Raw genomic sequence first — 72089 nt, forward strand, 5'->3', positions numbered from 1 at the left:
CTTTTCTTCAGTTAAGGAGGTAGGTTACCTTGATATATGTAAGTGCGCATGTCCAACCGAATCACTAAATGCGATATATTATTTCGATTCTAACACGTTACCAAGGACTTTAAAGTACATCCTTGACGGCATTCATTAAATATTTGCCCGTTTCCAATCGGTTTCTTTTACAGCGCGCCGCTATGCCGTTTGACGCCATGACGTAACAATTGTGACGTCAGAACAGTGAATTGTTGTACAATAATTCAATGTTTTCATCCTTCTTTGTTTAATAGGAAAATGAATCGGATCGTGTTAGAATATTTCTTAAACAAAATTACTGTAAGTACGTTACAAATATTACGCCAATTACGTCAAAGTGTCAACCGGCACTGCGGTGCACTGGAAAAGAAAACAACACAAAACAAATATTTGACGGCTGTCATCAAGGATGTAGATGATAATCCTTGAAATCGTGTTAGAATTGAAGTGATATATCTCAAACACTGATTTGTCGGTGAATAAAATCACTGTTTGTCTGTCAGTTTCGCTCTCTTGATATAATTCTTTCGCATCTGAATTCAAAAGAATGATTTTATTGAACGACAAATGACTTGGGCACCTTGTTTAATTAAAGAAAAACGTACTTCCGGAAAATATTAATCAATATGTGATTCAAAAATAATTTAGGGGAAACAAAGAAAAAAATGAAATTATTGCAAGGATGGTATGAAAAAGATGCTTCTATAATATATAAGAATTACTAGAATATTTTCTTATGGAATTACAGTTACCTGGTCTGCAGACATGACAGCACTGGCCGTGTGGAATATATGTAACACAGTCTGGAGGAGGGGGTGCGCATCTTACTCGATCACATATAGAAGGCCTTCCTGTAGGGAATATGTGTAAAAATATGTCAGCAGTAATCAATAAATAGAAAACTCATACTTATCCGTGATGTCATGTTAGAATCAAACAGTGATTTTTTTGCCGTTGAATAAAATCTCTGTTTGTCGTTGATATTCATATTATTATATCATTTGGGCTGCGCTGAACTCCAAAGAATGGTTTTATTCAACGGCAAATCACTGTTTGTGATAAACCAAGAATGTCTAAAAGAAAAAACGTATTTTCAGAATATGTGAATCAATATTGTTATTCAAGAGCAATTTAGGGGAAAACACAAAATAGAATATGTTTCATATGTTGTTACAGTTTCCAGGTCGGCAGACAGGACAGCACTGCCCGTCTGGAATATATATGTGAACACAACCGATAGGTCTTTGGCATGATAATCGATTACATATAAGTGGCCTGTCTGTAAATAGTTTAAGTTTAGACATGGAAGTAGAGGCGAGGCATATTTTTGAAACAAACTTTAAAAAAAACCTACCATTACATATGTAGCTAACTTCGCTGTGCTAAAATAGATGTACCATATTTGTGCAGTTCTGTATACCAGTTATTCTAACACGACCAGCAGATAACCTACATACATGTAGAGCAAAATCAATCTCGGGTTATTCTGCAATAAACCACTCGCGTGCAATGACGTCATCCGATCCAGGTGCATAGGACGGTCGTAAAAAGTAGTTACCATTTTTTCTAAGACTGTTGATACTACTGTGTCGTGTTAGAATCGAAATAATAAGTTCCCAAGTGTGATTTATCGTAGAATAACCCGAGTTTTTCGTTCTTATGCGAAACAATATATCACTCAAGCCTACGGCCTTCGTGATATATTCTTACGCATAAGAACTCAAAACTCGGGTTATTCTACGATAAACCACGTTTGGGAACTTATTATTTCTTAAATCATCTCAATAAATGAAATATTACATAACACCTAATAACTTCATTGCCGAAATTAGTTAGTACAAATACTATTCATCTGGCTCAGGTGCTTGAATCAGTAGAAGTTTGTAGCTTAATAGCTTTTTCTTTCTAAACAAATCGCACGTTATGTTATAGAATAATATGTGATAACGATTTTACTGTAGCAAAACTGGTGGAATTGGGAACCAAAGGTCCTTGTGCTGCAAGTTAATGGTAAATGAGATTTTGATATATATTTTACAAAATTTTTTTGTCAGTAAAGTGGTACAAGGCTTATCTGGGAGCCTCCCTGGCCGAGTGGTTTAGGTCACGTATCCATCACCGATGTGGGTTCGAGCCTCACTCGGGGTGTTGAATTCTTCATGTCAGGAAGTCATCCAGCTGGCTTACGGAAGGTCGGTGGTTCTACCCAGGTGCCCATGATGAAATAATGCACGGAGGGGCACCTGGGGTCTTCATCCACCACCAAAAGTTGGAAGTTACCTGCGTCGGTGCGACGTTAAAACAAGCAAAGCAAACAAGGCTATTGTCTTTATAGGCAGATGACTTTCAAGACAATAAGCCGGAAGAAGCTATTAAACTTATTGTTTATCACACGCTTCCTTATATTATGTAATATGTAGTTTAGGGCTTAATTTTCATTAATTCAATTATCATTGTATGTAATAGTTCCCACTCAAAGCGTGCGACATGTCATTGATGTGCGTAAGTGATATACAGTAATTCGCTTTTTATTTTTATTTTATTTTAAGCGGTGAAAATCAAAAGCAAATGTTTTTTAAACCCATTTGCAAATAAGTGCTTTTGCGCTTAATTATTTATCACGTTTACGACAGACAGACAGACAGACAGACAGATTTCTTTATTACAACCCAAGTATATATTTACATATACAATATGGGGATTTTCTAATAAAGTTATTCATAACATTATATATCCAGTAGTAAACATAAAGATAGATGCACAAGTTTAAACAATATCAAATTCAAGCGTTAATAATGTCATACATGATCAAAATTTGATACAGACGGTGGTGGAATTCATATGTTTTTCTGATAAAATATTCAATATATTAAAGTTGCATATAAATGCGTCATTATTAATTATAAAGAAAGAAAGAAAAACAAAAGGATTGGTGTTTATTGCAGCAAGCATATTGAAGTTTCAACATTCTAAAATACATTTGAGATGGTCATTTGTCAAACAAGATGATTTTATTCAAATTACATGCATGAATTGACTTGAATAAAAATATACATATATATGTATGTTTACATTTAGGGCTATTTTTTCTCATAATAAAAAGTAGTGCTAAGTCAATAAGGTTATTAAAAGTTGTTACGCTATTTTTGCATAAAACGAATTGACGATAATTGATGAATGATCATTAATTATGTGATTTTAATGAAATGCCATAATAATGTAAAGACGTGCATGATGAATCATTGTCTTGTGGATTTATATTTTTATTGGATTATTACTAATAAACTTTGATAATGTGGCAGTTGAGTCCAATTAGTCCAGGGGTGTTCAAAGATAATCCGTCATAGATCTATTGTAAAGCAAATATTGGATTTTACCTGTATTGGAAAATAAACAGTATCGATTGTATTGAGGTCAACTGCCACATTATCAAAGTTTATTAGTACACGTGCTGTTTCGGTAAGTGCAATAGCAGATTTAATGTATTATTTTAATTGCAATAATATACACTAGAATTTTGCTAAAACAGCACGAATGAAATTGCATAGGTTTACTAGATCTCTCTCATTTATCGAGTTCATAATTTTTGCAAATGCAATATCGTTTTCGATTGTCAAGTTATGATTATTAAGGAGTTCATTCCTTTGGTTATTAAAGTAACTTCATTTGAAAATGTAATGGCTCTCTGTTCCGAGAGAGTCCGTTTCACAAAGTGGGCAGATTCTGTCAAGAAAAGCGGTGCCATCATAACGACCTGTTTCTGACGGAATTCGCGTATTACAAGTTCTAAACTTAAAAAGTGTCAGATAGTCGTTTCGTTGCAGAATATTAAAATATTTTTCATAGCCAAAAGATTTTTTAAAACTATTATAAACTTTTCCTTTATTCGAAAGTTGCATCTGATCATGCCATTGTTGTTTATATTGATCAATTAAATTAATCTTAATACATAAGTGAGTACTTTTATTCAAAGAACTATTTTGATTTACCTATAATTCAGGTCTGCCTACCGAATTTAGTATGTCTTTGATTTTGATTATCCATTTAAAATTTTGGTCATAGTTATTAAGCATATATTGATATAGGATATAGGAGATTTTACTCTGTTTTCCTAATAACAACCTGGCCCAGAAAGAAATCATTCTGGTTTTAATTGTGACAGAAACTGGTTATCTTCCAAGTTCACCCAGCAACATATAATCTGGAGTGCTCTTTCTTGCATAAGTAATTCTCCTTAAAAATGTATTATGAACCTTTTCCAAAAGGTCTAAATTTTCAAATCCAAAAATTTCTGACCCATAAGTTAGGATAGGCAGTACTGTGTTATCAAACAGTTTTAATGTGAGATCAATAGGCAAGTCTGCATTACTACATCTAGAATATAACAAGTGGAGTGCCTTATTGGCTTGTTGTGTCACATGTTAACGACAAGTTAAAAAAGACCCATTGCTGGTAAACGTCATACCAAGATAATGATAAGAATCAACGACAGCGATCGGTTCGTCACCCAAAGTAAAATTAAATCTATCTCTCGCATTCCTACTACCAAAGATAACTATTTTGGTTTTATCAACATTTACTTTGAGTTTCCATTCAGAGCAATATGAGTTAAATGATGTTAAACAATTTTGAAAATCTTCTGCATAATTAGACGCTATTATAGTGTCATCAGCGTAGAGAATTACTAATAATTTTAGCCACGTTTCATTATTCGTAACGTCTTTCAATTCTACACCTTTGGCACCGTTTGATTCTTGGTATGTTTGGAGATCATTTAGACATATGGAGAACAAAATCGGATTCAAATTCTCCCCTTGACGTACCCCGATTTCGGAAATGAAAAATGGTGAGCTATCACCTAGGTGCACCACACAAGACTTAATATTATTGTACATGTTAAGTATGACTTGGAAAAGTTTACCATTAACAAAATGTTGGAGTAGTTTATGCCATAATCCGAATCTCCAGATTTTATCAAAGCATTGTGAAAAATCAATGAATCCACAGAAAAGTTTTTGTTTACGCTTATTTTAATATTTCAATTAATGAATGCAAGGTAAATAAATGATCAGAACATGAGTAGCCACTTCTAAAGCCTGCTTGACTTTCATTCAGTAATTGGAATGCATCCATATAGTTGGTTAACCTAGTGTTTAAAACAGCTGTAAATAATTTCCCAAGACATGATAGTATTGTGATTGGTCTATATGAATTAGTACTTTTGGGACAACCTTTGTTTGTACAGATTGGAATTATCCACCCTTCTAGCCAAACTTTAGGAATATGGCCAGGATCTAGTATAATATTAAATAACTGTTTATAGATTGGTAAAAGCATATGTTTCTTGATATATTCGTTTAGTATCTTATCTGTTGGACTTGAAGCTTTACCGTTGTTGTGTTTATTAATATATTTTAGAATTTCATCATGGGTTATTTTTTTATTAATGAATAGGTTTGAATTATTAATAAATGTTTGATCTAAAGTTGTATCTTGGTCATCATTTGGATTACTATTAATTGTCTTAAAGTGTTCATAAAATTTATTAATTGACGGAGATGGCTTCGTATTTGATTTTGGCTTAAGCCTTTTCAAGAAATTCCAGTATTGTTTAGGATTTTTGAATTGCATTTTACGTATTTTTTTAATATTGTCATGCTTATATTTATTATTTGCATTTTTGAATTTTGTGCGGTTCTGTCCGGGAAAAGTTTGAGTAGACGCATTTTCAAATAACTTTTGAATTTCTTCGGTAATATATTCAATACGAGTATTAACATTTTGTACATTGGTAATATCACACAGTTGATTGATATATTGTACATGATTTGAGTCGATATTTGCTTGAAAATCGCTACTTAATTCATCACACCATTTCGGCTTAGAGTTGGTTTTCAAGTTACTCGTTTTCTTTGGATCTTGGTTTAAACCATTTTTAACACAGTTCAGTGTCCAATAAAGAGCACTATGGCCATCTGAGAACAATGTGTCGGTTTCAATTACTAGAAAATTATTATTTTTTTTAAAGGATTCTGCACTTGACATGAGTAGATCAATAATAGATTTATCCCTATAAGTCATTCTAGCTGGAATATCTCTTCCATACCTTCCATTGACAATAAAAATATTATTACTTCTACAAAGATCAATAAGCTGAATTCCGTGAGAATTTGTACGCTTATCGTTTGAATTCCGTTTTAAGGGGACGCATACTTTGAAATTAGAAAAAGTGGGTGGGGTATGATAAAATACACCTGCAAAAAGTACAAGGTTTTGGTACATGAAATGGATACTGTTTCAACTGTTATAAGTACACAAAGGATTGCTCACTAAAATAAAAATGAGAAAACTGAAACAAGAAAGTTATTGTTGAATTACACAAGACTTATTGTGTACATTCAAAGTCAACAATTAAGACTTTTTGGTGCGAAAATAATAGTGCTTCACCTTGTCCAAACATTTATCAATGTCCTAAAGATTCTAATTTAAAGAAAGAATGTTAAATATGGTCACTGTCTTGCTTTCCATTTCGCATATGTAAGCTAAAACACATTATTTAGTTTGTTTACAAAGTAGTGTATAAGAAAAGATACGGTGGTCAAGGAATGCCACATTCCAAAACTAAAAGAGTATATTCCCCTTAATACATTAAACATTTGTCGTTACAGAAGTCTAGTGGCTTACAATAAGGGCCTAGAAATGTTGCCATTATTAATTTTTAACTTGGTATTCATGAACTACCATGCACTTAAATATCAAAACACATTCAACAAACTTTTGAAAATGTATTGTCTTAAAAATCCCTAAAATAAGGTATGAAATTTGGTTGAGAGGTCCAATCAATGTGTATATGTGCAAAAGTAACATTCTAATCTTGTTCACAAAAGTTACTAATACACAGCAGGCATGTCAATGATCAAAACTGGTCGAATATACAGTTATCCTCACTTTAATGTCATTTATAATTTGTCCTTGAATTCTCCACCATACTTTTCATAACTCTGTTTGCACGAGTTGCACGAGAATGCTGTCATTCACGTAAAAAATGGGGTCAAATAAGTTGTAAATGCAATATCATCTAAACGTAATTAATGGATTATGCAGTTCAAGATAAACTTTATCTCATAACGTAACGAACATGTATAATGTTGTAACAACAACTTTACTTACACTGATTTAAGTAGCAGTCGATTTATAAGTGACTTTATTGATTCATTTTGTGTTTTGTTATTGTTGTCAAAAAGTATAACGGAAGTGCCTCACAACTGAAGCGGAAACCAGTTTGATGCGCAAAGTAGTCCAATGTAAGTAATATTTTTTGACAAATGTCCACAGAAATTAATAATTTTCTAATATTAAAGACGAATATCTGAATAGGATTCATTATTTGACAAGAAATTATAATCATCGACATGTTTTTTTTAAAAATCGTACACGTGCTGACACCTAAGTTGTCTCCCGTTGTTTATTAGAGTTACCTTTCGTCCGGCGCAGTAACACATTTGCAGTGAATCGCCGAGAAGTCGTGGGAAAATTAAAAACCATGTAAATAAACTAAAATTAACCACCTTTTCAAGATGAATTTCAAGTGATCGCCATTATGCATTTAACACACCTGACCTGTGTAGCATCTTAGATATCTGTTCTAAGGTATTCATTGTGTAGAATGTCATGTTATGCCCTTGCAATGCTAATCCCACTCTGATTTTTTTTGTTTACATTTTTATCAATGAGAAATATGGCGTCCATCCCGAGCTGAAATGACGTGGTGTTAAATTTTTACATGTTTAAGCAAACCTGGTGTGTTAGAAAGAAAATCTCATCCCTTCAACATTATTTGGAACACTGTTATTGTAAAAAACCTGTTTTTTCCTTATACAAAATCTTAATATTTTGTGTTGAATGTACTTTCACAAAGACCTCTGTTTTCCTATTACATTCATAGTACCACATCCTTATCCACAAAATACTGACTATTACAGGTGTCCATCAGTATTATATCAGTTTAGGAATATGTTTTTTATTTTCCCACCATCGACTTCCTGAATATGCACCCCTTCCGCATTTCTGTATGAACTGTGAATGTAGCAATATGCGTCTCCTTAAAGGAATTGACAACTCATCAAGAATAGTATATTGGTCAAAAAAGACGATTCATCATCAATATTAAAATGCTCATTCAGAAAAAGGTCAGACGAAATAAAGTCTGATAGTTCCGATATTCTTGAGTTAAGGTCGCCTGCTAAGAGAACGTACTTATTTAAATTGAATTTGGAAATAATTTCATTTTCAAAAATATTGTAATCAGTATCATTGTAAAAACGTGAACCTTCTGGAGGCAAGTAGATAATGCCTGAAATGACATTCTCATCAAATTTAAACATACGTTTATCTAAGGAAATCCAGAAAATATAATCTGTATTATTAGAAATAGGGCTTACATATTGACTGTATTTTTCTTTAGCATAGAAACCAATACCTCATGATTTTCTTACATAAGGTTGACTTCGATTCTTAGGAAAATATACAAAATTCTCAATATCTACAATATCAGAGTCATCAGTATGCGTTTCTACTATACAAGCAAAATCATGTAAATTAACATTGAGACTCACAAATTTAAGTTCATCTTCATTTAACGAATTCAAAGAATTCCCCCAAATGCCCTAGTGATTGTTTGAGTTTGTTAACATTTTGATTTTCAATGTTGCTGGTCCATGGACGAGATAAGCTCGCACTCATCCTCCGTTGAGCCTGTGCAACTATGCGTATGTGCAACTTATGAAATACTGTATTCTATCAGTTAAATATTTTATATCTCATCACTCACACTGTGGAAATATGAAATCTATATTTTCACACTGTGAGAGATACAGCTCCGCCCACTCATACATTGTGTATGAATTTTAAATTATTTGCTTAAAACAGGATGAAAATTGTAGTCGCATTTTGTTCTTTATAATATATTTCTCAATTCAAATTATTTTACTTAATGAGAATTTCATAATGTTATGCAGCAAAAAATAAAATAAAATGGAACTTTATGTTGTGTGCGTCTTTCTAACGTCACAACAAGTCTGACGTCATGTCTGTTTACGCGGAATTGTTGCAAAATGCACATCTCAACGTAATTGAGCACACAATAAAAAGAAAATTTGTTTGTTTTTCGTGAATATGGAATATATCTCACCTCGAAGTGAGAAAATGTTCACACGCGCTCGTGAAAATATTTGAAATTTTCTCACTTCTCAGTGAGATATATTCAATCTTCACTCGAAACAAACAAATATCCACTATGTATTTCACAAGTAAACACTTACAGGCAGAAAAAAATCGTATTGTATGTTGCCCGACAACTTTCATTTAATAGGCATGACCTGACGCAATTCTAAAATAGCCCACAAAAGCTTCACTCAATTAAAATAACATCGATAAGTATGAAGATTTCGTCCGATAACAAAACAATAAATAAAAAGTGGAGGTATGATTATAACAATAGCTAGACCTGGGATTTTGTATTAGACTCTCGATGATTTCGCCTGTTTGGATCATACGAGGCGTCCATCCTGGCAAAATCTATTCGAGCCGAATACAGCATCCCAGTTAATGCTAATTTTATGATAATCCAGTTGTGTCAAATGTGCAATTTTTTAATTTCGGGTAATTGGTTGATTAGTTTGAGCTCCATATAAAGTGTCGATATAACTCACAAAAAACAATCAGGGGTTGATACACATTGAATTTCGAAATCGTGTTTAATGATGAACTCAACTGATATTCAAGCTCAGTTTTATAGGTAAATGAGCCGCGTCATGAGAAAACCAACATAGTGCCTTTGCGACTAGCATGGATCTAGACCAGCCTGCGCATTCGCGCAGTCTGGTCAGGATCCATGCTGTTCGCTAACGGTTTCTCTAATTGCAACTGGCTTTGAAAGCGAACATCATGGATCCTGACCAGACTGCACGGATGCGCAGGCTGGTCTGGATCCATGCTGGTCGCAAAGGCAATATGTTGGTTTTCTCATGGTGCGGCTCAAATAAAGTTATTTGCTCAATATGATAGTTTTATATCATGGGAAGTATACAGAGAACTTCGTGTTTTATTGATTGATCTTACGAACGAAATGCTGTGCCAGGGCCGATTATTTATTCTTACGTCGCTGTTTACTCCCTTTAGAACTGGTTGGACGATACCATGAAATTATTGAATAGCATGTACCTTCGATCTCGTTTACCGACAATCCTGCGGAGTTCTCAGACGTCAATGCACAAAAAAGATAACATGTATCATCCCTTTAGCCTATACAAACCGTTTACGCCGAAACTGTGTGCCTGATACAATTGCAACGGTGTGAGTTGGCTTACAAGAAGTTAAATGGAAGGTAACTTGTGCATTCAAAGTAATTCTTTGATCACTTAATTACTGAAATATCGCAGTTTATGAAATTATGTTCCATTCTTGTTTTTTCTTCTTCTAAAAACAGCTGTTGCAACAAATGGTGAGCAAACAAACATTGCAATCAGTTTTGCAGTCCAGCTGGAACATTCCAATGATAGTTAACAACAAATTACGTGGCGAATCTATCATTTTTTCCATGATACCCCCGGCGATCACGAACACTAACGCATGTTACCAGTTCAAAAAATACTGTGATACTTAAATAGCCTTACTTGGTAATTTCTGAGTTAAACATTTGTACAGTTACAAAATGCATAATTCGTGGCTCTTATATCTTTTCTACGTATGTTGTGTGCACATTTCAGTGAGCAATGGAGGAACATTTTTATACAGAACAGTAGTAGCTGAAGGTATTTCTTTTTATTAGTTTTTTTTAAATCATGCAAGATAGCTCTTTGCCTGAAATAGGATTCCACAGCAGTGTAGATTACCTTTAGAAATAATTAATTTATTATCAATAACTACCCTGAAATCCCGAAAATAAGTCGCGGATTATTTTAAATTTTCGTAAGGATTTGGTGGCTTATTATCGAGACCGGCTTATTTTTGAGTCTGTCTTTGAGGACATATATTCAGTAACGGTTTAAAAACCGGCGTATTTTCGAGAACCGAAATACTGAAGATATGGATGTCATATAGTTTGCTATTTAGTAAAAACATCGACGTCAATAAATACTTATACTTCTGACATACCAGCTTTGTTTCAATTTATTACAATTTCTTAATGAAAATAATCCTATGCTAACAGATAATTACCCATTAAAAGTTTTGGCTGTCCTAACAAACAAATACACCTATGATTTAATCGGCCAAAGGGTATTGTTCGTAAGTATTGACCTGGCACTCGTGAATATTCCGTGTGTTTCCGTAAATTAATTTTCGGTGTCCGAACCTAAACAACAATATAACTATTGAAAAGCCAATTATATACCATCATGTATCATGTGCAGATATAGCTGTGCGGACAAAGCATTTTGCCACTAATCTCAGGGTTGTGTGTTCGAGTCTTCTGTCTGACCAAATTGTTTTTTTATCTTTAAAATTAGCAGACACTTATCATGACTTTTCAAGGAAATATTCTACTAGATTCTATCGATTAACAATCTTCTACGTACATAAAACCGTTCTACAAAATGTCGTTTAAAATCTTCAGGACGGGACAAGCATTCATTCATTCAACGGACAATTCAAAGAACTTTTGTTAGCGACACAGAATGAAATGTTCCAAAAAATAATAAAATCATAGATACAAATACAAACACAAGGAATTATATTTAAAAAAAAGTTAAAAAAAGAGCTTACCACTACACCACTGTGCCATTGGTTATCTAAATTGATTATTTTGATAAATCTCGATATTTTCAGGCTACAACTATCGCGTATAATAACGCAAACACCTGTACATATTGGTGAAAATTAAAGTTATAATACTGTTAAAAATCACCGTTAAAATAAAGCAAATAACTTTGTAGATTTGTAGAAGACAGTCTAATGAACGAATTCGCCCGTTAGTTAGACTTGGATGGCCAAATATTGTTGAGATACGAATGGATATAAAACCATGAAATATTTAATGACCAGTTGGTCACTAATTCACTCGCCAGGCTTCGCCGAATTCCGTAAACCAACGAAGACAGTGTCATGTGACAAAAATTTAAATACGTCGAAAACAACAATGGCTGATCGGCCGTGATAGGATTTTGTGTAAAGACGGCGGATAAATGCAGAAATTTACAAATATTTTGCTTTTCGATGCCATTTCTACAAACAATGCATTAATGTTATAAAATTAAGCCTGTTGTTAAATAAAAGGAAAGACAGTTTACCAGAAAATGCGATTTAGCGTGGCTCGTATTACGGTCCCGTACGTTTCACAATCAATTTGTCTACATCTGCACAGTAGTCCCTAGCTAAAAGTTCAGCTCAAAGATGTTTATATAATATGCTGTTACGGATCTCTGAGCTAAATCAATCCCGTACTGACACCTAACACCTTCGTTCAAGAAGTCTGTCATGCTATAATGTTATCAAATGCAATGGACTCACCTTTTACTATACAATATTTCTAATCAAATTTCCTTTTGATCTGGCATAAATAATCCATGCAACATAATTTGAACACAAGTTTCAAATTGGTACCCCTGTCTGCAATATTTTGTCTGTCATTGCAGTTGTCACCTGATCAGGGTACTTTTCATTTTGAAAAACCAATAGGTTGTAGAGAATCGTTATTTATTGACATTTTCTGAGAAATTGTATGTTGTTTTATAGATTTTATGTGATTATGTTAAATTCATAAATAGGTAAAATTTTGATACTGATTTTCAAGAATAACCACGTGCTCTGAACTGTTGCATGACATCATGAGTTTCTCACGAGAGACTCTGCGAGATGTTGCGGTTTGATACTTGTTAGTTAAAAAAATAGGGTTTCGCCATAACTAAATGAATGCGACCATCAGAAAATAAAAACAGTGTCAGTTAAGTTATGTTAGCCAGAACTAGATAGTCCCCATTGTCAATGACTGACTGTGACTGGGAGGCGACTGTCTGGTCGACACCGATGATTAAGCCTTCATTGAAAACACAAATTAGTGTGCAATATTAAAATCAGCACTATTATTATATATAAAAGAATCAGGGATGTAAGGATGTGAAATTTCTCCTTGTTTCTAACGTTTGCCAGTACAGTTAACATTTCTGTGATGCTTCATCTACAGACATACTTGATTTGAACATATCTGGCGGCAGCCTTTCGTAATTGTTGAATGCCAAACAGTTGAGCAATATTCCAATTGTGGTTGAACATGTTTTATACGGAGTTTCGTAAATTTGTACATTTATCATTTGTTTGATCATTTCTTTTCATGTATTTTAGGGTCTTGTTTGTCTTTTTTGTTATCTAACACTGCTGGTTCGCCTAAATATTAAGCATTTTTATAGTTTTAAATTCATGGATATGTAGCTTATAGCGAAAAGCAATGTTTTTTTATATTTCTTTTTATATACCATAATCACTTCGCATTATCGGAATTCAACTCCTTTGACCGGGTCTTTTCCAAAGCTCTAATTCATGGAGGTACTGCTAGAGAGTCTCACAATCATGCATGATATTTATAGTGAGATGAACTACTATATCATCAACAACGAGTCTTACGGTGCTTTTAAGTGAGCATGGCAGGTGACGAACATGTTAAGTAAAGGCAAGGCCTAAGGACATACCCTTGCGGTACCTTTGATACCAAACGTGGCATATCTGATTGAAGACCTTTTGTGTTCGTATTGTATTTAAAGGAAATATTTAACCCACATGGATGTTTTTCTATATATACCTAATTGAAATAGCTTGTAGACCAGACGATTGTGATCGACTTTGTCAAACGATTTGATAAAGTCTATTACTATTAGGTCTGTCTATTTACTAGCTTCAAGGTAATCAAAACTTCTTGACTAAAATTTTATAAAAATTGAGATTCACAACTGTGCTTTGAGCGGAAGCCATGTTGGAAGGAATTAAGCAAATTTTATTATCTAGATGATTAATAATATTTGATACTAAAACATGCCCCATCAGTTGGAATTAAGCAATTGCAAGTAAGAGAATAGGTTTGTGATTGCTGGCTTTGCTTCGTGGGCCCTTTATGTATACAGGGACAACGATAGCCGTCCTCCAACCGTGTGGAACAATGCTGGTACCAAGTGAAGGCATGTAAATGTTAGTCTCATTTTATAGAGGAGCAGTGTTTAAGGTGTGGGCGGACATTGTGTTGTAAGCTGTTTTTTTTGTTTATTTCCTTTCTGATGAATCTAAGTGAGATACATTGTGTACATGTATTTACTTAGTGTGACGCTCAGATATTTAGCAGCGTCTCTAGTTTTCAGTGGGAGAGAGAGAGAGAGAGAGAGAGAGAGAGAGAGAGAGAGAGAGAGAGAGAGAGAGAGAAGACTTATTATTGTCAATAATTAGTTCCAGTCTTATCAACCGAAATATGAAAGAAAAAGTAAGCATATTACATGATATTCAAACGATGATGTGAACTTCTATAGATGACATTTTTATTTTTCACACTTATTACATATATGTCATACGATGACAACAATATTGCATGCAGACAAAAAATTAGCCTTTTTCTATATTCGAAATCATTTCCTGTTTATGTGCGACTGAAAATTAAAGAAAAGTAAAGAAATCGGTTGAAAACATATCAGTTGAATGACTTCAGTACAATGTAATACAAAACTGCCGTACGAATAACCACCTGCGGTTTATTTCACTATTCATACGGGACCGTACGATTAGCCACTTCCTTTAGCGTAGTCACGGACGTATCCGAATGATGGCGGTTGTGTCACTGCAACCGAAAGTAACATTTTTTATATCCGTCTCCATCGGTGGAATCTATCAATTTACAAGTAAATTTATCCAGCCAATTTCTTCGTGAACGGTTGTTTTATGCATTGCTGTAGAAAAATGACCTTCCTATAACTTTCGCTACGTAATCTAAGCTGGCCAGTATTATAACTTTAATGAGTGCCAGGTTAATACTTACGGACAATATGAATAACTTACACAATAGGTGATAAAAACTGCATTGTGTTATAAAGGCCGACCATGTTAATTTGTAGAATTACTGATGTGACAAGAAGTGTTTGAGATAGGAATTTTGTTTTTCTCTTAAAGTTTTAATTTGTCCCGGGTTTTAAATATCAGCACAACTTGCATTGTTTAAGGTGTTTTATTCCAAAGTATGTTTAATTGCTATTACGTGTGGAAATAAATCTGCTATGTAGACGTTTGCTATCTCATATGGTGTTCTAACAAAGTCATTGATACTATAACTGATACAAAAAACTGGACGGCTTATTTTTGAGTCGGTGCACGACAACTCGTCGAAAGACATTTGGTCGAATATGAAAATTTCCCGATTATGACATTAGGCCTACTGCGACAGTTCGTCGAAGCCTCTAATGCGTCAAATGAGTGCGGCTTATTTATGAGCCCTTTTTGCCTTGTAGTGAAATGGTGGAATATTTTCAAGACCGGCTTATTCTCAAAACCGGCTTATTTTCGGGATTTCAGGGTATTGTGACAGGGGCGTTATTCTTCATAAATTCAACAAGATACAAGAAGCTTTAAATTTTTGCAGTGGCTACGATTACGGTACCGTAATTGTAGCCACTGCCTTAAATTTTACGTCTGATACAATATAACAAATGGGCTGCTTTCCGACAAACACATGTAAAACAGAGATTATCAATAACTATTTTGAAAGGGTGGTCATTTTTTTTGTAAATTCCCGTCATTGAAGGTCACGAAATGATATCACAAATTATATTTTTAATTCAATTTGTTGTTTTCTTGTAGTTTTCGTGAAATACTCCAAGAATTTATTTGTTGACAAACAAGTCACATTTCGTTTGAATATAAGTGAATAAATATTCAAGATATTTTCTTGAGAAACTGATTATAGCGTGGTTATTTTATTGATATGAAATCTGAAACGACGTAAAATTCAAAATTTCCTATACCCAAGGAATTATGTTTTTGGACTCAATGTTGTTATATTTTTTCATACTTAACATTGAGGTTTTCTATAATAGAATTCTGCTTATGCCGGTGCTTGGTGGCCTGAGGGGTGTTGCACATTTCATAACATCTCATGAACAGGCCCAATCAGACCGAGTCTGCATGCTATTGTTTTGTTTGATTGCGTTCTATGCTTCAAAACGGTCTTTTCACAAATTTTGTTACATTTATTTTTTTCTAGGCAGTATGCGACGCTCAAATACCAATACATGTGCTGTATGTCCATGTTTCACTGTTGCATGTATTTTAACAAAACAAAACAATACAACAACAACAACAACAACAACAAAAGCAAAGCAAATCAAAACAAAACAAAACAACAACAACTACAACAACAAAAACATTGCTGTTTAGAGACTTAATTTATTTTATCGAAAGTGTTTTTTTTTCAGAACATGGTCAACCAGTCAGTTACTGTGAGTGGAACGGTACTCGATATTTACCTGGCACCGACTTTAAGGATTACGATAAATGTATCCACTGTAAATGCAATAAGAAATATATGACGTGTAACTCGTACGTATTCTTTTTATATACTCGTACGTATTCTTTTTATATACACGTGCTTATTCTTGTTCTATACTCGTGCGTATTCTTTTTATATGCTCGTGTGTATTCTTTTTCTATACTCGTGCGTATTCCTTTTATATGCTCGTGCGTATTCTTTCCTATACTCGGACGTATTCTTTTTATATACGCGTGCGTATTCTTTTATATACTCGCGTGTATTCTTTTTATATACTCGTATCTATTCTTTTTATATACTCGTACATATTCTTTTTGTATACTCGTACGTATTCTTTTTAGATTCTCGTGCAAATTCTTTTTCTATACTCGTGCGTATTCTTTTTATATTCTCGTGCGTATTCTTTTTCTATACTCGTACGTATTCTTTTTCTATACTCGTACGTATTCTTCTTTTTCTATACTCGTACGTATTCTTTTTCTATACTCGTACGTATTCTTTTTTTTCTATACTCGTATGTATTCTTTTTCTATACTCGTACGTATTCTTCTTTTTCTATACTCGTACGTATTCTTTTTCTATACTCGTACGTATTCTTTTTCTATACTCGTACGTATTCTTCTTTTTCTATACTCATACGTATTCTTTTTCTATACTCGTACGTATTCTTCTTTTTCTATACTCGTACGTATTCTTTTTCTATACTCGTACGTATTTTTTTTCTATACTCGTACGTATTCTTCTTTTTCTATACTCATACGTATTCTTTTTCTATACTCGTACGTATTCTTCTTTTTCTATACTCGTACGTATTCTTTTTCTATACTCATACGTATTCTTTTTCTATACTCGTACGTATTCTTTTTAGATTCTCGTGCATATTCTTTTTCTATACTCGTACGTATTCCTTTTATATGCTCGTGTATATTCTTTTTCTATACTCGTACGTATTCTTTTTCTATACTCGTACATATTCTTTTTCTATACTCGTACGTATTGTTTTTATATGCTCGTGCGTATTCTTTTTGTATGCAGTAAAATCTCTATAAGTTAAAGGCAGGAAAGTGAACTTTAAATAATGATAGAGTCGCCGCATCCATAATAAACGTTTGTGTAATGCATAGGCCAACGTTGTGGAATTGACGAAAGTAGAATGTTTTTGCTATGCCTCAGTCATCGAAAACAAATTGACTTCCTTATTTCTCTTACAAATCCACTAAAATTAGTTTCATAAAGAAGTAGGATCGGTTTTTTTGCTCGAATACAACTATTTATTAAGGAAGCTGGAGAAAAAATAAGGGCCAGTTGATATTAAAATGTAATGCATTATCTTTCATGTTCGGTACTATGAACACTGAAGTGGGTTCTATTAGCATATCAATTGCAGCTTACAAATATTCCTGAATATCTGTTTTTATACAACAGCACTAGAGAAAATTGCATTCATAAGAAAGTAAACGGAGTCTAAATCCTATACAACGGTTTAGTTTATACTAATTTGTTTTAGCTGAGATGAAAAGCTTCAAGCTTATTGGAACCACTCTCGAGTCCGCTTCCTGGAAAAACAGTACTGGTGTTATATGAGATGTCGTGGTCGTGACCCCAATGTGGCTCGAACCCACGACCCCTGTATTGAGCGGCCGACACCATATCCGCTAGACCACCGCTCCGCTTACTCAAACGCGTCTTATTTGTGCATACTCTTAGGCAAATATATAAAATCTCAGTGTAGACATGTTATATTAATTGGCTATATACATTTTTGTATAATGCTTTTTCTTAACTATCCCTGAAAGACACTGATGCTTGTACGTGTGATTGTTTATATGAAGCAAAGAAGGAAATGAATAAGTATCATATAACCTATAAGCAACGTCGTTCTGAATCTCTTACAGTTTATTCGGGAAACGCTATTCGGTATTCCATACAGAAAATTCCATAGGTACACACCACCAAAATATATCGAGTAAAGGCATGAAGGGAGCAATTCGCCGGATATGCCGCCGTGGTCCACTCGAATGTAGTCCATATCAATATATAGTGCAATTTTCCCGCCTAGTAAAGGCAATTTTCATGGCAGATATAATCTTTATTGATGATTGATTGCAAAGCGGATTGTCGCGGAGGAATTTCATATGATACAATGTATATGCTTCGATGTGCTGTAAAAATGTCTTATATTTTATTTAGATATCAAGGATGTCTAAATTAGGTGTTTTGAATTACGGTTTATAGACAATACACAACTTTTCAACATATCTTATCTATTTTATTGAATTAGGTTACTTGAAAACATATTCCTGAATACTAAGGACGATGAACTTTCAGACTGCAAACCCGTGAAGGTAGCCTGTGAAATCAAATGGGTTCTCAAGCAGAATAGGTCTATTCCGTGTCCTGCGCACAAGATTCCCGAGCACCAAGCCACAATTTGAATTCCAGTTTGTACTTGATTATCTCATTCATGTGTAATAAAGTTAATATTTATAATAGAACAGTTTTTGTTTTGTATCGTCATACTTTTGAACACCATGTACAACATCATCATAGGTAAGAATGACGAATGCCTCCCTATTATAATTTGGACTCTTGACGCCCTACAACTTCCCAGGTCGTACTGTGCACAAAACCTACATACTCTCTGTTCTAGTGTTTCACCCACATAACGACCAGTCTCTGTACGAATAGACAGTACACCGTATTGAAATTTGACATAATATTAAACGTTCATACTTTATAAGTAGAGTTTTAGATAGTCAGTAAATGTGTTGCTAAGCTGTATAAGTGAAAAAATATTTAATATATTTACTAGAACTTTGTAAATGGTGTTTATATACGTTGCGCACAAGGGTAGAACCACCCGCTTCATCAAGTTGGATGGATGGATGGATGGCTTCCTAGTATGATGGAAAGTTAACCTTTACCATGCTAAATTTCTATGATGGACTGGTTCATTACTTATTTTTTTCGGCAATACCAATTATTATTTGAAGGGGTGTTCATTGAAAATTTACTGACTGAACAGCGAACATCCGTGAAGGCTAATCATAGTCTGCACTTGGTCAAGGCAGAGTCACTTGCCGCCAGCAGGCTAAAGGTTAAAAAATGAGATCTTTCAGAAAAGATATAAAGGACGGATGGTACTGATATTACTTAATGTTCCCATTCCATAAAAGTAGATGGCCGCTGATGTTTATATGGTTATTTTGATAAAGTTCAAGTCTACAGCCTACACGATTACATACCAACTTGCCTCCAACAGGTTATCATGGAAAACATATGTGATTTACAAACAGCTCCTGCTATCTTTCATATTACGTCTAACATTATACATGGGTTTTCAAGACTTACGGAATATATAATTCTGACTTTCTGTTTCCATTTGGGCCGCACCATGAGAAAACCAACACAGTGCATTTGCGACCAACTTTGAAAGCGAACATCATGGATCCCGCAGATGGTCTGGATCCATGCTGGTCGGAAATGCACTATGTTGTTTTCTCATGGTGCGGCTCATTTAGTTGATGCATTTGCAGCAAACTTTATGACCTAAAACGTACATTTCAATATGTCGATCAGAACTGAAATGAGTATACACAGTTCCAAAAGAAAGTGTGCACTTTTTAAGTTTAAATATTTCAAAAAATTCCCCGACGTTTTTGTTTCATTTTTTTCACACACTAACTGTCAGGTATAACTCATAAGAGGGTCGTAATGGGGTTTGTTTTCATATATTAACCATGCATTTGAAGGTAATGATAATATTTAGTTGTTTACATTTAAATTTGCTGATATGTGTCTATCTGGTCGACTGAAAATGTATGTTATGTTCTTCAAGAATGGAGGAAATAACATCCTCGGGTTTAGTAATATGTAATCCACGGAACGCGTTCAGTCAGAGAGTCGCCTCAATTAGGAAAGAATAGTCTAACGTCAGAGGTTATTTCTAAGGTCACGGAGATTAATTGGTCAGCTTGTAATGACATCAGCTTTCGGTATCAGTAGCTCACTATAAGAAAAAAGTGCTACAAGAAAATCAATTGAATTTATTTTTTACTCTTCTTTGTTGAATATGGTATGCAAGAAAAAGATTCTATCACTGGTTGTATGTGCAGATGGGAATATCCGGCTCTCGGGTAACTTCTTTACGCGGTCACTCGGCTGGAGCCTCGTAATCGCCTAAACAGTTTCCCTCGAGACCAGAAACTCCCATCTGCACCTACAACCAGTGAAAGAATCTTATAATATGAATCCATGAAATGTGGTAGAACGGACAAGGAAATTACACATTCTTTTACCTCTGTATATGGTTTTGGCCCTTGAGCTAGACTCTGATATGCGACACGTCGCTGTTTATAATGTGATTAACCATCCTGACATAACCGCTTCGGTATCCTAGTGGTAGTGCGAGAGGTTGTGGGTTCGACCCCCGGCCGCGTAATACCATGTCTACGGCGTGATATTCCAGTGAGGCAGCACTATAAAGTTGGACATTATGCTCACTGCTACAAGTAGACACCGTCGTTTATATGACTGAAGAATTGTTGAAAAAGACGTTAAACCCAAACACACACACACACACACATACACAATAACATGCACACTGCCGCACGTATCCATTATTTACTGAATAAAACGACACAATTTATATCTAAAATTATAGACATATAAAATGCCTCCTTTAATTGCATCACTATGAAAACACTCTGAGATTTCAATATATGAATTGTAGTTTGAACACACCTATCGTATTTCTCTTGGGATATTAAATAATTCAAAGAGATCCAGATGAATTTTGCGTTATATCCGTCAATAACATTTCTCCAAGTGCTGGATTGTTTTTTAAATTGCAATTTTCTTTCTGTAGGTTAATAAATGAGTTTCGTTTTCGATGTTTAATAGATCGCAACAGTTACAGTGTAAAATTGGCGAGACATCAGTATTTGTATTTGAAACTGAAACGGAATCAATCTACCCTCTATATGGTCGGGCAGGTATGGCGGCATATTGGGTCCAGTGTGTTTAAGGACAAATGTCAGCCATTATCTAAACACCTTACATCATATACGTATGTCATTTCATTGTATTCAATTTAAGAATATAATTTTACTTTCCAGTCCGTTGTTTATTTCTATACATTTTTATCAACTGTAGATAATTGATTTGCAATCAGTATATAATTAATTTGCTTCAGGTAGAAATGATATAATCAGACCAGTGGGAACGTTAGTGAGTAGCAAGGGAAATCAATAGTTTATCTGAAAGTATTCTGGGTGGATGAAAAAAACACTATAACAGCAGGTTTTATTTGAATTTACAATGCCATACACAGAAACTGACATGTAAAGTTACATTGAGTTTACATTACGTTACACAGAAGCTGACTTGTAAAGTTACTTTGAGTTTATATTACCATAAACAGAAGCTGACATGTAAAGTTACATTGAGTTTACATTACGTTACACAGAAGCTGAAATGTAAAGTAATTTTAATTTGAGTTTATATTAGCATACACAAAAGCTGACAAGTAAAGTTACTTTGAGTTTACATTACGTTACACAGAAGCTGACGTGTAAAGTTACTTTGAGTTTATATTACCATACACAGAAGCTGACATGTAAAGTTACTTTGAGTTTACATTACGTTACACAGAAACTGACATCTAAAGTTACTTTGAGTTTACAATACCATTCACAGAAACTGACACGTAAAATTTCTTTGAGTTTACAATACCATACACAGAAACTGACATCTAAAGTTACTTTGAGTTTACAATACCATTCACAGAAGCTGACGTGTAAAGTTACTTTGAATTTACATTACGTTACAAAAAAGCTGACATGCGAGGTTACATTTACTCGTCGAATAGTTTATTTTTTTCTATTTGTTTTTTGCCCTTCTTTTTGAGAGCCAACGTCAAGAATATATCATATATACAAAACGACAGTATTAAAACACTCATTATTATTATAACAAAGGCGTCAATATCTTAAATTTATTTTACATCACCCGAAATCCGTCATCTAAAAGCGATGCTGATGATTTTACTGGTCAGCCCTCTGTGTATTGTCTCTGCTACTTTACTTTAAAGATATTTTAGCAGAAACAATTCATGAAACGTGGCTGATGCGCAGTTCCACATGCTGCACATGTAGTTATGGGAATATTAATAGGGACAGCACAACCTACAATTGTGTTTAAATTTGGAAATATATATGTTAGTTTTATAGGAATATCATTTACGAACTGAGGACGCACGTCATCGGAGTAATTTAATTTAATTATTGTATTCATGACTGTCTTCAATATGTACGTTTTCTAAAATTGTATTTACAAGAGTACGAACTGTTTTATTCTCCATCAAGAGTAACTGTTGCTGTTATCAAACATACTGTAGATATGAACGAGTGTACTTTTCTAAATATGCATCTTTATGAAAATAGGACCTTATTACAGCTGAACAAACGTCTTTAAAAAGAGTCTGTAAAAAGACCTGTTTTTAAAATTACATGTCCGTTTTATTCTGAAATATTGGAATATCAACTGTGATGCAGCAAGAGCAGTTATTCAAACAAACAAATATTTCTTAAAGTAGTAACATTATCAAAGACATTGAGCATTTACGGTATATTTTAAGCCGATTATTTTATAAAAAGGAAATAAATAAATACCAGATCACAGTACGTACTTTTTTTACAGAGAATTTATAACTAATTAATCCAGTTTACAGAGCTACTTCATAGGTGCATATCCATATCTTTCTGCCTATCAGTAAACTTATTTTCACAATTAATGTGGACTCAATTTTTGTTTAATTCTGAATTTCAAAACGCCAAGCATAATTACCCCCTCGCCGTTTATCCCTGCTGCCAGCAACTGATTCTTCCTTTGCAACCAGTGCAGACCAAGATCAAGCTGATCATGGTCTGCACTGTCCGCTAGTCAGTCAGTAAATTTTCAGTGAACACCGTTCAAATAATAAGTGAGTTGAATGACGAAACTGTTCATTTTGGTAATTTAGCAGGGTAAAGGTTAAAAGAAATATATTTCTTGTTTGTTGTAACTGCAGCCTTTTCTAGTGAATTACCATTCATCTTTTTTTGCCATATTTACAGCCATACATTTTTCATTTTTACAGCTGTAATTTTTTTTCTGCTGTATCTAATTTGCAAATTTTGAACTCTTTTATTGTCGTTTTGCAGCTGTAAAGTGAAATATACAGCTGTAAAATCAATATACTGATGTAAATTTGACATAATCATGAGTGTAATTTTGAACATAAATATATGTCTTTTACAGCTGTAAAATTTCGTACAGGTACAAATGTATTGCCAAACTTTATAATGAGATCTTTAAACAAATTATATCTATTCATTTTAAAATTATAATTCATGTACAAATATATTTTTGATATCAGCAGCTGAAACAATTTCTACGTTTTTCAGCAAATTTACACTATTATATTGATTCGCCTAAATAACTGATCGAGCATTTGTTTCAATAGGTCTGAGTGCGGCGTTTTCATTTTACCTCTTGCGTCTTATCTCTGTAAATTTATATTAGAACCGTTATTCTAATACAAACAAAAACTTTATTGGTAGTCCTAATTTACAGTCTGATATCTGTTTCATTTATTTTTCAGTATGAGAAATTCATTTCGTACATCATTTGTGATAGTCCAATGATCTTTCGGCCCGGTATTTTTCATCTTCCTATGAATTTCAAAAGCACAGGATGGGCAATTTTATGAAATGTTCAACAATAAGGCTAGGGCATGCTGAAACATTATACTTAGCTTAAATATTGCATGTATTACTATGACTGATTTTTTTTATTCAAACAGATATTGTAGATAACTCTTTTGAGAAAAGTCGTTCAGCAAATATTCGAGTTTACCGTAGCTAAACTAGTCTATGTCCGAATGCAGAATGGTTCACAAATTGACATTCAATGTCGGTGGGCAAATATACAGTATTTCTACGAATTCTCTACAAAATGGTCCTGAATCTAAGCTGACACGAATGTACCAGTCTGGGACCACCTTGACTGAATCTGCCTATATAGATGTTGACAGACCAGGAGATGTGTTCGCTTCTGTGTTGGCATTATAACAGACTGGAGAACTACATTTTCCTATGACGTCATGTCCGGGAGCATTTCTGAATGAGTTAGAATTCTGGGAAATTTCACCGGAAATGGTAGAAAGTTGTTGTTTTAATAGGTAAATCTGAACATTTTCTTTGCATCTCGCGCATATATATGAATTATCTGGCACTACTTTACATAAGATTGTATTTGTTATGTCGTGCACTTCGATGCAATTTGTCACTTTTTATCATACCCTTGAAGAGAAGACTTAATAATGAATATGTCACTTATATGGTACCGATGATAAAATGACCAAAGAATGCGTGTAGAAAAATGATAAGAATGATATACCATGTACAAGACTGTAGTAATAAAATTCTTTTGTTTTATTCTGTCTTGTACTTATGATATACTTTATTTGCGTCATTATTTTATTTGCGAGATATATAAAATGTCAATGTTTTTCTTGATTTATCAGATTGCAAAGTTTTGTTGACGAACAAGAAACCTTACAGAAATTCCGAGAAAGTCGTCAAACAAGTAGAAAACGTTTTTGTTATTCCAATCAGTTTATGAAGAGCTTTCAAGGCAACCTCTGGAATATCATTGACTATTCGAAGCCTTCTGCCTTTGGAAGGGTACGTCTTACCGGTACACTAGTACCAGTTAATACTCAGTATGTAATTTGTCTTACTGGCATTACACAATAACAGGCTATCAGTATACATACAATCCCGCATTCTTTTCATTTTCTTTTCATTTTTAATATACTAGTAGTCCAAATGTGACATTTCTGATGAGAGAGGAGAACGAAAATAACGTTAATTTTATAATTATTCCATTGGTATTTCCCTTTCTTCAAAATTATATTCATAATCACCGTCTTTTTTATTTATGATATAATGACCTCTCATCGTAAATCAATACTAGTAACTGAGTTAATACCAATACTAGTAACTGAGTTAATACCATCTTAAGTTACATTTGAAAGAAGATGGGGTTATGCACTTAAAGTATTACATTTCTACCTCTGAATAATTGAAAAAGCAATGACTAGGCCTTATATTTTTCAGTTATATTTCATGGTTTCTCTGTTCATGGTTTTACTGTCCATATGCACACTGTCATTCAGCACAGATCCATATTTCCGAAGGCAAATGACAAACTGCGAGCGCCTGGAGTATATGGAGTCTTCCGGTATGGAAAAGATCGAATTAGCTAGAAAATGGCTGAAAGAAGACTGCTACAACGATAACTTGCCTGACCATGGACATCCCTTTGAGATGAAATCACCACATTTCGGAGATCCCAATGGAGGTCCCAATGGATGCAACTGGAATTTTAAAACATCTGTAATTATATTTTTACGATATAAAAAATACAGTGATAATAATGGTGACAGTGAAAGCGTTGAAGATGAGGATAATGGTGAGAACTGGTCGAATGAAAGAAATGATAATAATCAGCCTACCGGAACTCGGGAGCAAGGAAACTTTTCTGACCACACACCAGTTACTACGCTTTCAGAAATCTCCAACGTATCACAGATACCTGGGATGATGGGTGAATACGTGGAATTACCAGATTTTGACATACAAATTTATGCATTTACTGTGCTCGAAGCAGTAACTGTAGAATATGTAACGATTGACATAATACTTCGTCTGCTTTTCTGTCCTTCTAGAAAGTGGTATTTCTTGAGTATAATTAATTTCGCCGATATGTTGGCTCTTATTGGATCATATATACACTTTGTATTAATGCAAGTATACACACATGAAAAATATAGGGACAGTAGATGGATTCTCTGAGGTACTTACAGGTTTTACGTTCTATGCGGTTGTTCAACATCGTCTCTAATGTCCGTGCTGGATTAACCATCCTGACATAACCGCTTCGGTATCCTAGTGGTAGAGCGTCCACTTAGAGTGCGAGAGGTTGTGGGTTCGACCCCCGGCCGCGTAATACCATGTCTACGGCGTGATATTCCAGTGAGGCAGCACTATAAAGTTGGACATTATGCTCACTGTTACAAGTAGACACCGTCATTTATATGACTGAAGAATTGTTGAAAAAGACGTTAAACCCAAACACACACACACACATACACAATAACATGCACACTGCCGCACGTATCCATTATTTACTGAATAAAACGACACAATTTATATCTAAAATTATAGACATATAAAATGCCTCCTTTAATTCATCACTATGAGAACACTCTGAGATTTCAATATATGAATTGTAGTTTGAACACACCTATCGTATTTCTCTTGGGATATTAAATAATTCAAAGAGATCCAGATGAATTTTGCGTTATATCCGTCAATAACATTTCTCCAAGTGCTGGATTGTTTTTTTAAATTGCAATTTTCTTTCTGTAGGTTAATAAATGAGTTTCGTTTTCGATGTTTAATAGATCGCAACAGTTACAGTGTAAAATTGGCGAGACATCAGTATTTGTATTTGAAACTGAAACGGAATCAATCTACCCTCTATATGGTCGGGCAGGTATGGCGGCATATTGGGTCCAGTGTGTTTAAGGACAAATGTCAGCCATTATCTAAATACCTTACATCATGTACGTATGTCATTTCATTGTATTCAATTTAAGAATAAAATTTTACTTTCCAGTTTGTAGTTTATTCATATACATATTTACCAACTGTAGGTAATTGATTTGCAATCAGTATATAATTAATTTGCTTCAGGTAGAAATGATATAATCAGACCATTGGGAATGTTAGTGAGTAGCAAGGGAAATCAATAGTTTATCTGAAAGTATTCTGGGTGGATGAAAAAACACTATAACAGCAGGTTTTATTTGAATTTACAATGCCATACACAGAAACTGACATGTAAAGTTACATTGAGTTTACATTACGTTACACAGAAGCTGACTTGTAAAGTTACTTTGAGTTTATATTACCATACACAGAAGCTGACATGTAAAGTTACATTGAGTTTACATTACGTTACACAGAAGCTGAAATGTAAAGTAACTTTAATTTGAGTTTATATTAGCATACACAGAAGATGACAAGTAAAGTTACTTTGAGTTTACATTACGTTACACAGAAGCTGACGTGTAAAGTTACTTTGAGTTTATATTACCATACACAAGAAACAAATATTTCTTAAAGTAGTAACATTATCAAAGACATTGAGCATTTACGGTATATTTTAAGCCGATTATTTTATAAAAAGGAAATAAATAAATACCAGATCACAGTACGTATTTTTTACAAAGAATTTATAACTAATTAATCCAGTTTACAGAGCTACTTCATAGGTGCATATCCATATCTTTCTGTCTATAAGTAAACTTAATTTCACAATTATTGTGGAGTCACTTTTTTTTAATTCTGAATTTCAAAACGCCAAGCATAATTACCTCCTCGCCGTTTATCCCTGCTGCCAGCAACTGATTCTTCCTTTGCGACCAGTGCAGACCAAGATCAAGCTGAGGTCTGAGTGCGGCGTTTTCATTTTACCTCTTGCGTCTTATCTCTGTAAATTTATATTAGAACCGTTATTCTAATACAAACAAAAACTTTATTGGTAGTCCTAATTTACAGTCTGATATCTGTTTCATTTATTTTTCAGTATGAGAAATTCATTTCGTACATCATTTGTGATAGTCCAATGATCTTTCGGCCCGGTATTTTTCATCTTCCTATGAATTTCAAAAGCACAGGATGGGCAATTTTATGAAATGTTCAACAATAAGGCTAGGGCATGCTGAAACATTATACTTAGCTTAAATATTGCATGTATTATTATGACTGATTTTTTTTATTCAAACAGATATTGTAGATAACTCTTTTGAGAAAAGTCGTTCAGCAAATATTCGAGTTTACCGTAGCTAAACTAGTCTATGTCCGAATGCAGAATGGTTCACAAATTGACATTCAATGTCGGTGGGCAACTATACAGTATTTCTACGACTTCTCTACAAAATGGTCCTGAATCTAAGCTGACACGAATGTACCAGTCTGGGACCACCTTGACTGAATCTGCCTATATAGATGTTGACAGACCAGGAGATGTGTTCGCTTCTGTGTTGGCATTATATCAGACTGGAGAACTACATTTTCCTATGACGTCATGTCCGGGAGCATTTCTGAATGAGTTAGAATTCTGGGAAATTTCACCGGAAATGGTAGAAAGTTGTTGTTTTAATAGGTAAATCTGAACATTTTCTTTGCATCTCGCGCATATACTTGAATTATCTGGCACTACTTTCCATAAGATTGTATTTGTTATGTTGTGCACTTCGATGCAATTTGTCACTTTTTATCATACCCTTGAAGAGAAGACTTAATAATGAATATGTCACTTACATGGTACCGATGATAAAATGACCAAAGAATGCGTGTAGAAAAATGATAAGAATGATATACCATGTACAAGACTGTAGTAATAAAATTCTTCTGTTTTATTCTGTCTTGTACTTATGATATACTTTATTTGCGTCACTATTTTATTTGCGAGATATATAAAATGTCAATGTTTTTCTTGATTTATCAGATTGCAAAGTTTTGTTGACGAACAAGAAACCTTACAGGAATTCCGAGAAAGTCGTCAAACAAGTAGAAAACGTTTTTGTTATTCCAATCAGTTTATGAAGAGCTTTCAAGGCAACCTCTGGAATATCATTGACTATTCGAAGCCTTCTGCCTTTGGAAGGGTACGTCTTACCGGTACACTAGTACCAGTTAATACTCAGTATGTAATATGTCTTACTGGCATTACACAATAACAGGCTATCAGTATACATACAATCCCGCATTCTTTTCATTTTCTTTTCATTTTTAATATACTAGTAGTCCAAATGTGACATTTCTGATGAGAGAGGAGAACGAAAATAACGTTAATTTTATTTTTATTACAATGGTATTTCCCTTTCTTCAAAATTATATTCATAATCACCGTCTTTTTTATTTATGATATAATGACCTCTCATCGTAAATCAATACTAGTAACTGAGTTAATACCAATACTAGTAACTGAGTTAATACCATCTTAAGTTACATTTGAAAGAAGATGGGGTTATGCACTTAAAGTAGTACATTTCTACCTCTGAATAATTGAAAAAGCAATGACTAGGCCTTATATTTTTCAGTTATATTTCATGGTTTCTCTGTTCATGGTTTTACTGTCCATATGCACACTGTCATTCAGCACAGATCCATATTTCCGAAGGCAAATGACAAACTGCGAGCGCCTGGAGTATATGGAGTCTTCCGGTATGGAAAAGATCGAATTAGCTAGAAAATGGCTGAAAGAAGACTGCAACAACGATAACTTGCCTGACCATGGACATCCCTTTGAGATGAAATCACCACATTTCGGAGATCCCAATGGAGGTCCCAATGGATGCAACTGGAATTTTAAAACATCTGTAATTATATTTTTACGATATAAAAAATACAGTGATAATAATGGTGACAGTGAAAGCGTTGATGATGAGGATAATGGTGAGAACTGGTCGAATGAAAGAAATGATAATGATCAGCCTACCGGAACTCGGGAGCAAGGAAACTTTTCTGACCACACACCAGTTTCTACGCTTTCAGAAATCTCCAACGTATCACAGATACCTGGGATGATGGGTGAATACGTGGAATTACCAGATTTTGACATACAAATTTATGCATTTACTGTACTCGAAGCAGTAACTGTAGTATATGTTACGATTGACATAATACTTCGTCTGCTTTTCTGTCCTTCTAGAAAGTGGTATTTCTTGAGTATAATTAATTTCGCCGATATGTTGGCTCTTATTGGATCACATGTACACTTTGTATTAATGCAAGTATACACACATGAAAAATACAGGGACAGCTGGATGGATTCTCTGAGGTACTTACAGGTTTTACGTCCTATGCGGTTGTTCCACATCGTATCTAATGTCCGTGCTGGACAGGTTTTAGCCTATACGGTACGGGAAAATTTCAAGGATCTCTCAATTTTGATACTGTTCTTGATTGTTGGGATGACCTTCTTCGCTAGCTGTATGTTTGTCGCAGAAGAAAGAGAAGATTTCCAAAGTATTCCAGCGGGCTGGTACTGGGCCCTTGTTACCATGACAACCGTAGGTTACGGCGATATTGCCCCTAAAACGGCTGTGGGAAGAGTAATGGCCTGTTTATGTGCTTTTTCTGGAATAATCCTACTTGCTCTTACTGTACCGATTTTCGCTAACAATTTCTTAACACTTTATCAATTTGCCACTTCAGAAAAGGCCGTACAGAAATTCCAGCAGAAAAGGGCAAAAGTCAAAACTTCACAAAATGATGTAAGAAATCTTGGAAATAACACATTCTACTCCGGTGAGAAATAGTACTCCTAGGTCATTTCAATAGATCCCTAAAATGGAATCCATAAACATACAAATATGCACGTTTTAGTTCAGCCACTGTATTGCTGGGAAATCTGGTTCTTATCTAACATTAGTAAAGAAACCATCGCATAAGGAGTTACATAATCTATTTGCGTAACAGGTTATTCAACACAATTTCTCACTTGTGGTGGTCTTAGAGGGCTAAGTTAGAGGTAGATTTCGTGGATGTAGTTTTGATATCTTGGTAGAAAAAAAATGGAGAGAAGATTGTATTTGGTGAAATAAAACTCAATTTTAGTATGAGAAGTAATACCAGGTCAAAGCAGTGTGGTTTTTATGGGATTATGCGGTAATCATATGTGACAAGAAAACCCTGCTTTCTTCTTCGTATTTTTGTCAATTTTAGTATAATTCTTTGAAATGAAACAGGGATTTGTACTTTGAAATCGGTCTAGAAATATGTGGCAACTATGTGAAAAGTGTCCATTATATATAGAATATATATGAAATAATATTTAGGTCCGTATGACCTTATTAAGACGAAAAGATATCAAGCCCATGCCGCCTTGAGAGAAATATAGTCCGCATTGCGAGTCTGTTTTAGTTATTGGTAATGTTTAAGCTTCTTCAGTCGTTACTTTCCCGAGTCATTAATATAATACAATGTAGAATGCTCGTCTAAGAACACTATCTACCTAAACGTGAAACGTTTTCGATGACTAACTGTCTTAGAAAAAAGGGAGACTCAAAGACAGAAAGTTTGTAGGAAACAGACTTATGCTTACAAAGATGTCAAGGTCTTCTGTTTCTGTCGGTCAAAGTTCCATTACGTTCGCATGCAAAATGGAAGATGGTGCATTTTACCTTAATGGCCTAAAATTTCATTTTACTTACGTTACACTTAAACAAACCCTCGTACCAGTGCATAATTTTTCTTGTTTTGGTGTTTCTTGTTGACTGACAATTACTTTCGATTAGCTAAGCATTTAGAAATATGGGTATAGAAAATATTGTTGCATATATTGTTGATTTTGCTTGTTTGTTTTGGGTTTAACGCCGTTTTTCAACAGTATTTCAGGCATGTAACGGCGGGCAGTTAACCTAACCAGTGTTCCTGGATTCTGTACCAGTACAAACCTGTTCTCCGCAAGTAACTGCCAACTTCCCCACATGAATTATCAGAGGTGGAGGACTAATGATTTCAGACACAATGTCGTTTATCAAATCGTCACGTAGAACATACGCCCCGCCCGAGGATCGAACTCGCGACCCCGCGGTCCGTAAACCAACGCTCTTACCTACTGAGCTAAGCGGGCATATATTGTTGCCAGATTTCCAGCATATCAAGGTAACAACCTTTCTATTAATGCTGTATGAGCATATTTTTTAGAATGATATATACATGTATTGATATTTTATACATTTTACTGCAGTACTGCTGTTTGCGGTATTTCTGTGTTTATTACTGTTATTTTCAACACTATATATGTATTTAAACATGATTTATCGCATAGTGCGGCAATTTTCCTTTGATCTTTGCAGCATGTTATATATAGTAACACACATTATTACTACAAAACTGTGCTGATATCTTACAAAACTGTTGCGATATATATCAACACGGAAATCTCTATGGAGTTTCATAAGAAAAAAAGTGTTCCGATATATATCAGCACAGTAAAACTGTTCCGATATATATCGGAACACTTTTTCTCTATTGAGGTCCTATCAAGGGAGTATAATTTTTTCCTTTCAAAGAAAAGATGATTTTAGCTCCAATTTACAGTTCACAGAGAAAGAATTGTCACAAACACCTACATTTATAAAGTAAAAGAATAAATAAACTAGAATATTTCAAAAACTTGATAGTTATTGCCAAATTCAGAAATACATGAAATATATGAAATTCTGAGATTTCTCAAATGTTTCTTTTTCTTTGATTTTTTTTACAAACAAAACAACAAGTTTTACAATATGTCTGGCCAATGAAATGCAAAGATTTAAAACCAATGCAGAAATTTGTTGGGTACTTTTATCTGGGGAACACATTTTCTAAAACAGAAGTTTTAGTGTTTCAGTCAGCGAGGCGCAGAAAGGGAATCAAAATAGTAAAAATAATAATAAATAAATTTAAATGAAAATTATATATAAATTTTAATGATAAACTATGCGATAAAACAGTTATAATATGTAGTGCTCGTGTGTTACCAGGATATATCAGAGCTAGGGGTACATCTCGTTATTTTTCTCTTCACATATCTGTCTCGGCCTACCGGCCTCGACGATATGTGCAGAGAAAAATACCCTCGATGTACCCCTAGCTCTGATATATCCTGGTAACACACTCTCACACATACTATAACTATTACTTAAACGATGTTTTTCAATTTGTTTCCATTTCAGCTTCGTCTAGGCGATATATTACCTTTTTGTTTAATAATTTTTCTTTGTTCTTGTTACGCTTGGCCTCTATGTCATACTTCTAGAGTAACTGAAAATAACTATCTGTTGAGCATGATATGTCGATGTCATAAATGTTATTTTTCTTCATTACCTAAAATAGCTTTTTTTGTATACTTGTAAATGTATGGTGCCTTTATTTCATTATAATGTATTTGTTAACGTCATTTCTCATTTTGGACGGAAACGAGAAATTTGGTCCGTCTAAGCAGGGTGAAGTCAGTAAAACTCTTCAGATATCTTGACAAAAATTGTCTAAACCCATACGTATTTTGGTCAAACTGATGACAGAGTTTCGTACGATGTATTTCCTAAAATGTAGTCCACTTTAAGATACATGTGTACTACATAAAGTCATTTCCAACTTTCAAAAGAATTGATTGAAATAGAGAAACTGTATTTACAATGGCTAAAGGTATTTATGAGCGTAGGAAAACAATCATCAGTAGTAAGAAAAAATGTATTTACAGATTATATGAACTTTACGGATCAAATCTCTCGAAATTTTATAAAATTTGTTTTCCACTCAAAATGTGCAGCGATAGTAAAAGATATGTTCTATACATCTGATGGCCATTCCAAAATGTTTAAAGATATCCAATGGACATCGTTCACTAAAATATTTTATCTTCAGTTTTTAGTGGCTGTACACATTTATACTTTGTTTAAGTTTTCAGATGCAAAATTTGGATCTAATTAATATACCCTGAATAGTATTACATGTAAAATTCTTACTATAGCATCGTAGCTACAAACATGATTATACAATTTTAGGTAAAAGTAGTAGAAAATAGCAGGGTCATGTATGGAAAAGAAATGTTATACATTGTAACGCCTTTTATTTTATTGTCAAAACACATATTGAAAATCTGCAGATAAGTATTGATTAATTATTCTATTTCTCTCGCAGGTATTAAAAATTATTTTTGGTTGCGGGTTTATCCCTCTACCAAAGTTAAAGTGTATTTCTGACAATCATAGCATCTTTATTTTATTCCGAATTACATCCAAAGGATGTTCATGTGCTACACAAAATAGTCCCATTCATGAACAATGCGGTTGAATTATCAATGAACAAGCAGTTCTTATTCAACCTGTATCCACTCACACTGACCATTTAGATTATATAAGATCTGTCAATGATAAGGTATTCCAGCCCATGGTTACATCACAAGCTGGGTCCGGCAGAGTTCATCTTAGATATGAGGCACATAAAATTTGTATTTGTTTCTCATTCATGTATATTCATAGACTGGCATTTAAACAGAAAATAAATCTACCAAAAACCCGCAACCATCAGACATTTCAAGGCTTTGATTATTAATTCTAAATCTAGTTGATTTATGTGTTGTTGATTAAATTAATGATGTCAGAACCAAATGTTGCGTTATTAATTAGCCAATTAAGACAAAGCACCTACAATTACAAATACTAAAAAATGTTGTCACGCAAAGCACCGATGATTACAAACATGAGAAATGTTGCCACGTATTAGAGATTGTAGTAGGGTCACGGCTGTTACTGAAGCTATATAATATGCCATGAATGAAATTGCTTACTATCTTATACAGGTATAAAAGATAAGAGTTTGTTAAAAACATGTCGGCTGCGCGTTCATTATGTTAATAGTCTACATTACTGAAAGTGCAAAACTTATGAATCACATATATTGATTTACCATAGACTAGTTACGAAAGAAGAAGAAGAAAAAAAAAGAAACAACTTTCATCCAGACAGAACCTCTCCTACGGTTTGTATAGTGTAACAATTGATTATGAGCTTGACAATGTATTTAAAATTGCTCGCAATATTGAAAATAAATTTTCTAGATATGTTTATTACTTGGATAGCTGGTTTAGCTGCTTTTAACATAAAACCAACCCCTTATGGAACTTTAAATTGTAGGGATATTCGATTATATTTCATGACTATAGAATGTTAATTGATAGTTATTAGAAATAAGTACAGATGTAACATCAAGGCTATAACGATAATAAAAGTGTACTTATAGGCCCATAAACTATGATAAATTGTGTCACTACGAGGGCAGAATGTCACCCGAGGTAAACTATGGTATTTATTTTATTATACTGAACAAATCTAAGTAAATGAAAAAAAGAATGAAAACACCAAATGTTTTTATACAACAGTTTATTCTTTTTAACATCCTCATGGACAGGTTCTTCAAGATAACAGAATGTCACATTGAATAGTCACTACTATATGTGTACAAGGGAGGCAATCATTTCATAATTTGGCTAAAAATTGAAGCAGTAATTTGCCCTTATGTGACATTCAAAATATCAGCGCGGTCACAATAATGACAACAATTACAATAATGACTCAGTACTGAAATTTCACATAACTAGGTAGAACGAAGCTTTCAGCAATGTAATTGTTTATTTTCATTTCATTAGAAATGACATTCATTTTTAAAGTGGGGCAACTTTTTCAGAATACTTTTAAGTATCCATCGTGCGGGACAGTACGGTGTAACATGTAATGTTCAAGTAGCATGTTGGTAAAGATGTTGTCGTTTATCAAATATTTCTGTGCTTTTAAGATATATACTCCTCATATAAACCTTAAGCACAAATACAATCGCTAATAGCTATGTTGGATTGTTTAATTTAAAATATTTACATTCGCCCTATTCTTTTCCATTGAAACTTTTGACGTTCATTTCGTATGAACAGCAAAAGGAAAGGTAAGAAAGTTACGTCATCACTGCCGTTTTGACGACGTCCACATAGTCAGGATGACGTCTCATTTGTTCCGTCTGGTGAACAGAATGGCCGGGGAGCTGATTTTAATACTAAATGCTACAACTTAAATGCAATTTATAATATTACATAGTTTACAAATGGAAAGGAAATATAATGTAAATATGAGAAATGAACGAGAGAATAGGATTGGCAAATTAAACAAGAATCGCTAGACTAGTGCGATTTATGGATTTGTCGATCCTATTCTGTCGTTCATTTCGCATAAACACCGAAAAAAAATCATTTCATTTCTTAAGACACGACGCTGACGAGCATATGAAATCATTATAACTGCAAAATCAATGATTAACATTAACACAGCACGAATATATTTGGTGGCATTATGATACTAATTATTTGAATTTTTATTTATTATTGATTATGTCAGATCACCCATATGCATTACATATACGTAACAAAACAGTGATTACACGTTTGAAGAAAGAAAAATAAACGTCAGATTTAGACTTAATGATTTAGAACATTGAAAGGAAATGTAGCCGTGTCAAATATTTTATATAGGAGAGACGTCAGAAAGCTTTTTACATACAGGAGCGTTGTAATTGTGAATAGTTTCGTCTTTTGTGTTGTTAATGTCACCTTCATTTCTGTTTTGAATACAACCGAAGAGGGAATATTGAGTGACAAAACAATGATATCACGTTGACCCACAAAACCATCTACAACTAACCAGACCATAGTGGGGGTCCTACATAAATTGGTTTAGAACTGAACGAATTTGTAAAGTAGATTGTACATGCAGAGGAGAAGTTGTATACAGAAGAGAAGTTATAGTGCCATTGTGCAGTCACAGACAGCTATGTTCGACAATCATCGATAAGTTAGATAAACAAAGTAGTATTTTGACAAATTTAAATGATATATATAAAAACAAATCAGGAAAAAACGGCAACTGACTTTAAACAACTGGAACCGAAAGAAGTTGCATATTAAGACCAATTCTCTGTAAGAACCAAAAAATTAAAGAAGGGTTGGAAACGCATAGTCTCAGAATTACTTCATATTTGCATCATTTTTAGTATTCAAGCCATATATGAAGAATCAAGGGTGAAAAGATATGAATCAGTTCTGGTTACCATGGAAACGGGAACATTATACTTTTTGCGAAAAATGGCAATTTTTGAGAGTCAAATTTTACTAAAATGTTACAATTTTCTTCACACATAGTGGTTTCTATGTCTGAAATAAAGCACTAATTTTCATATTTGCCTGAAATACACACCTAAAGTAATTATTTAAAACAAATACTGTCTTTCAACATTTTCACAGTTTTAGAAGCAACAATTTTATAAATACCCCCTTTTAAGATTTAACATTATCTTTACAAATTGGTCTGCATGTATATTTTTCAACTTCTAACAGAAAAAAAAGTGCACGCATCTGAATATAATACTTGTATGGATTCAGCAGAGCTATGATACCCATTTCAATTTAAGGAGGAATTTTAGTGGGTCATTCAATTCATATTTGAGCTTACTCATTTATGCCTAAATTACAGAATAACCTGAAATAATATTACATTGCCAGATACAGAAATGTAGCAAAACATAATTATTTCATGTAAAATCATTTTACAAAGTTATACTGTCCAACACTTTGTCTAGAAATTAAGGAGAATGTTCCGTTACCATGGCAACGTACAAGAAAATCATAATTCAGACCTTTTTAAAGCACTTTCTGTATCAATTTTGTATTCTATGAAACAAGAAAAGTTCATCTGCAAACTGTCAATGCATCTAACGCACCTGAAGCACATTCTGGGCAGAATTAAAAAGGATACAACTATAGGAATGATCTATGAAACTTAAAGCATTGTCACAATGTCAGTTCTCAACAACCTTGTATGCACTTTTCTTTCTTTTGGGTAAACTAATTTTGAGTTTCAAAGCAGTTGGAAATACTCATAATCAACTGATACTGGCCTTTAAGGTATTGTATGGTTACTAATCATGACTGTCCAATTTTTTTTCAAGTTGCCATGGTTACAACATTCATTTTGCATTAAAAAAACAGGGATCATCCTAGGTCAAAATTTTAGGGAGAAGTGACTTCTCCCTCCACAGAATTTAGGGAGAAATCGAGGAATTTAAGGAGAAGATTCGGCATAAAAATATCTATGTGTGTTTGTTTAAAGACAGTGTCCTTTCACCTTTGGAAATCATTTTGTTGCCATGGAAACAAATAGTAGTAAAAGCAAAATCATGTCTACTTCGCCATTTGATTTAATATATACATTTTAAATACAATTCAAAATTATGAACAAATAACAGTGTAATCCAAGACTGAAAATTATCATGATATTTAAAAATAATATAGTATGTTCATGTAATAACAATCATGATACACATTCTTCCTTTAACAATCAAATTAAATCAAATTATCTACAGAACAGTTTAGTCAATATTTTGCTAGATACAACTTTAAATGAGCCGCGCAATGAGAAAACCAACATAGTGCGTTTGTGACCAGCATGGATCCATACCAGCCTGTGCATCAGCGCAGTCCGGTCAGGATCCATGCTGTTCACTAACAGTTTCTCTAATTGCAATATGCTTTAAAAGCGAACAGGATGGATCCTGACCAGACTGCGCGGGCTGTTCTGGACCTATGCTGGTCGCAAAGCCACTATGTTGGTTTTCTCATGGCGCGGCTCAAATGTATTTAATTCTTTCAAACTATTAAGACAATGGCTAGACTTTTTACGGATAGCTATAGATAATGTAGATTTAAGACTTTACTAAGTTTATTCAGAAAAACCCTGATCATGCACATTCCAGTGCCAGTAAATACTCAGTTAATACAAACTGCAGTTGAAGACATATCTCCTAATGCTTTTTCCAAAATTTATCAAAATACACAACTAAATCTACTTTATTTATTAAAGTAAATACATGCTGGTAAAATAGGATGTTATATGTCTTGTATATCTTAGAACATGTAGAATGAAACCTGTTTTACAGATGACAATTTTACTGGATTTCTGAAGATTAATAGATGTTGTTACATGAATTAGGTCTTAAATTAGTCAGAAAGTCAGCTAGAAACTCAGATGTTCTCTTTAATCATTGGCCAATTAGTATATATGGGCTTAAGTTATTACCTAACACAATATAGGTAACTTTACAAATGTATGAATTTTCATTCAAATCTGCATTGCAACATTCTTAAAAAATAAATTTCATCAGAAAATATAATTTTATGATACAGGCTTAAGAGGGAAAAAGAATTGTAACAGTCTCACAGAATCAAGTATACTAATTCAACCATTGTTTTGCTATATTTTCTCAGTATTTTTTAAAGATTCAAAAAATCTATATGAAATAAAATTATCTATGGTAGAAAATATACAATTAGATCTGCATATGTTTGAGTAATAAGCCTTCATGTATAATTATGCTATAAACTGGTAACCAAATCTGATGAGAACTGCAAAACATGTGCTTTTTTTTACAGATATTCAAAGACTGTCATGTGTTTATTCCATTTAGATACGTTCAAGTGCATCTTTTTCAAAATACACAATGTACATTAAATTTTATCAAATTTAAATATAACACATTTAATGCCATACATGCAAAAGTAATCAAACAGTATCATTTTTTTTTACGAGTCCAAATATATCTCGTATTGTACAGTTCAATGTTAAATAACCTTTTTATTCTATATCTATTTTATCTTACTATAATAATAGTTTAAATTAAAAATGTTTCACTGAATATTGTATTCCTGCCTTTTCTAGTTTTTCCCAGCTTGGTATGAGTGCAAATATATATTATACAGAACAATGTTAGACCTTAAATAACATTTTTAGTCTATATTTATTTCACTTCATACGTAATATACGTAATTCATTAATGTTGTTTTTTTTTCCGCTTATCATCATTAAAACAAGTATATGGTGCAACCTCCCTACAACAGCCATTTGGCGATTTGGGTGGTAATAATACTTGGCTGAGATATTATGACCACCGACATTGTCAGCAAGTTTGGTGAAGATCGGTGAAAACTGTTCGACTCAAAAGAGCGGACAAGGCTAAATTCCACGTTTGTCGACTAATTTAAGGACTATAATCTAAGAGCGCCCGGTACAATTTGGCTAGTTATCGAAACTGGCCGATATGTAATGCCCACAAACATTGTAAACAAGTCTGGTGAAGATTCGACGAAAACTGAATTATAGATCAGACATGTTTTGGATGATGATCGCCCGTCCGTTGCCATTCATAATCTTCTCCATTTTGTTTCTTAACCCTTAAATGTAAACTGCTGAAGTAGCTATTCAGACAGTTAGGGCTGATACCAATTTCTTGGTTTCGTCCGGAACGGCTTCTTTTAGCGACTTTTCAAATATTCCAACATCTGATGATCCTGTTTTTTTAAGTTTTTGATTATTAATAAACGTTTTAATATCTAAATCAGATAGCATTGTTATCCCTTGAATCGTTTTTGTGTTTTGTGAACAAAAAAAAACTCAAATTAAATCCAGATTTCAAGACGCATAATCAAACTCTGTACATAGAGCGCCTACTTCATCCGATTTACATTCGGAACATTTTCACGCGTTTCAGGCTTTATCGTATGTTTAACATGGGACTGTTGAACCGTCCAAATACAGAAAATACAGGATTTTTTGTACGCGCGTGCGTCCAGATACAGAAAATACAGGATTTTTGTACGCACGTGCATCCAAATACCGTAATATATTGTCCGGTCACGTGTTGCAAATGAACGTTTGCGATTGGATAGATAAAATAGGTATAGAATAAATATAAACACCATAACTGTTGAACATTTTGTAATAATATCTCAAAGTTGACCAATAACCTTCAAATATATTAAATCTTAAAACTTTATTCACATGTAATCTTATATATTATGACATATTTTAACTTCACTACTTACTACTACCATCTGGATAATTTCTGGATCAATGCAAACTACGGACGGAAAAATATTCACGAAAACAAACCTGTTGTGGGTAGAAGGCTGCACAATACTGGTTCATTTCGTCTTCATTTCGTGTAAATGATAACATCTGCAGATATCATTCTTAGGATTTCGAACCATTACAATGATAGTAGGATGTTTAGTTATTTCAACAAGCATGAGGCCTCCGGCCCATATGCACAATATATACATAGCCAAGCTAATACAATACAATACAATACATACAGTATGTACATGTGTGATACCCAGCGGACATTTTATCAAATATAATACACAAATATCACTGTGATTATTTAGTTCATCACATATTACACAAGTTACTAAACGTATTACCTAATGTCACAATACTCCGCTCTTAACTTAAATGCATAGTATATATACATTGCTAAGTTTCTAATAATATTAACATTGGTACTTGACATCAAAATACAAAATTTATTAATATTTTTCTTGCAGATATTTTTGTCGTATATTTCTATATATTGGACAAATGAGTATCTTCGACACAACCATTACAATTTAAACATAATCTATCATTTAGGTATACCTAAATGTCTTCCTTTTTTCTTTTAACAGTTGGTGAGATGATGATCTTAGAGAGACGAGACTTGATCTAAACTTAACTATATCTATAGCATCTGCATATGCTTCAACATCAAAATTTGTCTTAAATACATAGTAATATGTTAATTTTCTATCAGCACATTTTGTGTTCCACATTTGTAGATACTGGTCCTTAGGAATTGCAAATAAGTATATATAAATAAGAAATATCTTTAAACATGATAGTCGGCGAATTGTAATAAAGAAAGAAGTTTATGATTTTTTCATCTAACATTCATCTTTCATCTAACATTCTTCAAATTGCAAAACTAAACACCGCACTTTAACAATTTAAATGGTTCTCTTTTAATTTTTCGCAAAGGTTTCGTAGGGTTGCAATTTTGTTTCGTTTATCCTTAGACGAATAATTACAGCAGTAGTTTGATGAAGATTCATGAAGCGGTTCATGAGAAGAGGTCATTAAACGTGTTTATATTTTTAGCTAAATTGGTCCCTATCCCCATTTGTAACAAAATAGCAGGAGACCTTACGATATTGTTACACATCGAGTTTGATAAAAATCCATTACATTTTAGTGGTTAATGCGAAGAAAGGCATATCTACTTTTAGCTACAGTGGTCCCTAATAGGGCCCAAGTTCCTATATAAATAAATTTGGAAGAGGACCTTATAATGATGCTCCAGACCAAGTATGACAAAGATCCACCAAGCTGTTCATGAGACGCTGTATAAATAAAATCTGGAAAGTAGATCCCTCGGAAGCACCGAAAACAAGGCAAACAGTGAAAATTGCAGACTCGGTTTGATTGAGTCTGTTCATGAGCAGTAATGGAAAATGCAACACTGCCCACGCCCCCTAGCACCGGCTTAAGCGGTATTCAATCTTCAAATCGAAATGAATTGAAATCAATGATCCCGAAGAACCAGAAAATATTACAACACTGAGATGAAGTCAAAGGCATTTCTAGTTTTAGCTCTAGCAGCCCCTAAAAGGAGTCAAATGTCCCAGCTGAACAAAGTTGGCTGCGGGCCTAATAAAAATGCTACAAATCAAGTTTGATTAGAATACATGAGAAAAAATTTAATTAAAGGATTTTTTATTTATTATTTTCATTTATTTCTAAAATAGGCCAACTGATCCCGCTTTAACAAATGCATATCCGCTATTCATGAATCTTTGGACAATGACGTCACACCTATAAAACGTGAAGGTCAAGCAAAACATACCATTGTAATTATTTCTGTTTCATAAGCAAAATTTGACCGTAGTCATATCATATAGATAAACTGTATGCAGCGTACCTTCATTTCAGTGTAATGAGATTCAGTCATTATATAGCATATATATAATGAAACAGATTTCAACTTAGTTCAATATTTGCATACCATACTAAAGAAAAATATTCATATATAATAAATCAGTTAAATAATTTATAACAAATATATCAAAGTAAACAAGTACTCATTTTAATATGCAATCTGAATAAGTCAAAAAAGCAAGAAACCTTTTCATATACAGACGACAATTGTAACAAGGAAAATCTTTTAAAAAGCACTTCTCTACATAAAAGACTCTTATCACACCCTTATTCATGTGATACGCAGACCGTATTCAGCTCTTTCTTTAATTTGATATATGTTGGTATTTGAACAGATTTTTATCATATTTATTAAACTTACTTATCATTTTGAGATATATCAATATTCTTGCTAAATATACTGAGCCAAAGTTAGCTTTAAAACTGTAAACAGCGTCGTTTAGGATAAACGCTTTGTCTACATTTCACTCAGCGTAGCACAATCAACAGAATGAAAGAAATTGACACTCTCGTCCAATCAGGCAGTGTTGCATAAATCTTCCATTTTGATAAATTATCTATAATGCGTTATCAAGCAGTTTGATTTGCAAACTGAAGTCACGTGGCATAGGTAACGAAAACGAATTTAGACGGCGTCGCCGAAAAAGTTTTGATTGTTTACTTTTTGACTTGCCCAAATATATCCAAATCCATTACTGTATAAATTACGTTAAATAACACCGGCCCAGTTACTATATCCAAGGGACTCTAATTTTAATAACATGTTATAGCATTTTGTTTTCACATATCGACAATCTGGCATTTCCAAAAGCTTGATCCAGTACTTAATGCATTTTTTTTGCGCTACAGTATATAGGATATGCTAAAATCCTACTGGCTGAAATATACGTTCAAAATTTATTGACACAGGCTTTTTTCGGCGATTTGGAAGATTGAACAATAGTTGAGTTCTTAAGAGTGATTTACAATAAACCTTCCATTTGAAACAGAAATCATCAAAGTCTTCTTTCTGAAGATGAACCAAATAGTGACTAGATTGAATCATTTGAGGTCAGAACTATGAGCACAAAAGTGAAAAACAGGACAAGATAAATAACAATCCTTTGATGTTTAGAGAGTCATGCTCTTGATACATTCTCTTATGGTGAGCCTTTGCCAAGTTATTTTAAAATCTTTTCATTCATACATGTACAGATTTGTTGACGTAGAGGATGGCCTTGCAGGCGTCATGCTCTTTTGTTATGGTCAAGGTTTTGCCAGTTATTTGAATGATTAAATGCATGCATGAAATGTGATTGAACGGCCAAGGAAATGATAACTCTGTATGTGAGCTTGACCCTTGATCTAGATCTGACACGCGTCACGTCGCGCTTTATGGTGTCACCTTGATATTCGACAATGCATTACAATGTTACCTGTCTGACATACACACATATATACACACACTGCCGCACATTAACGTATCCAATACTTAATGAAACGATGGAATATATCTTAAAATCTTAGACATATAAATATCTCCCCTAACTGCGTCACTATGGTAACACTCTGAGGCAGATTTCAATTAATTTTCGTTTGAACACACCTATCACATTTCTCTTGGGATATTGAAATATTTCAAAAAGATTCAGAGATATTATGCGTTATGTTTGGTTATAAATTATATTCAGGTGCTGGAAGTTTAGTGGAATTAAATTGCAGATTTCGTTTTGTAGTTCAATCAAATGAGTTTCATTGATCGCTACTGTTACAATGTAAAATTGCGACATATAAGTATTCGTATTTGAAATTGAGCCGGATTCAGTCTATCCTCTATATTGTCGGACATATTGGTTCCGCTGTGTATTAGGACAAATGTGAGCATTATTTAAACATCTTACATCATGTACGTATGCCATTTCATCACATTAATATATTTTAAGCGGATTATTTTATCTAGAAAAGAAATAAATACCAGATTGCAGTATGTATATTTGACAATTAATGTGGCGTCACCTTTTGTTTAATCGCTAAACATAAAAACTTTTCGCCGTTTATCTCTTTTAAAGACATATATTTCTTGTTTTTGTAACTTCAGCCTTTTCCAGTGAATTACCACCCATTTTTTGACATAATTAAGGCCATACAGATTTTTCCCTAGCGTCACCACCAAAAAGTGGTGATAAGGAAAAGAGCTATCGACATTTCCGTGGTGCAGGTATCACTGCTTTCAAAATGTAAACATGTGAGTACAATTTATATTACGTTACATTTTCGTTGATATAACTTATTTCAAAAATCGGAGAATGTCCTGATTCCGACGTTTGTAAATTTCCACACCTGTATGCATTCGAACTAAATTTCGATGCATAGACACACTATATGAGCATTATCGCGCATGCAAATGGTCTAAATATGTATGATAGTCGCACAGACATACAAAAGTATTAATTTTAAAAAGTGGTGGCGCATTCGCACTGTTGATGGCGCTATACAGAAGTTGTAGCGCTGTGGCGGACGGTTAGCGTTAGTAAAGGAATGAATATCATATTTTTTTTTGTTTTACACACTTGTAAAATCCAAAACCGGAAGGCCCGTTATCGTAGATATGTGTACGAGGTTTCGGGTTTTACAAGTGTGTAAAACAAAAAAAAATGACATTTTTTACTTTTGTTTCTTTTTATAGTCATTCTTACAATTGTAGATCTACAAATTATTTCAAATCTCTGTACTGGCAGTATAAATAAAAGGTGAAAAAAGTAGTCCAAGACCGGGAGCAGCACAAAAGTTATCCGAATAAATTTGTTTTACACACTTGTTACACACTAAAAATTCTGATAGCCAATCAAATTGAAGGAAACGGTCCAAAAAAGAAACAAAATGTCTTATTACAAATAAGTAGTTTTATTCATGAGAAATATAAAGCATGATTACTGGGATTGTCATTTACCGTTTTGGATTTAATGTCTTAAAGCATACTGAGAAATTTTCCTCACTTATCAGGGGAAGGAAGTGTGCAAATACTACGATTAAGTCAGTTTCTCTGTTAGCGTTTTCTCCCATTAGCGCTTTGATAACTCTTATCTCAAACAGTGATCAAGTAACAAGACATCATCTCTTACATGCTTGATTGTCTATATACATTCAATTAATATAAATGAACAGCATTCTTCATTCGGAATGTGAATGTTGTGACTGATGTTTTTCTTTAAACAAAATATTTTAGCAATTTATTTTCTGTGCTTTGCACTAAACAATGGATACTTTTTCGCACCTAATACGCAAGTGTTTCATTAGAAATTTATTCGATTTATAGTTTTATAGATTTCTGATCTGAAATTTTAATCCAACAAAAGTAGTTAAACTGTACGAGAGGAAAACATTTCAATACAAGATAGTGATATGTTTTGTGATAGTATTTATTATCAGATCAGAAATCAGATTTTTTTTAAAATAATTGATGTAGTCTTCAGACTAAATAACAAGCGGATAGATCTATCAAGTTCACCAAATCTATTCAATAATTTCATTGCACATCTTTTAATAATATCATGTATTGATACTCAAACAATTCAAAGTATACATGAGTAAGATGTATGGATGAATGGCTATACCCTGTTTTAAATGTACGCATGCAGCTATGATAAAATATAGAGTTCTTATGAAATTTGATAATATTGAATTAGGTACGTTATATACAATATCTGCACATCTGTTTATAATATATCATCTCCAACACCATTCCCCTTATTTTCAGAGTCCTTATCTTTGCATCATATTAACACACACTTACCAATAAGCATCAGTGGCTTTGCGGAGTAACTTTTGTAGTGATTCCTAGTGATTTCAGTCTTGTTTTAAGTTCTTCTGTGGTCATTTCACTGGCGGGTTTTTCATTTTCTTTTTCAAATTGCTTTAAAACTTAATTACTGACAAACTTTATGTTATGGACACACATTAGAATTGGCTGTTTTTAATGCTTTTTACGATGAAATATAAAATATAATTCCTTGTGCTTGTATTTGTATCTATAGTTATATTATTGAATGAATGTTTGCCCGGTCCTGAAGATTTTAAACGACATTTTATAGAACGGTTTTAAGTACGTAGAAGAATGGTCACCATAGAGTTTTTCGTTGATAAATCATGATAAGTGTGACACGTTTTCCGTCTTTTACAGAAAAAAAAAAATATATATATATATATATATATATATATATATATATAATGTCAGACAAATGACTCGAACACACTACCCTGCGGTCAGTGGCAAAACGCTTTGTCCGCATGATACATGATGGTATATAATTAGCATTTCAATAGTTATATCGTTGTTTAGGTTCGGACACCGAAAATTTATTTACGAAAACATACGGAATATTCATGATTGCAAGGTCAATACTTACGGACAATACGTAATTATATTATATAGTTTAATTAGAGAATTATTTTCTTTCCTTGTTACTTATTATTTTTAATAAAGGGTAAAACGTGAAAAAAATAATAAAACCTAAAATGTTGGCCCAAATGAACACAGGTGGTAATTATTAGTTGTCGATTCTCCATTCATTATGAAACACATGTGCATCTGTCCACTGTTAATTACATCTAATTAAGAGATAAACATCTTTTTGGCGTAAAACGGCACGCACTAGAAAACTGCTATCAAGTTTGTAATCTCATATTAATTCTTTGAAAGGCATTTAAGTTAAGTACTACATTGTCAAAAAATATAGCCATTTAGATTTCGAAAAATGTAGGAACATTTCAACTCTTTCTTTGCGAGATTTTTTTACAATTGGTTATTCCATTTAATTATTGGAACATTTTACAAAGTTCGTATTAAAAAAAACCCTACAAATCATAGCCAATATCTTTTCAATTTTCTTTTAATTCTAATTCACTGATACAATCCGCTACTTTGACATAAATCACGCATTTAAATTCAAATACTTATGTCATACATCGGCACGTGTCACGATGTTATACCTTTCATTCATACATGCCGTGATTCGGATGGCAACATACGTGTCCCTTTAGAATATAATTAACATAATTTAATTTCTGCGTACACTGATTTAAGGCATATGACCATAAAATTTATAATTCTAATATTTTGTCAATACATTACGCTGTCCCGTGCCATGATGATATACATGTATACAAGAAACAGGATGCTACCTGACCAAAATGACACTTTAAATTTAATAAATAAATTAATTAAATAAAGTTTAAATAAACTAATTTACTGAAACACCCAGTCATTTTGTCAAAATAAGTCATAATAAATATATTGTATTATTATTTTGGTTATTACTGTAATGCAACTACAGAGCTGCTTTCACTTTTATTTTCGAATTTTTAAAAAACATATCTCAATATTTTCAAAGGAAAATGCCACGAAAACTTTAAAAAGAAAAAAACTTTTAAAAGAACATTTGTCAGACGGAACGCACCTAAAATCATGCTAAACTCTGTTAAATAATTATACAATCATGTATTCCTATTCCGACACGGCTCTATCGTAAAACTTAGCACCTTTTTGTCAATATACAGAAAACGTTGAAACTCTGTTTTTAAACTAATTTAGAAGCAAGAAAGAAATAACTTATTTTATAATAAAATATAGATCTAGAATGCGCATGGCAGAAACTTTCTACATATATCAGGGATGGAAATTTAACTTTAATATTTCCATCAAAAATAATCAGTAAAAACAGGGTTATCGTGTAATTCTGCCAAATATATATAGGGAGTATATTGAATTTGAGAGACTTTTTTCAAACGAATTTAGAAGCAACCAAATATTGACTTATTTTGAAGAAAAATATACCATCGTAAAGGTATTGAATTGTTTTTAAAGGAAATATCAGGGATGGTATAATGGAATAAATAGAAATGTGTAATTTATGACATTTTCTATAGTAAATGTATCATTTTCCTATATAAATCAATGTAAGTTTAGGAATAGGATTTATCAGTTGCGCTGTCTACTGGCTTATCAAAATATGTGCCGTAGATGTACTGATAAGATCGCCAAAGAGGAGAATTGTTCAACATGGTTATTTCAAAGTTAAGAGAAGCATGTGTGTGAATAACGATTGAACGATTGATTTTTTTTATATAATCGAGTCTCATGCAGACACTGTTTATCCGTTGCAGATGGGAAATCTCAATGGAAAAGTAAATCTCTCCTAACAAGTTCAAAAAAGGAACAATATCTTGCCAAACCTTTTTTCTCCGAGGGGATTAATTCAAATGAACACAGTTATCCAACTGAAGGCATGTTCTATAATAAAAAAATACAGTCACTAAAAAGGGCTTAATATGTTCACAGATCAAAAAATAGGTCATAAAACTGAAATAAGACAAAACCTTTGATAAGTCAATCACTATCAAATAAAGAAACACTTCAAGAAACATGTCAATGAATATGGAGAAGTACTTGAAAATATTAGCGAAATAGAGGAATGCGACACTTAATTGTATCAATTTGGGGCATGTGAAGACTGTCATTAATTAGGGAAAGAAAAAACCATTTCAGAAGTATTAACAGATGTTCTAGAAATATTTGGAAAAGAAAATGTCAAAATTGAGTTTCTGTCATTTCGGAGTCGCGACCAGGAAAATCCTACTTGCTATGCAGATAGTGTTCAGCTGATTAGATATGTATAACGATGCATTTCTCGGGAGGTTAGAGAGGGGGAATGGCCATAGGAAATATTATGTGGTAGACGTTTTTATTTCGGAAATACTTAGTTATGAACTGTTGTCTTTTCTCTGTGTGATTTATATTATTAATTGGAGATGTTTTGGTTATATGAGAAATAAAACTGTTCAATCTATTCAGACTTTAAACAAGGTAGTTGTGTACGTTAGTAGTGTAATTGAACTGAAAACGTATACCATAGTTACAGCGCCACCACTACTGTCTAGCGCCATCACTTTTAAAATTTACTGGTATATTTCTTTTAAGGGAGATTTGATTATTGCTAATGTATGTCTCTGGAAGTACCGTATTTAGACTAACTGCATGCGGGATAATGTTCTGATATTTGTTTCATTTATCTTTAAAACATGCCATTGAGAGAGTAATTTCTTATATAATTTGTGATTGTTAAATGGTCTGTCCACTCACATACGCTTGGGGTCAGGTGAGCGGCTCTGCCTGCAATAACTCTTGCTTTTCCATTTTTTTTTGCAGATTACCATGCCATAAGTACTGCAAACAACTATTAAAACGATTAAAACAGTATTTGACGGCGTTTTAAAAATGCCACCAAATACCATCAAAGCATTAAATACTACAAGATAACAAACCATTCGCCATTGATAACATGTAAAACCGAAATTCTTACCTGGTTTATGATCCCAATATGGAAAACACACGTATAATTCTGGTGTTGATAGATTCAGAAGGGTGTATACTTTCTATTGCAATGCATGTTGTAACCCCATTTTGTCCACAACCTTCACATTTCTTCGAAAACTAACATCCGTACACCGGCGGTACTGCCAACGAAAAGGCATCAACTTTCGACTCAATGTGTTTCCTAGCGCAAATTGTAAACCAGTCGATGATAGAGCTGACAATTTTAATCGTGCAGAATGAAATTGAGCTTGCACGTTATATTGGTATCCTGCAGCCAGATGTTGCTTATGTAGAAAAAACATGTAGTTCACAACATAATATGTTCACAACATAATATTTTGTTATTTTCCATTTATATGATAGTTTTTATAACATGTAGGTTACTTCATACAGTTTTGTTATCTTTATTACTTATATTATAATTATTATAACAACACAGTTCTCAATAGTTTAAATTTACGAACACTGCTTCACACTCTGTAATGTTACTTATACAACACTGTTCACACTTGTTTAACTTGAACTATGTACACTGTTTCACACTGTCTTATGCTGAGGCTTTTTAGTACCCAAATTAACCCCCTTAAGCTATAGCAACTAGGCGAACAATGTTTTTGCCACAACCCAAAACTTATTAAGTCGTCTAGACCACTTGATTGGTAGGTTGTTCCATGTATCAACCACCCTAAGACTGAAAGATTTTTACCGAGTTTCTGTACGGACCCTTTTTGTACAGTTTCTTTGAATGACCTGTAGTATTTCTGGAGACGACTTGAATAAACATTTCATTATTTTCTTCATGATTTATTTCATTTAAAATTTTGTACAATTCTGTCATATCGGCTCTTACCCTTTCGTACTCTAGTGTAAGTAAACCTAAGATGCGTAGTCTTTCGCAGTAAGTTTGTCCTACTAGTGATCTCACCATTCTTGTTGCCCTGCGTTGTACATTTTCTATGCTGATAATATACTTTCTTAATCTTGGGGACCAGACTGGGGGAGCATACTGTAGATATGGCCGTATGAGTGCTTTGCACAAGTTTATGAACATATCTCTAAACATATATGTGAAAGTTTTCATGATCATACCTGAATTTCTCTTTGCTAATTTCACTTTGTTAAGGATGTGTTGATCAAATTTCAAATTAATATCAAAATAGGATAATTAAGATAAGATAATTTATTTCAGTCTCATCATCATGTACATCATTACATAAAACAAAAACATACATGTATATATTTACATACACATTATATGACATAGTACACAGATGCCACTCATTAATGAGTTATAAGAGACTAATCATGTATATCACAGATGCTATACGAATACAACACTTATATAAAAGAGAGAGAGGGAGAGAGAGAGAGAGAAAGAGAGAGAGAGAGAGAGAGAGAGAGAGAGAGAGAGATATGACATAGAATGAAGGTTAAACAAACCTAAAGCAGAATATGGTATGTTAGGAAAAAACAAGACAAAGACAGGGTATGAGAAAAACATTATCATCAATGGAGACAAATTAGATTAAATTAACATTGTATATAACACAAACACTTTTTAAAAACAATTATTTCTACGATTATGAGTTATTTCTATTTCTTGTCCAAATGAAATAAACAGAAAATGTAATTCTTGCATACCAGACCGGGATTTCCGGTATTTTTACCGGTGCTGGAAAAATCCATCTTACACCCCGGGATGTAAGATGACTCTCGTGCTTTAAATGACGTATTACGAACTACATATATTTAGATGATTCATGTAGTTATTTATATTTTATTTCAAAAACCGAAATAAAAATCCAATACCAGTGTCCGACAAATCAATTGCCCGGAGCCCGCTGGCTACCAGAAATTTTCGTCGGGCTACCAAAAAAATACTGGCGGAAGCCCGCCGGGCAACCATAATTTTGAAGCATCAGTAGCCCGGTAATTGTATATTTTACAAAACTCCCCAACAAAATCATCAACATCCGGTCGTTTACTCGATTGTAACTTGCAATAAACAACTTTCCATGTGTACTGAATAACGGGTCGTAAACCGTCCTATTAGTTTAACCCCGCCCATTTATCGATAATTTCAACGGTGGCTGCAGAAGCAGTCTCCGCCTACGAATATCAAATATGCAAACTATCGTGGACTGGTCTCCGCTCGACTAATCAAAGTCTACCGATTTATACCTTGACAGTTCCTCTTTGTTCCTGATAGTATATTTCTCAAGTCAAAGCACGTTATTTTATCAAAAATTCATAACGTTACGCTGCAACTGATAAAACAAAATCGGAACTAAACATTGTTATTTGTCTATGAAACGTCATGATATCTTTCCTGTTTACGGACGTTGCTTCCCGCGCTTTGTTTAAATATGCTGCTATAAGAAATAGTTCTATAAATAAAGCCGTTCGATTGATTTTATTTTTATTACTATTTCTTGATATCGGTATGCAAGAAAAAGTTTCTGTCACCGGTTATAGGTACAGATAGGAATATCCGGCTCTTGGGTAACTGTTTAGGCGGTTACTCGGCTGGAGCCTCGTTACTGCTAAACAGTTACCCTCGAGGCCGGAATTCCCATCTGCACCTACAACCAGCGAAAGAATTTTATAGTAATCAATAACATTATGCATTTCTAAATGTTCGTTTCTAATTGAAAAACTAACAATTCGCACATTTAAATATGCGCCGCACCGTTAACGCAACAAATCAGTATAGTACCACTTCTTTCATAACTGTTTGTAAATGTTTCGTTATTCCAGTGAATGTTAATTCCCACTATAGGCTTTTCGATTTGCCGTCTGCTAAGAAGAGCAGTACACCCCTTCTAATGTCTGAAGATGTATTCATATTTAGCGCTTTGAAAAGATGCATGTTGCATTCTGTGTTGGAATTCAGTATGTAAGCAGGTTACAAATGATGCACCCAATGGAAATATCCAGTTTCATGATCTCAATAAATGTTAGCTTTTATTTGTTGAGGTACGAATGTCACTGAGAACGAATAGCTCATCCGGGCTGTCTGTCAGCATCTGTTGACCAAACTTCTCACATAAGATAAACGTATTCTCTATCGTGAAAACAAATCGTCATCCAGTTGGAGTTAATTGAAAAATCTATTGTGTCAACCTGAAATAAAATTTGCAAGCATTAAAAGTTATATAAATGGACTCTTGCAGTTTACAGATATAGAGAATTATATCTTTTAACGCTAATATGAATTAAGGCACCGCCTAGCATGGGGATTTATCTTTTATATATCCGCTTAGAAAGAATAATCCAACGATCAAGAAAGTGAAACTTCGTTCTAACTGTAGTTTACATTTAGTGGCATCATACCTCTTACAGCGAATATCATACTGTGCAAAATTACGGGAAGCCGTGACGGTGACGTCATTCAGCGTTCTCGCACTGGCTTTAGGATTTTTTTGTTTGTTTGCACTCCACGCGGAAACTTGACGGCCTTTACACTTCTTTACTGTTTTAAAAGTGTTTTTCATTTGCATGTACAGTTTTCATTACGAAAAAGAAGTAAAATAATCATGTTAGCGCGGTTTACGAACTTCTATGACTGATTCGGGGTGCTCGGATGTTTATGCAGACAACCAGTCTGCGGTGTGTATATAAACCGGAACCGGAAAACATCGAAAAAATTGCCTCAGTATATGCAGACAACAAAGACGAATAATTATATACGGACGTTACCGTCTCGGGGATTTTTATCCCCTATTAATGATGTGAAAATATGACGAATGAAATGACGTGTTATAACTGTTTGTAAATGTTTCGTTATTCCAGTGAATGTTAATTTCCACTATAGGCTTTTCGATTTGCCGTCTGCTAAGAAGAGCAGTATACCCCTTCTAATGTCTGAAGATGTATTCATTTTTAGCGCTTTGAAAAGATGCATGTTGCATTCTGTGTTGGAATTCAGTATGTAAGCAGGTTACAAATGATGCACCCAATGGAAATATCCAGTTTCATGATCTCAATAAATGTTAGCTTTTATTTGTTGAGGTACGAATGTCACTGAGAACGAATAGCTCATCCGGGCTGTCTGTCAGCACTTGTTGACCAAACTTCTCACATAAGATAAACGTATTCTCTATCGTGAAAACAAATCGTCATCCAGTTGGAGTTAATTGAAAAATCTATTGTGTCAACCTGAAATAAAATTTGCAAGCATTAAAGGTTATATAAATGGACTCTTGCAGTTTACAGATATAGAGAATTATATCTTTTAACGCTATTAATGATGTGAAAATATGACGAATGAAATGACGTGTGGGCAGGGATGACATCGTTTAAGTGTACTCATTTCGTAGCGAAAATAAACTAGATATACAGTCAAGTTATTTAAAGTGTTTCATTTGCGTTTAATGGTTACATTACGTTAAAATCTATCCCCAACATTATATTTTATATAAAATGCATGGTGTTCATAGTGCCGACACACGTAACCAGTCCAATCGTTACGTCATTTTGAAGAATTGTCTTCAAACTGACATATAGTAATGACAAAAGTAGGGAAGATATTTTCAAGAGAGATTTTACCTGAAACAATTTACTTCAAAAGCATATAAAGTGCAGTGATGTGATCTAAATAACACTTTCCCATTTTATTTCTACCAAAATGTCAAAAATACATCCAAAATTTAAACGAAGGCTAGCTTTAACGTAAACATTCGTAGCCATTTATTCAGAAAAAAATAGAGTCCCATAACCTGTTCGTCCTTATTATGCTATATTAGTGTTCTATAACCTGTCCGCCATTACGCGATTCCCCGTGGTTAGATGCACAATAATTCTTTTGTACAATTTTATTAAATATATGAAAGCGACATAATGAGTCCCGTTGCTAGGATTTTTTTTATATTTTATTTCAAACATTTCTTAAAACTTTGTGACTGAACAAATTCTGTACGATATATTTGCCGCTAAATGTTATATTTTTTGATTAAATGATCTGAAGAGTTTCCAGAATTTCCAGTCTCGCGGTCAGTATAATATTCTCGCTAAGATTAATTTTAGACAAGTAAAATATTCACCAAAAACATCTTATCTCTTCATGTTAAAATGCTTTTAATTCAGCAGTCCTGTATTCAAGTATGAAATAGAAAACAAGTATAATTGTTAGACACATGTATCCAAATCTTATAGATTAACCTATATGAAATATTAAAAGATATCAGAGTATCAATATAATTTACATTATTTCGTATGTTACTGAATATTCGATACTATCAAATCATAAAGGCTATCTTTCAAACTGAAGTTTGGTCATATTACGAACATCAGAATAGGAATTTTTGTTTCTCAACTATTTAAAAATACCATATCAAGAAAAATAAAAGATGACAGCGTCAGGAATCGAACCCGGACTGTCGCGGCAATAAAGAAGTTTTCCGCTGTCGTTACCAATAACGCTTATGAGGGTTTAATGTTCAATGCGCGTTAAATATACAAACGCTTTTCATCATATAAAGTAGTTAAAACAACTAATTCTCATGTGTTTCTGTAACATATAGTCTGTCAGTAATTACGTTTCAAAACATTCTTAAGAAATAAAGCAATAATTTCCAAAGATTTAAAAATAATTGTCGAACGATCCGGAGGCAAATTCCTTTAATGCCTGTTTTGGTATGCTTTTAATGTTTCGTTTGAAAATTGCGTTATCTCTTTTTTTTTTTTTTTTTTCATTTTAGTCCCAAGATTGCACACAGTTACATTTAACATAAAATATTCTAACTGTGCCAAATATTTTTAATCGCGTCATTGTGTATTACAATATTGCCTAGGGATAAGCAATATCCGGCCAGTGTTGTTTCAATATGGGTCATAACAATATGTTAATACACTTATTTATAGGTATTTTTATGGTTCGTACGTTGTAATTATGTATCGCCTTCTTTTGTCTTTATATCGTCTTTATTTCTTTTTCTCGGGAATTTAGTTTTTATGATTTTTGCACTTATTTCATTAATCGTATGACAGTAGGAAGAATCAGTACAAACTTGAATTTTTTTTTATCATTGGAGAGATAATTTTAACACAAACTAGAAAATAAAGATTTTTTGCTGTATTTTGTTGTATATAAAAACACTACTTAGAAAACCTGTAAAGTACGTCATTTTGCACTCTGCTGAAAAAAAAAGACGTTTGTGGTCATGGCTGTAAAATGAATAATAACAGAAAACTGAAAATATACCAGTCTTTCGGAAATATTATCAATTTAATTCGTGAAAATTTCGTAATAGTTCGTTGAAAATCGGTAGGTGGCGTATATTTGAGATAAAAGACTGAGTTAAGCAATTACTTATATTTTGTACATAGATATAATAATATGAGCCGCGCCATGGTAAAAAAACCCAACATAATGCGTTTGTGATCAGCCTGTATCCGCATCCGCGCAGTCTAATCAGGATCTATGCTGTTCGCCTTCAAACCTTATTGCAATTAGAGAAACCATTAGTGAATAGCATGGATTCTGACCAGACTGCGCGGATGCGCAGGCTGGTCTGGATCCATGCAGGTCGCAAAGTCGCTATGTTGGTTTTCTCATGGCGCGGCTCATATGTTTAATATCATGTTTCATATATTTACAAGAAAGTAAACTTATGTGTTAGATGTATAATATCTTCGATTTCTAAATATTTCATAATATGTTTTAAGATCGAAATTACAGACATACTCGATTTCTTTTCTAACAAATGACCTCTTTGATTTCAGGATGATTGAATATGCACGTGCGCAGGTCTATCTTTGTACGTGAACAGGTCTGGCTGGAGTAAAAACACATTTACATGCACAGATCGACCTTCCCGCGAGATTTTTTAATGTGCTTACAGTTATTTTCAAAATAAATAAACCCTAGGCAAACGAAAGATCTACAGTAGGTGTGTATTGTTTTCCATATAGAAAGAGAATCAAACTTCAAAAAATTCTGAAATTTTATTATAACCAAGCTTTTTTTATATGATACTAAAACACAATAATACGCATCACAACCGCTTACATTTTAGTCTAGAAATGCGTTATTTTGTCAGTTGAATTACCAAGTTTCTAAAGATAAAAGATCGTAAGTACTAACTTCATGAATGCTTTCATGAGATTCCTGTTTTAATCGAATGAATGAATGAATGTAACTGCCGCCTAATTCATTCCTAAAGAAGTTAGCCTTGGCTACTTTGCTTCTGCGAAATATTTTTTTTACAACTTTTTTCTCGTTTAACCAGAATGGCATTCATGAAATATTTTTGCACGATATTTTCTTTTATTTCAAATACTTGCAACATCAACTTTTGGTGACTGGAATTCTTGTCTACTAAAGAATGGAAGGATGAATGAAATAACTGTTAAATTAATTGTGCTTGAATGAATGAAAGATTTCATGAATGAATGAAACTACTTAACGGCTATTCTGAATTTCCTTTTTCATATTATAACTATATAATTTAGTAAATTGCCATTTTTATGATCTACATTCAATATTTTCCTGTAAATCGCAGCAACTCGTGTTTCCGATTAATTGAAATGTAATTCATGAGCCGCTTTGTTACAAAAAGAATTCATATTGAGAAAAAAAATCTGTCTTATTCAGTTTATCGGAAATTAAATAAAATAAGTACTTACCCGAGCCTCCATCTTCCTCTGCAGAATAACGCTAATGTCAAAACATTTTTGCAATATACAGATTAGTGCGTGCGGTCACTTCAACCAGATGTTATCGCCTCGGGCTAGATGACCGCGCGCTGATTGGTCGATTCCATTAAACGACAGAGGGTTAAATTAGGCCATTCCGATTATCTGATAAATTTAGTTAATATGCATACACTTATTATCAATTAATGTTACAGTAAAACTGTGCCGCAGAACGTAAATGTACAGTTTATTTACCAAGAGATGGATGAATCAGTGCAAATACTTATATAGCACTTGATGAAAAGTCTATGTTAGACGATTGTGTTTATTTTCATAATAATCGTAAATTGTCCGTAAGTTTTGACCTGGCACTCATTAATCTTTGCAAATATTTTCGGGCGTTTCGTTAATTTACCTAATATTTGTATCCTGAAAATATCTATATTATACAGCTGAACACTTTCACTGTGGGTCTGACTTCCACACACGTTACCACGGGTATCATTTTTTAAACGTAATGTAATGTAATATTAACGATACCTGTTTTATTTTTTCATTAATTTGTTTCATTTTTTTTTTAATTTTAATTGTTTCCTCTTGTATTTGTATTCTGGTACGCTTATGACGGGTAACATGCCTTTTTACCTAAGATACTTTAAACAAATTATTCCACTTAGTTACAACGAGTAAATATGATAACTTTTAATAAATAAACCATACATATCACGATACGTTTGATCAAATAAGTGGTATTGGTAAGTTTGCATATAAAATATGGGGAAAATGTATGATCAGAGGTAGGATTCGAACCCACTGCCCTGATATTGGAAGCAATACCGCTTGTCCACTCAGCTACCTGCACATGCAACAGTATATCAATAAAGAGTTATATATGTAATATTTATATCGCTATTTGTGATCGGACACTGAAAATCAATATACAGAAATATACAAAATATTTATAAGTGCCAGGTCACTACCAACGGAAACTACAACCTCGAGAAATAACTTGGAAGAATGTATACCACGGTAGCTTAGAGGGGACATTTCGCACTTGTTAGCTATCACGTTCGCTTGTGTTAGCTAACACGTTCGCACGTGGTAGCTAACACGTGCGCACTTGATAAATAAAATGTTTCCTATGTCCTCGCTATGCAACCGTAGTATACATAGAAGCATCTGTGGAATTATTTTGAAAATGCGGACACGTATTTCACTTAATAATTCATAAGTTACAGCTAGAATTAAACAAAGAAGTATAAAATACATTTTATAGCTCTCTGAATTTGAACTAAACTGAACGACTGCGGTTAATTATATGCTTTCTTAATAATCAAAATGCCATGTTATCTACACGTTGGTTTAAAGATCCGACCTACCAGTATGGGGCCTCAGTGGCCGAGTGGTTTAGACCGCTGACTTTAAACTTAGACAACTTGCCCCTCACCGATGTGGGTCCGAGCCTCACTTGGGGTGTTGAATTCTCCATGTGAGGAAGCCATCAAGCTGACTTACGGAAGGTCGGTGGGGCTACCCAGGTGCCAGCTCGTGATGAAATATTGCACGGAGGGGCGCTTGGTGTATACACTAAATCCAACAAAAACACAAAAACGACCTACCCGGACGGTAGCAGACCAGGATCTCGAGAAATTCGAGTAAGAATAAAAATGCGAGTACAGTAGGAAGTCATTGCACTAGAATATTTTCGCGATCACGCTCAAAAATCGAGGAATTCGCTCAAACTGTCTTTTTCTCTTAAAAAAATCTCCTATGAGGCAGTTGATTTATTATATCATTTTTTGCGTCTGTAAAAAAAAATTAGAATCGATTTCATAAGTAAAGTATCAACACATGTCTTTGGTGTTATACTCTACGGAAGGTCTTATATATTGTTATTTTCAAAATAAATAAACCCTAGGCAAACAAAAGATCTACAGTAGGTGTGTATTGTTTTCCATATAGAAAGAGAATCAAACTTCAAAAAATTCTGAAATTTTATTATAACCAAGCTTTTTTTTATATGATACTAAAACACAATAATACGCATCACAACCGCTTACATTTTAGTCTAGAAATGCGTTATTTTGTCAGTTGAATTACCAATTTTCTAAAGATAAAAGATCGTAAATACTAACTTCATGAATGCTTTCATGAGATTCCTGTTTAAATCGAATGAATGAATGAATGTAACTGCCGCCTAATTCATTCCTAAAGAAGTTAGCCTTGGCTACTTTGCTTCTGCGAAATATTTTTTTTACAAATTTTTTCTCGTTTAACCAGAATGGCATTCATGAAATATTTTTGCACGATATTTTCTTTTATTTCAAATACTTGCAACATCAACTTTTGGTGACTGGAATTCTTGTCTACTAAAGAATGGAAGGATGAATGAAATAACTGTTAAATTAATTGTCCCTTGAATGAATGAAAGTTTTCCCATGAATGAATGAAACTACTTAACGGCTATTCTGAATTTCCTTTTCATATTATAATTATATAATTTTAGTAAATTGCCATTTTTATGATCTAAAATTCAATATTTTCCTGTAAATCGCAGCAACTCGTGTTTCCGATTAATTGAAATGTAATTCATGAGCCGCTTTGTTACAAAAAGAATTCATATTGAGAAAAAAAATCTGTCTTATTCAGTTTTATCGAAAATTAAATAAAATAAGTACTTACCCGAGCCTCCATCTTCCTCTGCAGAATAACGCTAATGTCAAAACATTTTTGCAATATACAGATTAGTGCGTGCGGTCACTTCAACCAGATGTTATCGCCTCGGGCTAGATAACCGCGCGCTGATTGGTCGATTCCATTAAACGACAGAGGGTTAAATTAGGCCATTCCGATTATCTGATAAATTTAGTTAATATGCATACACTTATTATCAATTAATGTTACAGTAAAACTGTGCCGCAGAACGTAAATGTACAGTTTATTTACCAAGAGATGGATGATCAGTGCAAATACTTATATAGCACTTGATGAAAGTCTATGTTAGACGATTGTGTTTATTTTCATAATAATCGTAAATTGTCCGTAAGTTTTGACCTGGCACTCATTAATCTTTGCAAATATTTTCGGGGGTTTCGTTAAATTTACCTAATTTTTGTATCCTGAAAATATCTATATTATACAGCTGAACACTTTCACTGTGGGTCTGAACTTCCACACACGTTACCACGGGTATTATTTTTTTTAAAAGTAATGTAATGTAATATTAACGATACCTGTTTTATTTTTTCATTAATTTGTTTCATTTTTTTTTTAATTTTAATTGTTTCCTCTTGTATTTGTATTCTGGTACGCTTATGACGGGTAACATGCCTTTTTATCTAAGATACTTTAAACAAATTATTCCACTTAGTTTACAACGAGTAAATATGATAACTTTTAATAAATAAACCATACATATCACGATTACGTTTGATCAAATAAGTGGTATTGGTTTAAGTTTGCATATAAAATATGGGGAAAATGTATGATCAGAGGGAGGGTTCGAACCCACTGCCCTGATATTGGAAGCAATACCGCTTGTCCACTCAGCTACCTGCACATGCAACAGTATATCAATAAAGAGTTATATATGTAATATTTATATCGCTATTTGTGATCGGACACTGAAAATCAATATACAGAAATATACAAAATATTTATAAGTGCCAGGTCACTACCAACGGAAACTACAACCTCGAGAAATAACTTGGAAGAATGTATACCACGGTAGCTTAGAGGGGACATTTCGCACTTGTTAGCTATCACGTTCGCTTGTGTTAGCTAACACGTTCGCACGTGGTAGCTAACACGTGCGCACTTGATAAATAAAATGTTTCCTATGTCCTCGCTATGCAACCGTAGTATACATAGAAGCATCTGTGGAATTATTTTGAAAATGCGGACACGTATTTCACTTAATAATTCATAAGTTACAGCTAGAATTAAACAAAGAAGTATAAAATACATTTTATAGCTCTCTGAATTTGAACTAAACTGAACGACTGCGGTTAATTATATGCTTTCTTAATAATCAAAATGCCATGTTATCTACACGTTGGTTTAAAGATCCGACCTACCAGTATGGGGCCTCAGTGGCCGAGTGGTTTAGACCGCTGACTTTAAACTTAGACAACTTGCCCCTCACCGATGTGGGTCCGAGCCTCACTCGGGGTGTTGAATTCTCCATGTGAGGAAGCCATCAAGCTGACTTACGGAAGGTCGGTGGGGCTACCCAGGTGCCAGCTCGTGATGAAATATTGCACGGAGGGGCGCTTGGTGTATACACTAAATCCAACAAAAACACAAAAACGACCTACCCGGACGGTAGCAGACCAGGATCTCGAGAAATTCGAGTAAGAATAAAAATGCGAGTACAGTAGGAAGTCATTGCACTAGAATATTTTCGCGATCACGCTCAAAAATCGAGGAATTCGCTAAAATTTGTCTTTTTCTCTTAAAAAAGTCTCCTATGAGCAGTTAAATTTATTATATCTTTTTTTGCGTCTGTAAAAAAAAATTAGAATCGATTTAAATAAGTAAAGATCACACATGTCTTTGGTGTTATACTCTACGGAAGGTCTTATATATTTTGACTGTATAAAACGGGGATGGTTTTAGTTTTATTTCTTTTCTATAATTATTTGCATTGTTTTCAAGAGCGTTTTGGGAAAAGTGCAGCAGAAAGAGTAATTAATGCATGCATTTGATTTGTAAATGGCGATGATACATGATGGTTTTATCACTACAAATAAATAAGGATTTAATGAATGATTGTTTTGTTCTCAATCGGATATTTAGATTGAATGTAAAAATAATTCGGAAATGCACAAGAAGAAATGATGGTTTTTTCGTCTTTGATTTTTTACCTGTTTTAGTCCGCGAATGTTTTTATCAGTTCATGAAATATTTGTGTTATACATCTTTTCTTTCAATATTAGCATTCATTTGCATACATGTAACACGTTCAAAAACATGCAAACGTTTGACCTTTGAATGGGCCGGGGAAATATAATTTTCACTACATACTATATTGATTGCATGGGTTATCATTCAAATGATTTTTCATTAGTATCGACAAGAAAGAAATTGATAGCTTAATCAATCTTAATTGCTTGTATTGACAAAGAAGAAAAAAGAAAAACATACAAAGATACAAGAAGAAGGATAATTACTTGAGGTCTTTGATTTTATATTTGCGATGGTCCGCGAATGTTTTATTTTTTCAATTTTGGACGCGCAAGAACAAAGAATGAAATTTATTCCATGCTTTGATTTTCCACTGAATGTGTTTACTACAAAAATCCATTTTCTCTATCAATATTAAAGGCCTTGATCCAGATTTTGCTAAAAAATTTGTTGTAACCCCTGTACTCTAAAACCCTTTCAATTTCGAGAAACCACACAAAGTTCACCAATCGGACAAAAATTTAATGGTTTTGCTTCAATATAAAGGGTCATACATAAGCAAAAGTTTTTGTTTCGCGCCCGCTCGAACTACCTTGAACTGTTTAAAAGGATTAAAGAATTTGGGCATAAATGTCAACAACATCAAAACGACGGCAAGCGCAGTTCCGATTGCTCGCTTCAGTTTAAGGTCACCTTGTGTTTTAAAAAAGGGCCCCAAAAACATCACATTTCTTTTCAAAGTAATAAGATTTTGAAAAGCTCTTGATAATGTATTAAAAACAGCAAGTATTTTTAACCCCCATAAAATTTTTGCTGCAATTTTAACCTAATTGTCAATCCCACTCAAAAACTTGGTGAACACTTTTTCCCTTTTTAATTTTTGCTCTACCCTTTTTAATACCAGAATATTATCATTTATTTTTTTCCCAAACTTTTCTAAGTATACATATACGCATTTCGATCCGTATTTCCACACATACGAAATTACGGAGTTTAAACAACAAAAAAAGGAAATATCCAAGTATATTTTAAAAATACAAAAATTTTTTAAAACCCCTTTTCCAGCATAACAGAAAAACGGAGTTTTATACGAAAAAATATACGGAAAAAATAAATCCGTATTTTAAAAAATACAAAATTTCAATCCCGTTTTCCAGAAAAACGGAAAAATTTCGGGGGTTTTTACAAAGAAATACGGAAAATATCACCCGTATTTTCGAAATAACAACTTTTTTAAACACGTATTCCGGGATATACGGCAATATCGGAGTTGTTAAAAAACAAAATTTCGGGGAAAATTTAATCCCGTATTTTTGAAAATACAAATTAAACATTCCCGTATTTCCAGAATATACGGAAAAATACGGGTTGTTACGAAACATAACGGGAAATTACGCCCGATTTTTTGTAATATAGGGTTTTAAATTTTTTTCCCGTACACCAGACATTAAACGGGAAATATAAAGTGTTGTTATGACAAAAACTCTTTTTTAAAAAATTTCCCCTATTTCAATAATATACGGGATCGTATATCAAGAATTCCGTATTTCATAGTATACGGAAATCCGTATTTTATTAGTATACGGACTTTTAAATATACAAGTCCCGTACACGCCCGTATTTTAGTTTTCCCGTATTTCTTCCCGTATATTGGTAATATACGGAATCCCGTACACTCCCGTATATTAACTCTTTTTTGCAGTGTTTGCCCGCCCGCATGCATTAAAATGCTATTTTGCAACAAGTTCTCATCTTTTGGACCATCATAAACCGAGTATGATATACAGACCAGAAATTGTTATGGGTGTAATATGTGATCACTCAGCCTAAAAAGTAACTTATGTGTGAATAACGTGCTTGTTTTTCGGCGAATGCCGTATTAAGAACGAAGTCGTGACCATGTCACGTGATTTCAGTTTGCAAATCAGACTACTCGATAAGGCATAATAAAATGATTATAGATAATTTATCAAAATGAACGATTTATGAAACACTCTGCCTGATTGGACGAGAGTGCGTATTTGTTTTATTCTGCTGATTGTGCTACGCTGGGTGCAATGTAGACAAAACATTTATGCTAAATGACGCTGTTCACAGTTTTAAAGCTAAATTTCGCTCAGTATATTTAGCAAGAATATTGATATATCTAAAAAAATGATAAGTAAGTTTAATAAGTATCATAAAAACCTGTTCAAATACCAACATATATCAACTGAATACGGTCTGCGTATCACATGAATAAGGGTGTGATTAGAGTCTTCTATGTAGAGAAATGCCTTCCAGACCGCTGCTGTAATTATTTGTCGTAAAATAAATGAAACTAAATTGCACATCTAGGAAACCTTTCTGAACATTTTAAAGAGAACCATTTAAATTGTTGTTAAGTGTGGTGTTTGGTTTTGCTATTTGCAAAATGTTAGATAGATGATAGAATGACACGATTTGTAAACCTCATATACTTCTTGTCTTACTACAATTAGCCGACAATCTTTTTTAAGGATTGTTCTTGTTTTCCAATCTCCTGATTGTGCAACGCTATGTGAAATGTCAGCCAAGGAGTGTTTAATGACGCTGTTAACAGTTTTAAAGCTACGCTTCGCTCAGTATATTTAGCAAGAATATTGATATATCTAAAATGATAAGTAAGTTTAATAAATGTAATAGAAACATGTTCAAATTCCAATATGTATCAATTTACAGAGAGAGCTGAATACGGTCTGCGTATCATATGAATGAGGGTGTGATTAGCCGATCGATTAATGTCTTCTAGGTAGAGAAGTGACTTCAAGACCACTGCTGTAATAATTCGACATAGAAAAAAAAACGAAACAATATTGCACCGTTACGAGACCCATGGTCAGCTTTTAACGAGAATTTGCAAGAATTATCTCCCTTAATTATTGACTGTGTTAAAGCAATTCTCTTTAAATTGGATTGCCTCCCTTACATTAGCTAAAGTCGGGTCATTCATATTCTTTGTCATGGATTTTGCATTGATCTAAATTTTTGCTTTAGGTAATACACGGAAATTAAGCTCGCAAGTTACTCCACAGAAAGCAACAAGTAGTCAGTTTTTGATATAAATCATGTTGTTTTATAGATTCATATAGAAATATTATTCTTGTAAAGATATATAACATTTTTCTAAAATAAAACATTATGTTATCCTATTTTTTTTGCCTGATTGTTCTTGTCCATATAACGGTACTTCTGTTTAACTTTCATGCCTAGAAGTTTACTCTAAAACATGATAAAATAAAGTAATAAACTAAGCAATATTGTATTTGACAGGCAATGGCAAAGAAAAACCCGAGCAATTTAACACACTTATATACACATGTTACTAATACACGCACACACATGTTTTATTAAACCGCCTTGATCCAAGACTTTCTATAGAAATCAAAGAAAGAAAGAATCTATTTAATTATGAATTAAATTTCTGATTTTTCATATCAGCATTGGTTTTTTTTGTATCGAAGAGATCCGAACTCATTTTTTTAAAAACAATTAGCTCTGATTCACCCTGTCTACTTATTTATAGTGTCTAAGTTACTTGTATAATCATTGATATATGCCATTCAGATATATGTTTGTACATACGATACAATTCAATCATGTAATCAAAATTTATCGTGTAAACTCAAGTCTTTAGCTGTAAGGTGGCTATTTTGCATGCTTTCACGAACAAAACCGTAATAAATATGTAGGTCGCAACAAAAGAGATAATCCTACCGTTGCAAAACTCTTGATTAGCATGGCCAAATTTTTTTTTTTACAAGTTTGGATTTCATTTCTAAAAATAGACATGATATTTGTGGTCTGTAATTTCACCCTTTCTTTGATATCGTGTGAAACATGCTGTGTCTTTTGTTTCATAAATGTACCTCCATTCTCTCCCCCTCTCGCCAGTTTTCACTGGAGCGCATAACTTGCAAATTAACTATTTCATAAAAAAAATATGCTTTGAATTTGTTTTTCCCTGATCGTCGAATGTTTCAATATTCCAAAGTTATTTAGTTTTTTCAGTCGGATATTATTGTAATTCATGTTGATTCGTATTGTTTCACATAAACAGTTTGGTTTGGAAAAATCAAGCTCTGTTTCTATTCTGTTTCTTTTAGTTTTTTTTCTATTTTTTGACTAATTAGACAATTATGAACGCTATTATTTCAAAAGACTTTATTGAATCGTACGGTCACTTGTTGGTATATGCATTTTCGTTAAATAACACGGTTTTTAGTTACATTCAGAACTTGAAGAAATCCAAAAGATTCTATTTCTTGATACACTTTTGAAGTAATATGGAAGCATGAAGCCTGTATCCCTATTGACTTATAATTATAGTTTGGTATTGTTTATTAAGTAAAGAATACTACTATGTGTTATTAAATTGCCATGCTTTGATAATGATAATTGATTTGACTCTAAAGTAAACAGAAATATGGTTTTCAGTATATGTAATTTAAAGCGGGTGATTCTTTTATAAACAAAATTGGGAAGCAAGAAGATGTTCAGATAGAATATATTTTTCACATTAACTGAAGAGATGAAATTGAAGTTTACTGTCATATCTGGTAAATATTCACAACCAAGTATATTTGAAATTAATCTTTTAAAATAAATTTCCTGATAACCTTTTGCTCAACTAAACATCAGTAGAGAAACCAATATGATTATCGGATAGTTTTCAAGGGGGACATTCTCTGTTAAATCTTAAGTAATTATAAACCAGCTTCATGTTTTTAATTTAATCAGTAGTTCAGAACAACAAAAGAATGACGTTGACGACGTCGCATGGTAATGACGTAGCATATGTCTAAAAATAGAACAATATACCACACCTACTATGATAAGCCAGCCAAATATAATAAAAGCTGGGGATGTTTGTGAATAATTAAAAGAGAACCATTTAAATTGTTTAAATGTTGTGTTTAGTTTTGCTATTTTCAAAATGTTAATAGTTGATTGGAATAACACAAATGATATGAAACCTCATAAACTTCTTGTCTTAATACAATTCGCGACCATCTTTTTTAAAAGATATTTCTATTATTATACCATTACGCTTTATGCTAGAATATGGTTTCATTCTACATGATTTACAAGTAGAGCTATGAAATATGTATTTCTTAATTATGAAAGTTATTTGTTTGAGTATAAAAATAAAATTTTTTCCCTTTGGTATATAACATAACTTTTAGCACAACTTTTCACATTTGTTGACTATAGAAATACATTACTAGAACTATCACAAATGTGATTCATGTCTTTACATAGACTTCGTTGTCATATACATAAAGAGCAAAACAACACAGGACAATAATCCAGATAATTAAAGAGTAATTAAAATATGCACAAATCGGTATCAATATTGATCATTGCTGTAAAGTTTGAGAAATAAAATATATGAAATGAAGAATGAGGGAATTAGGTCACAACATTCTGAGGCAGCTTCTAAATTGCAAAAACAGCGTTCCATAAATGCGACAGTAAAATCAAATATCGGTAAAACGTTAAGTGAAATCACCAAGTCCTCATGTGCTACACCACTTGTTACTTTCCAATATGCCCCCAGTTCGTAGTTAATCGCTAATGGTCATTGTTTTTGCCGCAATTCTTTGATGTTTCACGGTTAAAATTCTAAACAGGACGGCCTAGACTGTGGTACTGATTGTAGAGTCGAAAGTTGATGCTTTTTGGCTGTCAGTACCGTTATGGGTGCTAATTTTCGAAGAATTGAAGTGTTGTAGACTAAATTGGTGATACGACTATTGCATTGCAATTAAAGCTTACACCATATTGAGTCTATCAACACCAGAATCATACGTGTGTTTTCCATATTGGGATCATAAATCAGGTAAGGAATATTCGGTTTACAATTAAAAATGGCGAAGGTGTTTTTATTTTGTAGTATTTAAGGCTTTAATGTTTTTGGGTGTATTTGTTTAAAACGCCAGTCTCAATTACTATAATTATCGTTTTTAACCAGTTGTTTGCAGTAGTAATGTAAATGGTTTTGATTTTTCGATTAAAATATGATAAGCATTGCGATTTTTTGCGGGCAAGATCCGCTCTGATGACCCCAACGTCTGTGGGGTTCGCGCGGTATATTTAATCTTGGGTTATTTTATTAAGGTATATTTACAAGGCTATGCATGAAACATTGGCTAGGCCTAATATGGTTGCTTGTGTTGTTGTGGACAGTGGGTTTGGTTTCATGGGGTGTTGTAGATAATCTTTTCGGCAATTATTCGAGTTTACCGTAGCGTCACTAGTCAGGATGGTTCACAGATATTGAAATTCAATGTCAGTGGCACATATACAGTATTTTTCGATGGCTTTACAAAACGAGTCCTGAAACTTATGTTGACACGAATGTGCCAGAGTCTATTGACCAACTTGACTGAATCTGCCTGTGTAGACGTTGACAGACCAGGGGATGTGTTCGCTTCTGTTTTGGCATTGTTCAGACGGGAAATCTTACCTATTTTCCATGGATGTCCATGTCCGGGGTTGCATTATGAATGAGTTAGAATTTGGGAAAATTTCACCGGCAAGGACTAGAAAGCTGTTGTTTTAATAGGTACGTGTGAAAATTGATTTATTTTGCATCTCGCGTATATACTTGAATTATTTGGCATCACTTTCCATAAGATTGTATTTGTTATACATGGATTGTCAAAATTCTTTTATGCACTTTGGTGCGATTTGTCACTTTTTTAGTCTGGAAGAGAATATTTGATAATGTATATGTAACTTATATGTTACCAAAGTTACAATGACCGCAGAAGGCGTTAAGAAAAATAATAAGAATAAAAAATACATGTATGATAATGTACCATGTACAATACTTTTAGTGTGCAATAAAATTCTGTTTTGTTCTATTCCGTTTTATATTTATAGTACTGTTTTTGCAAGATGTATAATGTCAGTGTTGCTATTGATTTGTCAGATTGCAAAGTTTTGTTGACGAGCAGGAAACCTTACAGAAATTCCGAGATAGTCGTGAAGCAAGTAGGAAACATTTCTGTTATTCAAATCAGTTTATGAAAAGCTTTCAAGGCAAACTCTGGAATATCATTGATTATTCGAAGCCTTCTGCTTTTGGAAGGGTGCGTATTTTACTAGTCTATATTCATTATGTAATATGTCTTACTTATATGTATCTAATATATCTGATTTAGAAGCATCATTTTTGGACTTAAATTTTACAACAGTGAAAAATAATATATGACAAAGAGGCGATTTTAATTTTGAAATTGTCAATTTCCCCCCAATCTTGATAGAGATGTCCCTCGAGGAATATCATACGTTGTCTATATTTCACAACTTATTCGTTTGCAAGAGCTTGCTCAAACTTAGAGGATTTTAATGACAGATATCATAAATTATTACAAGGGTTACCGTTATCATAAACCACGGAAGGCTTTCACTAAATTTTACTACAGATAGTCCGTACTGTTGAAGAAATATAATACTACCTTTAAACTCTTTTAAAACTTGGTATTACTCGCCATGAATATACTATGGAGCTGTAGTTTATAAAATTCGGAAATTAACATTTGTCCGTATTTTAATCAGATATTTGTTAAATGTGTGATAAAAGAGGATACAATGCGAAAATCGTGAAGCACTGTTCATGTTTGGTGATTGACCCGTCTACAGTTAATCGCTACGCTTTCTATTGATGTTGCGCGTGACTTTATTAAGTGTAAGACTCCTTGATGCTATTTCTCCTAAATCATACAAAATTGGATGAGGGAGTGGAATTTTGCTTGCAGGCTTTTCTTAGTCGTGTCTTTAAAAGTTAGGCTATTGGTGCTCTGACTTCAAACATGTTTTTGAGTGTAATTATACCCCAGGTTGACCCTAATTTTATGTTTTACTTGATATGATCTGGTATTTTGTCACTAATGTTAGTGTCTATCTCAGCGTTATTTTATTTACATTGTAATGTCTAACTTGTTGAAAATAGGATAAGTGTGAGGTTGGCATGCCCCAAGCCCTTTTAGACCCCCAATTTCATTTATATAGGTTACTGACCGTTCCAAGGCGTTGCTCCAATTTTCTACTTGTTTTCGGTCCATTTTGTATTTTGTGTTGCGTATTGTCTTGTTTAATGTAAGCGTTTTACCTCTTTTTCCTCACTACACCCATCGCTCCCTCCCATCCATTCCCCTTCCATTAGCGCTCCCTCGCTTTTACATCCCCTATCCTTTAACGTCCTTAGGCGGTGCCCGACTGTTGTTTTTTCCTGTTTATTTGTATGCGTGTGTTGCTTGTGCGTCTGTGTGTCTTGGGCGGTGCCCCACACGCTTGCCCCCTGTTATCGTTATATCTGACTTGTCTGTTTTGTTTATCTATTATCGTTACTTGTTGGATTTTTGAAGCAACCTATCTTTTATATTTTTCCGATACAACTTCTCTTTGTTGTGGGCCTGCTTTGCAAATAAGTGGCTTTATAGCTGTTTTTGGATACTCAGTGCTCCAGGGAAATCTACCCTTACCTTTCATCTTTTACTGATATTACTAAATAACATGGCAGCAATATATTTTCTTTTCTTTTGATTTTAATCCATATTTTACATTCCTTACGAGAGATGCAAATGAAAATACAACAGGAAATACATTGTACATTTGGCATTATCTTCAAATATTATATACATTATCTTCGTATTTCATTTATGAAATAATGACCTCTCTCTTAATTGAGTTAATACCATCTTAAGTTACATTTGAAAGAATATTTGGTTATACCCTTAAAGTATTGCATTTCTTACTATGAATTATTGACAAGACAATGACTAGGAGTTATTTTTTTCAGTTATATTTCATGGTTTCTCTGTCCATGGTTTTGCTGGTCCATATGCACTCTGGCATTCAGCACAGGCTCCATATTGCGAAGGCTAATGGATAAACTGCGAGCGCCTGGAGTTATATGGCGCTTCCGTATGGTAAAGATTGAATTAGCTAGAAAATGGCTGAAAGAAGATTGCAACAGCGATAAATTGCTGGACCATAGACCTCCTGTGTGGATGACGCCACCACATTTCGGAGATCCGAATGAAAACAACTGGAAGTTTAAAACATCTGTAATTATATTTTTACCATATGAAAAGAATAGCGATAATTACAATGAAAAGTGAAAG

At 33.4% G+C, this 72089-nt stretch overlaps 2 protein-coding genes across 2 annotated transcripts; both read left to right on the forward strand.

Moving 5' to 3' along the window:
- The first annotated feature begins 10680 nt into the window (after positions 1-10680).
- LOC128559800 (uncharacterized) lies at positions 10681-19023 on the forward strand. The gene is made up of 3 exons (XM_053552376.1): positions 10681-10832; positions 16461-16584; positions 18816-19023. Exons 1-3 carry the CDS (start codon positions 10733-10735, stop codon positions 18967-18969), a joined length of 378 nt encoding a protein of 125 aa, XP_053408351.1. The 5' UTR covers positions 10681-10732; the 3' UTR covers positions 18970-19023.
- Positions 19024-28517: 9494 nt separating this feature from the next.
- Positions 28518-30971, forward strand: LOC128546355 (potassium voltage-gated channel protein Shaw-like). The gene is made up of 3 exons (XM_053516792.1): positions 28518-28810; positions 29156-29315; positions 29751-30971. The coding sequence occupies exons 1-3, from the start codon at positions 28518-28520 to the stop codon at positions 30969-30971; spliced, it is 1674 nt and encodes a 557-aa protein (XP_053372767.1).
- Positions 30972-72089: the final 41118 nt, after the last annotated feature.

This window comes from Mercenaria mercenaria, chromosome 10 (assembly GCF_021730395.1).
Source record: "Mercenaria mercenaria strain notata chromosome 10, MADL_Memer_1, whole genome shotgun sequence".
NCBI lineage: Eukaryota > Metazoa > Mollusca > Bivalvia > Venerida > Veneridae > Mercenaria > Mercenaria mercenaria.

Bases quoted from the DNA above. Each gene is read 5' to 3' on its own strand.
- LOC128559800 (XM_053552376.1), top strand. From the start codon at position 10,733: ATGCATAATTCGTGGCTCTTATATCTTTTCTACGTATGTTGTGTGCAC. The intron at 10,833-16,460 runs GTATTTCTTTTT...TTTTTTTTTCAG, and splicing joins CAGAACAGTAGTAGCTGAAG to AACATGGTCAACCAGTCAGT. The intron at 16,585-18,815 runs GTACGTATTCTT...TTATTGAATTAG, and splicing joins AAATATATGACGTGTAACTC to GTTACTTGAAAACATATTCC.
- LOC128546355 (XM_053516792.1), top strand. From the start codon at position 28,518: ATGGTTCACAAATTGACATTCAATGTCGGTGGGCAACTATACAGTATT. The intron at 28,811-29,155 runs GTAAATCTGAAC...TTGATTTATCAG, and splicing joins GAAAGTTGTTGTTTTAATAG to ATTGCAAAGTTTTGTTGACG. The intron at 29,316-29,750 runs GTACGTCTTACC...TATATTTTTCAG, and splicing joins AGCCTTCTGCCTTTGGAAGG to TTATATTTCATGGTTTCTCT.